Source organism: Anolis carolinensis, unplaced genomic scaffold, assembly GCF_035594765.1.
Source record: "Anolis carolinensis isolate JA03-04 unplaced genomic scaffold, rAnoCar3.1.pri scaffold_14, whole genome shotgun sequence".
NCBI lineage: Eukaryota > Metazoa > Chordata > Lepidosauria > Squamata > Dactyloidae > Anolis > Anolis carolinensis.
Genome location: NW_026943825.1, coordinates 16,203,515 through 16,275,603, shown reverse-complemented (window position 1 = coordinate 16,275,603; position 72,089 = coordinate 16,203,515). Strand labels below are relative to the sequence as shown.

At 40.6% G+C, this 72,089-nt stretch overlaps 6 protein-coding genes across 8 annotated transcripts in view; 1 reads left to right on the top strand and 5 right to left on the bottom strand.

Annotated features, from left to right (window-relative positions):
• crtc2 (CREB regulated transcription coactivator 2) overlaps positions 1 to 4,859 on the top strand; it is a 31,727-nt gene extending 26,868 nt beyond the window's left edge. The window contains exon 14 of the mRNA XM_062964972.1: positions 2,680 to 4,859. Coding sequence (XP_062821042.1) covers positions 2,680 to 2,921 — 242 coding nt within the window. The 3' untranslated portion in view covers positions 2,922 to 4,859. The remainder of the gene's footprint in view (positions 1 to 2,679) is intronic.
• An 870-nt stretch (positions 4,860 to 5,729) lies between these two features.
• s100a6 (S100 calcium binding protein A6) lies at positions 5,730 to 12,335 on the bottom strand. Its single transcript, XM_062965024.1, has 3 exons — positions 12,192 to 12,335; positions 6,365 to 6,546; positions 5,730 to 5,932 (listed from the first exon to the last, which is right to left on the bottom strand). The coding sequence occupies exons 2-3, from the start codon at positions 6,506 to 6,508 to the stop codon at positions 5,798 to 5,800; spliced, it is 279 nt and encodes a 92-aa protein (XP_062821094.1). The 5' UTR covers positions 6,509 to 6,546; positions 12,192 to 12,335; the 3' UTR covers positions 5,730 to 5,797.
• Positions 12,336 to 12,958: 623 nt separating this feature from the next.
• s100a5 (S100 calcium binding protein A5) lies at positions 12,959 to 15,547 on the bottom strand. The gene is made up of 2 exons (XM_062965023.1): positions 14,579 to 15,547; positions 12,959 to 13,280 (listed from the first exon to the last, which is right to left on the bottom strand). The coding sequence occupies exons 1-2, from the start codon at positions 14,714 to 14,716 to the stop codon at positions 13,137 to 13,139; spliced, it is 282 nt and encodes a 93-aa protein (XP_062821093.1). The 5' UTR covers positions 14,717 to 15,547; the 3' UTR covers positions 12,959 to 13,136.
• Positions 15,548 to 33,569: 18,022 nt separating this feature from the next.
• On the bottom strand, positions 33,570 to 39,410 carry LOC134294308 (protein S100-A2-like). The gene is made up of 3 exons (XM_062965015.1): positions 39,304 to 39,410; positions 36,698 to 36,841; positions 33,570 to 33,738 (listed from the first exon to the last, which is right to left on the bottom strand). Exons 2-3 carry the CDS (start codon positions 36,836 to 36,838, stop codon positions 33,574 to 33,576), a joined length of 306 nt encoding a protein of 101 aa, XP_062821085.1. The 5' UTR covers positions 36,839 to 36,841; positions 39,304 to 39,410; the 3' UTR covers positions 33,570 to 33,573.
• Positions 39,411 to 43,523: 4,113 nt separating this feature from the next.
• LOC134294307 (protein S100-A4-like) lies at positions 43,524 to 46,170 on the bottom strand. Its single transcript, XM_062965014.1, has 3 exons — positions 46,063 to 46,170; positions 43,978 to 44,122; positions 43,524 to 43,743 (listed from the first exon to the last, which is right to left on the bottom strand). Exons 2-3 carry the CDS (start codon positions 44,116 to 44,118, stop codon positions 43,579 to 43,581), a joined length of 306 nt encoding a protein of 101 aa, XP_062821084.1. The 5' UTR covers positions 44,119 to 44,122; positions 46,063 to 46,170; the 3' UTR covers positions 43,524 to 43,578.
• Positions 46,171 to 53,113: 6,943 nt separating this feature from the next.
• On the bottom strand, positions 53,114 to 68,481 carry s100a16 (S100 calcium binding protein A16). 3 transcript variants are annotated; one of them, XM_062965008.1, is made up of 3 exons: positions 68,397 to 68,481; positions 56,636 to 56,874; positions 53,114 to 53,427 (listed from the first exon to the last, which is right to left on the bottom strand). In XM_062965008.1, the coding sequence occupies exons 1-3, from the start codon at positions 68,401 to 68,403 to the stop codon at positions 53,263 to 53,265; spliced, it is 411 nt and encodes a 136-aa protein (XP_062821078.1). In that variant the 5' UTR covers positions 68,404 to 68,481; the 3' UTR covers positions 53,114 to 53,262. The 3 variants fall into 3 exon arrangements, with proteins under 3 accessions (XP_062821078.1, XP_062821079.1, XP_062821080.1); XM_062965009.1 differs by lacking the exon at positions 68,397 to 68,481 and adding an exon at positions 64,375 to 64,662; XM_062965010.1 differs by lacking the exon at positions 68,397 to 68,481 and adding an exon at positions 64,203 to 64,367.
• Between the last annotated feature and the right edge of the window lie 3,608 nt (positions 68,482 to 72,089).

Genomic DNA, 72,089 nt, shown 5'->3' with positions numbered 1-72,089 from the left:
GTATTATTTATGTATTTTATTATTGTATTGATTATTATTGGTAATGTATTATTATTATTATTATTGTATTTATTGTTGTTATTAAGAGGCATGGAAAGAGATTGGGATGGCATTGGCCTTTTTTGCTGCAGCATTTCCCCGTTGTTTCCTTGCAAGGGACTCTCGTTTAGGACTGTATGGTGTATTCATTATTATTATTATTAAGAATAATAATAATATTTTATCATTATTTATGTTATTATTACTGTTACTGTATTATTATTAATATATTTTATTATTAATGTATTTATTATTATTACTACAGTAGAGTCTCACTTATCCAACATAAACGGGCCGGCAGAATGTTGGATAAGCGAATATGTTGGATAATAAGGAGGGATTAAGGAAAAGCCTATTAAACATCAAATTAGGTTATGATTTTACAAATGAAGCACCAAAACATCATGTTAGACAACAAATTTGGCAGAAAAAGTAGTTCAATACACAGTAATGCTATGTAGTAATCACTGTATTTATGAATTTAGCACCAAAATATCACGATATATTGAAAACATTGGCTACAAAAATTCATTGGATAATCCAGAACGTTGGATAAGTGAGACTCTACTGTATTTATGTATTATTATTTATGTATTATTATTACTAAGGAGCCCCGGTGGTGAAGTGCATTAAAGCGCTGAGCTGCTGAACTTGCAGACCGAAAGGTCCCAGGTTCAAATCCCGGGAGGAGAGTGAGCGCCCGCTGTTAGCCCCAGCTTCTGCCAACCTAGCAGTTCAAAAGCATGCCAATGTGAGTAGATCAATAGGTACCGCTCCGGCGGGAAGGTAACATTGGCGCTCCATGCAGTCATGCCAGTGGCCACATGACCTTGGAGGTGTCTATGGACAACGCCGGCTCTTCGGCTTAGCAATGGAGATGAGCACCAACCCGCAGAGTCAGATACGACTGGACTTAACGTCAGGGGAAAACCTTTACCTTTTTATTATTATTACTATTATATTTTATTTATTTATTTATTATTCAAACTTCTATGCCGCCACTCCTCTAGGGCTCGGGGCAGCTTACAAGAACAGGCTAAAATCTAACAATTTAAAAACATCTTTTAAAAGTCTTAAAAACACTCCCCTAGGGATGTATTAATGTATTTTATTATTATTATTGTATTGATTATTTTTGTTAATGTATTATTATTACTATTGTATTGATTATTGTTATTGTTGTTATTAAGGCATGGAAAGAGATTGGGATGGCATTGGCCTTTTTTGCTGCAGCTTCTCACCTTTGGCTCAGTATTATTATTTATGTATTTTATTATTATTGTATTGATTATTATTGTTAATGTATTATTATTATTGTATTTATTATTGTTGTTATTAAGAGGCATGGAAAGAGATTGGGATGGCATTGGCCTTTTCAGCTGCAGCTTCTCACCTTTGACTAGATATTATTATTTATGTATTTTATTATTATTATTATTGTATTTATTATTGTTGTTGTTATTAAGAGGCATGGAAAGAGATTGGGATGGCGTTGGCCTTTTTTGCTGCAGCTTCTCACCTTTGACTCGGTATTATTATTTATGTATTTTATTATTATTATTGTATTTATTATTGTTGTTGTTATTAAGAGGCATGGAAAGAGATTGGGATGGCATTGGCCTTTTCAGCTGCAGCTTCTCACCTTTGGCTAGATATTATTATTTATGTATTTTATTATTATTATTATTATTATTATTGTATTTATTATTGTTGTTGTTATTAAGAGGCATGGAAAGAGATTGGGATGGCGTTGGCCTTTTTTGCTGCAGCTTCTCACCTTTGACTCGGTATTATTATTTATGTATTTTATTATTATTATTATTGTATTTATTATTGTTGTTGTTATTAAGAGGCATGGAACGAGATTGGGATGGCATTGGCCTTTTCAGCTGCAGCTTCTCACCTTTGGCTCGATATTATTATTTATGTATTTTATTATTATTATTATTATTATTATTGTATTTATTATTATTGTTGTTGTTATTAAGAGGCATGGAAAGAGATTGGGATGGCATTGGCCTTTTCAGCTGCAGCTTCTCACCTTTGGCTTGATATTATTATTTATGTACTAGCTGTGCCCGGCCACACGTTGCTGTGGCAAAGTGGTGGTGGTAATGGTTAAAAATTGTTGTGTAATTTTTATTTGACGTTATTTGCCATTTTTTATTAATTTTATTGTAAGTTATATTTTTATTTATTATATTTTATTATTTTCTTGTATTATTTTTAGTTATTTTCTGTTATTATTGTATTTTATTGTATTAATTTTTAGTGTTTTTTGTTATTTTTTATTGGGTTGCTAGGAGACCAAGTTGGAGGAGCTTAGCCTTCTAACTGGCAGCAATGGGATAAAAGCAATTATTCCTCTCTCTCTAATTAGGACTTGATTTTTCTTTTCTTTTTGTTGTATCAACCTAGAGGCGTGGATGATGGGTTGTGTTGTCAAATTTCGAGGTTGGGGGGCTTGTAGTTGTGTTGTTTTGTGGGTCGCCGTGATGCCATCACTCTTTTATATATATAGATTTCATTATTATTATTATTATTGTATTGATTATTGTTGTTGTTATTAAGAGGCATGGAAAGAGATTGGGATGACCTTGGCCTTTTTTGCTGCAGCGTCTCCCTGTTGTTTCCTTGCAGGGGACTCTCCGCCGGGGATCTCCAAGGAGATTGCCTCGGTCCTGGCCGGGATGCCGGGCTTCGAGATGACGGCAGCGGCCGGGGCGTCTTCGTCGTCGTCGTCGTGCTCCCCGCTGGCGCTGGAGGAAGACCTGCGCATCGAGCCCCTGACGCTGGACGCCTTCAACATGCTCAGCGACCCCTTTGCCCCGCTGACCGACACGGCCGTGGAGGACTCCTTCCGCACTGACCGCCTCCAGTGAGACCCCCCATAGGACCCCTCCCCCACCCCACCCCGCACGCGAGCCGAGGAAGTCAACAAAGAGGCATCATCAGCATCGTCATGGCCAGAATGCTTCTGGCCATGTTCCAGAAGCATTCTCTCCTGACGTTTCGCCCACATCTATGGCAGGCACTCTCAGACTCGGGGATTATATATATATATATATATGTATGTATGTATGTATGTATAAATTATATATCCCCGTGGAACTCTTTGTCTGTTGGAGGCAAGTGGGAATGTCTAGCCTTCGAATGGCTTTGCAGCTTCAAAGCCTGGCTGCCTCCTCCTGCCTGGCGGAATCGATCCATGGCCAGGAGGTGTTATCTCACCCCAATGGCAGAATGAACAAACTCTCTCTTGTCCCCGTCGGAGGCAAGTCTGGATGTTGCCGTTGCGTTGCATTGAATGGCCTTGCAGTCTCAAGGACTGGCCGCTTCCTGCCCTGGGGGGGGGGGGGATCTTTTGTTGGATGGGGTGTGTATGTATGTATGTGTGTGTGTGTATATATATATACACACACACACACATACAGTAGAGTCTCACTTATCCAACATAAACGGGCCGGCAGAAGCTTGGATAAGCGAATATCTTGGATAATAAGGATTAAGGAAAGGCCTATTAAACATCAAATTAGGTTATGATTTTACAAATTAAGCACCAAAACATACAACAAATTTGACAGAAAAAGTAGTTCAATACGCAGTAATGTTATGTTATAATTACTATATTTACAAATTTAGCACCAAAATATCACGATGTATTGAAAACATTGACTACAAAAATGCGTTGGACAATCCAGAAGCTTGGATAAGTGAGTGTTGGATAAGTGAGACCCTACTGTATGTATGTATATATATACATATATATCCCTGTGGAATGGTGTCTGTTGGAGGCCAGTGTGAATGTTGCCATTGGCCAGCTTGATTAGTGTTGAATGGCACTGTAGCTGCAAAGTCAATCAGTGAAGGTATCTGCATAGATGTGGCCTGGCTGTTGCTGTCTGGAGACACCCTCTGTGGAGTGATGCCCAGGCTGGAAGAGCCCTTTTCTGTTTGAAGCAAGTGTGAATGTTGCAGTGAGCAAGCTTGAATAACAACGAAGCTGCAAAGTCAAATCAGTGAGGGTCTCTGCATAGAGGTGGCCTGGCTGTTGCTGTCTGGAGACACCCTCTGTGGAGTGATGCCCAGGCTGGAAGCGCCCTTTTCTGTTTGAAGCAAGTGTGAACGTTGCAGTGAGCAAGCTTGAATAACAAGTGAAGCTGCAAAGTCAAATCAGTGAGGGTCTCTGCATAGAGGTGGCCTGGCTGTTGTTGCCTAGAGGCGCCCTCTGCGGAATGATGTCCAGGGTGGGAGGAAGAAAGGACTCTTGGTCTGTTGGGGGCGAGTGTGGACGTTGCCATTGGTCACCTCGATGAGCATCGAGTAGCCTCGCAGCTTCGAAGCCTGGCTGCTTCCTGCCTGTGGGTGTGGAATCCAAAACCTGCCATTTTGGCCCCTCGTTGTTTGTATCTTGTAATAATTTTCCTTTTTGAAAGAACCTCTTCTTCCGACAGCCAAGGACCTTTTGTAGCATTTCGGGGAGGGGGGGGTCGGAGGGTCTTCCATCGTCACTCATATATATATAAATATAAATATAAATGTATAAATACATATTTTTCAAAGCCCCGTTGTGTACATATGTAATAGTCCCAGTCTCCCCCCCCCTTTCTCTCCTCTTGTAAAGCACTTGTAACTTTTGCCTCATCGTCCAGAGGTCAGTCCGGTGGGAGGGGTCAGGGGTCAAGGGCCGTGGGGGAGGGGTCAGCCAGGGTCCCCCTCTCCCTCCCCCCTTCCCCTCCCCGACAGAGATTTTGTTTTTGTTTTTTTTAAAAAAAGAGTGATTTTATTATTATTTTTTAAATATATGTTAATTATAACAAGGTCTCGTCCCTTTCTTCTTTCGATTGTTTTGTTCCCGGTCTGCAGAAATACGGCCTCTCTAGGCCTTTCCAGGGTCCTCCGACAGAACTCTATGGTATCTTTAGGCCTATTTATTGAGTTATGGGGAAACATGACCTCTCTAGGCCTTTTCCAGGTCCTCCGACAGAACTCTATGGTCTCTTTGGGCTATTTATTGACTTCTGGGGAAACACAGCTTCTCCAGGCCTTTCCAGGGTCCTCCGACAGAACTCTATGGTCTCTTTGGGCTGTTTATATACTTGGGGAAACACAGCCTCTCTAGGCCTTTTCCAGGACCTCCCAACAGAACTCTATGTTCTCTTTGAGCTATTTATATACTTCTTGGGGAAATATGGCCTCTCTAGGCCTTTTTGCGCTGGCCAACATTCAATGCCATTAGGCAATTGAACATTTTCCAGCTTCTGGCTTCCTGAGGCTATGCTCAGGAATGGCCACAAGGGGGAGCTGCTGCTTCACCGTCCATTTACGACACCAAGCCCCTGATGGAGGACTTCCTCATTCCTTTCCGCACGCTGCTGGCAGTTCTATGGTGTCGTAAATTAGTGAAATTAGCCTCCCTGCACAAAGTGGTACCTACATTCCCTACTTGACAGATGCAACTGTCTTTCGGGATGCTTAGGTTGACAACGAGCTAGGCTATTAATGGTCGGGAGCTCAATCCGACCTGCCACAGCCCGGCCCTAATAATAATAATAATAAATAAGTGTCTGGGATGGTGTGGTCAATTAGTGAAATTAGCCTCCCCACATAAAGCGGTACCTAGAATTTTCTACTCGACAGATGCAATTCCCTCCCCGCCCCCCTGACAAAAGAAGACGTCAAGCCGCAAATCTTGGCAAGGCTTTTATTGACAGCTCACACCTAGGGGGCGAGGCCTCTCCCCTCTGGCTCCGCCCCTTCAACGTGTCAGCGCCTCGTCGTAGATCATGGCCAGCGCCCCCAGGAAGGTCATGTACTCCTTGAAGGAGACCACGCCGTCCTTGTTCTGGTCCAAGTCGGTTATCAGGCCCTGGATCTCGGCATCCTGTAGCTTCTGCACACAAACAACAACAACACTTTTGAGAGCCGAGAAGCAATGCGGGAGGAAGAGAGAAACCGGGACGTTTCAAAAAGCTATAGTTCCCACTAGTGAGTGTATATATTATATTATACTAAATAATCTGTGGAAGAGGCCTAAGTGAGGCCAAGTCTGCCTGTCCCCTGGGCTGAGTTGGTTGCTAGGAGACCAAGTGGGCAGAGATTAGCCCTCTAACTGGCAGCAATTGGATGAAAACAATTATTCCTTTCCCTCTAATTAGGACTTTATTTTTCTTTTCTTTTTGTTGTATCAACCTAGAGGCGTGGATGATGGGTTGTGTTGTCAAATTTCGAGGTTGGGGGGCCTGTAGTTTTGTTCACTGCCCTGATGCCATTACTCTTTTATATATATAGATTTTATGCAATCTCTGGTGCTGGCGGGACCCACCGCTCCGATGGAGAGCTCCTTGAGGATGAGCTCCTTCAGCTCCTTCTTGCTGAGCGTTTTCTTGTCCCCGTCTTTGTCAGCATAGTCGTGGAAGATGGTCACCAAGTGGCAAAGGGCGATGTCCAGGGGCTTGGGATGGGCCATGGCCGGAGGGAGAGGACGGAGACGAGGTGCAGTCCGATCTGCGCCAGGAAGACAATAATAGTAATAATTTAATATGTAAAGCAAAGTGAAAGACCTGCTTTGATTGAAGTCAAAAATCAGAAACCCCTCAAAGCACAGCAGACAAAAAACCAGTACAAGAAAACCGCACTACAAACTAGAGCTGACAGCTGGCACAACAAAACACTGCATGGAAAGTTCCTTGACAAAATTGAAGGAAAAGCTGATAAGGAGAAGACCTGGCTCTGGCTCACGAATGGGACCCTGAAGAAGGAGACAGAAGGCCTGATCCTTGCAGCCCAGGAGCAAGACATCAGAACAAAGGCAATTAATAATAATAATAATAATAATAGAAGACCTGGCTCTGGCTCACGAATGGGACCCTGAAGAAGGAGACAGAAGGCCTGATCCTTGCAGACCAGGAGCAAGACATCAGGACAAAGGCAATTCAGGCCAAGATTGAAAAATCAGCCGATGACCCAAAATGCAGACTGTGCAAGGAAACCGACAAAACTATGGATCATATCCTCAGCTGCTGTAAGAAAATCGCACAGACAGACTACAAACAGAGGCACAACTACGTGGCCCAAATGATTCATTGGAACTTATGCCTCAAGGACCACCTCCCAGCAGCAAAGAACTGGTGGAATCGCAAACCTGCAAAAGTATTGGAGAATGAGCAGGCAAAGATACTGTGGGACTTCCGAATCCAGACTGACAAAGTTCTGGAACACAACACACCAGACATCACAGTTGTGGAAAAGAAAAAGGTTTGGATCATTGATGTCGCCATCCCAGGTGACAGTCGTATTGACAAAAAACAAGAGGAAAAACTCAGGATTGAACTTCAAAGACTGGAAGAAACCAGTGCAGGTGGTCCCGGTGGTGATGGGCACATTGGGTGCCGTGCCAAAAGATCTCAGCCGGCATTTGGAAACAATAGACATTGAGAAAATTACGATCTGCCAACTGCAAAAGGCCACCCGACTGGGATCTGTGCGCATCATCCGAAAATACATCACACAGTCCTAGACACTTGGGAAGTGTTCGACTTGTGGTTTTGTGATATGAAATCCAGCATATCTATCTTGTTTGCTGTGTCATAATAATAATAATAATAATAATAATAATAACAACAATAATAATAATAAATCACACAGTCCTAGACACTTGGGAAGTGTTTGACTTGTGATTCTGTGATACGAAATCCAGCAAAGCTATCTTGTTTGCTGTGTCATAATAAAATTATAATAATAATAATAATAATAGTGAAAGGTGGCCAGATGCATACCAGAAAAGGCTCCTGTGCCTAATAGTAGTAGGAGTAATAATAATAATAATAATAATAATAATAATAATAATAATAATAATAAATCACACAGTCCTAGACACTTGGGAAGTGTCGAATTGTGATTTTGTGATACGAGATCCAGCATGTCTATTTTGTTTGCTGTGTCATAATAAAATAATAATAATAATAATAATAATAATAATAATAATAATAATAATAATAATAATGAAGGGTGGCCAGATGCATACCAGAAAAGGCTCCTGTGCCTAATAGTAGTAGTAGTAGTAGTAATAATAATAATAATAATAATAATAATAATAATACTACATCACACAGTCCTAGACACTTGGGAAGTGTCGACTTGTGATTCTGTGATACGAAATCCAGCAAAGCTATCTTGTTTGCTGTGTCATAATAAAATAATAATAATAATAATAATAATAATAATAATAATAATAATGAAGGGTGGCCAGATGCATACCAGAAAAGGCTCCTGTGCCTAATAGTAGTAGTAGTAATAATAATAATAATAATAATAATAATAATACATCACACAGTCCTAGACACTTGGGAAGTGTCGACTTGTGATTTTGTGATACGAGATCCAGCATGTCTATCTTGTTTGCTGTATCATAATAAAATAATAATAATAATAATAATAATAATAATAATAATAATGAAGGGTGGCCAGATGCATACCAGAAAAGGCTCCTGTGCCTAATAGTAGTAGTAGTAGTAGTAATAATAATAATAATAATAATAATAATAAATCACACAGTCCTAGACACTTGGGAAGTGTCGACTTGTGATTTTGTGATACGAGATCCAGCATGTCTATCTTGTTTGCTGTGTCATAATAATAATAATAATAATAATAATAATAATTTTATTCTTGTACCCCGCCTCTATCTCCCCGCAGGGAGGGGGTCCTGGGAGTTGCAGTTTCCCTAAGGTCTCTGCGAATTCATTGCGAGGGGCTCCTGGGAGCTGTAGTTTCTCTAAGGTCAGTGAAGCCTGCTTTGCTTGTGGGAGTGCATGCCCCCCGGGCCCTTCTTCCCCTGCTCGTGCCTGTCCTCGGGAGCTGTCACTCAACCTCGGGAGGAGGACGAAGGCTGCTCATCCTTTTCCTCCTGGGAAGGATGTTCCAGAAAAACATCTACTTCTGTTTTATTGACTACTAGCTGTGCCCGGCCACACGTTGCTGTGGCGAAGTGGTGGTGGTGGTAGTGGTTAAAAATTGTTGTGTAATTTTTATTTGACCTTATTTGTATTTTTTAATTAATTTTATTGTAAGTTGTCTTTTTATTTATTATATTTTATTATTTTCTTGTATTATTTTTAGTTATTTTCTGTTATTATGGTATTTTATTGTATTAATCTTTCAGTGTTTTATTTTTTTAGTATTTTTTATAATTTTTTGATTGGGTTGCTAGGAGACCAAGTTGGAGGAGCTTAGCCTTCTAACTGGCAGCAACTGGATAAAAGCAATTATTCCTCTCTCTCCAATTAGGACTTCATTTTTCTTTTCTTTTTGTTGTATCAACCTAGAGGCGTGGATGATGGGTTGTGTTGTCAAATTTCGAGGTTGGGGGGCCTGTAGTTTTGTTGTTTTGTCGGTCGCCGTGATGCCATCACTCTTTTATATATATAGATGTATATAATATACAATATAATGTACGATATATATTGTATATATCATATATCATACTAATAGTAATGCAATATAATAGTATTAATTATATATTACATGTAATATTACTAATAACATTACAGGTAATAATATACACTATTATAATTTATATATTAGTTATTAGCTGTACCCGGACACGCATTGCTGTGGCGAATTGTGGTGGTCTGGGAAATAAAGTATTGAGGAATTGGTGGGAGTTAAGGTAAAGGGTAAAGGCTTTTTCCTGACATTAAGTCCATTATAATCCAGTTAAAATCTAATAATCTGTATTTTATAGGCAGTGTGGAAGAGGCCTAAGTGAGGCCTAACTCTGCCTGTCCCCTGGGCTGAGTGGGTTGCTAGGAGACCAAGTGGGTGGAGCTTAGCCTTCTAACTGGCAGCAACTGGATAAAAGCAATTATTCCTCTCTCTCCAATTAGGACTTCATTTTTCTTTTCTTTTTGTTGTATCAACCTAGAGGCGTGGATGATGGGTTGTGTTGTCAAATTTCGAGGTTGGGGGGCCTGTAGTTTTGTTGTTTTGTCGGTCGCCGTGATGCCATCACTCTTTTATATATATAGATGTATATAATATACAATATAATGTACGATATATATTGTATATATCATATATCATACTAATAGTAATGCAATATAATAGTATTAATTATATATTACATGTAATATTACTAATAACATTACAGGTAATAATATACACTATTATAATTATATATTAGTTATTAGCTGTACCCGGACACGCATTGCTGTGGCGAATTCTGGTGGTCTGGGAAATAAAGTATTGAGGAATTGGTGGGAGTTAAGGTAAAGGGTAAAGGCTTTTTCCTGACATTAAGTCCATTATAATCCAGTTAAAATCTAATAATCTGTATTTTATAGGCAGTGTGGAAGAGGCCTAAGTGAGGCCTAACTCTGCCTGTCCCCTGGGCTGAGTGGGTTGCTAGGAGACCAAGTGGGTGGAGCTTAGCCTTCTAAATGGCAGCAATTGGATAAAAGCAATTCTTCCTCTCCCTCTAATTAGGACTTTATTTTTTCTTTTCTTTTTGTTGTGTCAACCTAGAGGCATGGATGAGGAGTTGTGCTGCCAGGTTTAGTGTTTCTGGGATGTGTAGTTTTGTCGTTTTGTCCTAGGCCGAATTTTTTTTTATCCTTTTATATATATAGATTCTAAAGCCTTCGACTGTGTGGATCATAATAAACTGTGGCATGTTCTTGGCGGTCTGGGGAGATCAAGTCCCCTTGTCTGTCTCCTGAGAAATTTGTATAAAGACCAAGTAGCCACAGTCAGAACAGACCGGTTCAAATTGGGAAAGGAGTGCGGACATCAGGGCTGCATCCTCTCACCCTCCCTATTCAACTTGTACACAGAACACATCATGCGACGTGCAGGGCTAGACGATTCCAAAGCCGGAGTTAAAATTTCTGGAAGAAACATTAACAAATTTGTATGCAGATGATACCACTCTGATGGCCGAAAGCGAGGAGGAGCCGAGGAGCCTTCTCGCCAAGGGGAAAGGAAGAAGAAAGTGCAAAAGCCGGGCTGCAGTTAAACATCAAGAAAACTAAGATCATGGCAGGCCTGTAGCGAGGGGGTGCTTTTAGGGGTTCAACCCCCCCCCCGCCCCCGCCCCCGAATTTTTTCAGGTTATAAAAAAAATCTGGTTTACTCATGAATTTTAACTGGTTAACCAAATCCCCGTGCTAAGTCTATGAGACGCAAAACATTAAGAGTCCCTCCAGGCACTACTATCTCAAGCAGATATTGACAAGTTTGAAGCGGGGAGAGGTGTGTGCTAGGGGTTCAACCCCCCCCCCCCTGAAATTTTCAAAACCCCTCCCGAAATTTTTTTTCTGGCTACGGCCCTGGATCATGGCAACTACACTTATTGATAACTGGCAAATAGAGGGAGAAAACGTGGAGGCAGTGATCTAGGCTTAACTACTGAGCAGCAACAGCTGCAGAAATCGAGGCCGGGGCGCCATTCCCCGTGTGGCCGCCAGGGGTCAGGAGAGGACTTACGAAAAGGCAGCTGCTGCGAGTGACGCTGCTCGGGGAAGCCACGCCCACGCCTGGCCCCGCCTCCTCCTCCTCCTCCCCCCTCCCTCTCAGGGCTTTGGACTCCAACTCCCATCATCCCTCACAAACAAGCTACGAGGCCATATCTCTGTGGAATACCCCTGTGGAACGGTGGGAGGTGGTGGGAGGCAAGTCTGGGTGTGGCACCGAATAGCCTTGCAGCTCCAAAGCCTGGCTGCTTCCGGCCCGGGGGAATCTATCCCCATGGAATGGTGCCCAGGGTGGGAGGAAGAAAGAGAGAGAGAGAGAGAGAGAGAGAGAACTCTTGGTCTGCTGGAGGCAAGTGGGAAGGTTGCCATGGGTTGGCACTGAATGGCCTTGCAGCTCCAAAGCCTGGCTGCTTCCTGCTCCGGGGGACTAGATCCCAGGGTGGGAGGAAGGAAGTGTGAGTTGTAGTGAGCGAGCATAGTGGGAATTATAGTTCACCCTACAGCCACACCCTGTGGCTCAGGATGATGGGAATTTCACTTGGGGCGATGGGAGTTGTAGTTCACCCTACAGCCACGCCCTGTGGCTCAGGATGATGGGAATTCCACTTGGGGCGATGGGAGTTATAGTGGGAGTTGTAGTTCACCCTACAGCCCACCCAAAAAAAGTGAACGGGAACTTACCAGAAGAAGGAGAGAAGTTTTCAGGAAGGGCGAGGCGAGTGAGCCCAGCGCTGAAGTCCCCCTGTCTTTATCTCCAGGGGAGGGGCCAAGCCCAGGCCACGCCCCCAGCCGGGCCCTGATTGGGCGCCACGCCCTGCTCATTTGCATATCCCAAAGCCACGCCTTCCTGGGCTGCCTTTAGTCCAGATTGCAAAACTTTTCCCCCCCCAGGAAAGGAAAAAACCGGAAGGGCTTCTTCCCACTCTTGGGCGCAGTTTAGTAAACGGTGTCGACGAGAGAAGAACCCGTTTGCAAAGAAGGTGTTGCACACAGTCATGTATAATGTGTGTGTGTGTAGATATCCTTATATAATAATAATATAACAATATAGCATGAGCAGAGTTTGAAAAGAAACTCAGTCTGTGATCAGAGGAATCACAGAGAGGTTGAAATCTGAGTCTGTGATCTGAGAGTCACAGGGAAGAGCCTGGTTTCAGGTTAGGGAAACCAGGGTAGCTCAGATTTCTAGTTGTATCATATTAAGCAAATAGTGACTTACTTGGGTTTATTCGTAGAGTCTGAGTGGTAAGGGGAAGCAATTGTAATATATGGTATGAAAAAATAATATAGTAATAAATCATCCTAATATAACAATGGAATATATTTAATATATGAAATGATAATAAATCATAATAATATAACAATATAATATAATAATAAATCACATAATATACGATATGAAAAAATAATATAATAATAAATCATTATACATGCATCCCTTCCCACTCTCCTTTCCCCCTGAAAGCGTCCCGGCTCCCCTCCCTCCTTCGTGCTCAGCGCTCTCCGCTCTCCCTTTGCTGCAAATTTAACAAACGGCAGTCTTTTGCAAGAGGCAGGTCTTTTATTCAAGGCTAATGGGGGTTGGGAAGGAATATATACATATCTCCCCATGGATCCCCACCCTCTCTATTTGCCGTCCTGCTTGAAGAAGTCGTTGTAAGCCATGCAAAGGGCTGAGAGGAAGGCCGTGAACTCCTTGAAGTCGATTTCCCGGTCCTGGTTCTGGTCCAGGCTCTGCATCAGGGCGTCGATGCCGCGCTCCTTCAGACGCTGCGGAAAATCATCATCGTCAACATCATCATTATATTATAATCTATATATATAAAAGAGTGATGGCATCACGGCAACCCACAAAACAACAAAACTACAGGCCCCCCAACCTCGAAATTTGACAACACAACCCATCATCCACGCCTCTAGGTTGATACAACAAAAAGAAAAGAAAAATAAAGTCCTAACTAACTAACTAACTGTGCCCGGCCACGCGTTGCTGTGGCAAAGTGGTGGTGGTATTGGTTAAAAATTGTTGTGTAATTTTTATTTGACGTTATTTGTATTTTTTTTAATTAATTTTATTGTAGGTTATCTTTTAATTTATTATATTTTATTATTTTCTTGTATAATTTTTAGTTATTTTTGTTATTATGGTATTGTATTAATTTTTTATTTTTTAGTGTTTTTTATTATTTTTTTATTGGGTTGCTAGGAGACCAAGTTGGAGGAGCTTAGCCTTCTAACTGGCAGCAACTGGATAAAAGCAATTATTCCTCTCTCTCCAATTAGGACTTCATTTTTCTTTTCTTTTTGTTGTATCAACCTAGAGGCGTGGATGATGGGTTGTGTTGTCAAATTTCGAGGTTGGGGGGCCTGTAGTTTTGTTGTTTTGTCGGTCGCTGTGATGCCATCACTCTTTTATATATATATAGATATTATAGTATATATTATTGTATTATATTGTTTTATTGTTATATTATTACATAATAAATATTATTATTATATTATTGTAGATTATATTATTGTATTATACAACTAGGCTTATACTCGAGTATATACAGTATATTGCGATGATTTATTGTTATATTATAAGTATATTATATTGTTATATTATGATGATTTTATATAATACATATATTCCATTGTTATATTATTATGATCCATATAAATTATGTTATATTGCTATATTATTATTACTTTTTATTATTACTATATTATATAATATATTATATTGTTATATTATGATTTTTGTTGTACAGTGAAGTCTCACTTATCCAACATAAACGGGCCGGCAGAACCTTGGATAAGCGAATATCTTGGATAATATAATCTACAATAATATAATGTAATAATATAACAATATAAACAATATAATAAAACAAATAAAAATATAGTGTTATATTATTATTTATATTATATTATTATAATATAAATATATATTATAATATATTATTGTATTATATTGTTTTATTATGATATTATTATACAATATTATTATTATATGATATATTATTATATTATTATTATGTTATATATAATGCTATGTTATTATTATGATGATTATTATTGATGACCTCTCCCAGTTGCAGCTCCTTCTGCACCAGTTCCTTCAGCTCCTTCCTGCTCAGGGTCAGTGGGTTGCCTTCCTGCCCCGAATACCTATGGAAAGTGAGGACCAAGGTGGCCAAGGCCTTCTCCAAGGGGCTCTCCATGGTCACGTCTGCAAAAGAGAGAAGGAGACTTCGAGAAAACTGCAAATCCCACTGCACCTCATGCTGGGCTCAAACGGCATCCATTTCCCCTTTGCAAACTCTTCCTTTTCCATCCTTGCAAAGGAAAGCGGCCGCACCGAGACCCACCCAGAGCCAATATTTGCACAAATCACAATAATTATAATAACGATTTAAGGATGACGGGTGGGTTGTTTGCCCAAGGCAGAGGCCGCGTAGAACTGGACCTTTCTCTCTCCCTTTGCATGTCCTCCACATGCAAATATTTGTATTATTTTGTCCTGGGTTTGGCATGCAAAAGTTCCAATGGTTTTTGCAACCATTTTTTAAAATAATAATAATAATAATAATAACTCAGCCGCTCTCAGGACCTCAAGATTGAACTTCAAAGACTCTGGCAGAAACCAGTGCAGGTGGTCCCGGTGGTGATGGGCACACTGGGTGCTGTGCCAAAAGATCTCAGCCGGCATTTGGAAACAATAGGCATTGACAAAATCACGATCTAGCAACTGCAAAAGGCCACCCGACTGGGATCTGCAGCATCATCCGAAAATACATCACACAGTCCTAGACACTTGGGAAGTGTTCGACTTGTGATTTTGTGATATGAAATCCAGCATATCTATCTTGTTTGCTGTGTCATAATAAAATAATAATAATAATAAAAATTACGATCTGCCAACTGCAAAAGGCCACCCTACTGGGATCTGCACGCATCATATGAAAATACATCACACAGTCCTAAATGCTTGGGAAGTGTTCAACTTGTGATTTTGTGATACGAAACCCACCATATCTATCTTGTTTGCTGTGTCATAATAATAATAATAATAATAATAATAATAATAATAATAATAATAATTTTTAAAATATTATAATAAATATTTTAATATTTATTTTGAAATATTATAATATAAAATATAATATTTAATATAATATATCACTGCAAGGCTAATCCTAGAATAATAATAATAATAATAATAATAATAATAATAATATGATAATAATAATATAGTATTTTATGTTATTATAAAATATTATAATATATTATATATTATATATGAATATATTTTAAAATAAATTATATATATTATAAAATATTATAATATAAAATATATTATTTAATGTATATAATGATATATAATATTATTATATTAATATATAATATTAATATCTATATCTATATTATATTATATTATAATGATATAATAATGATAAGATAATGAGAATAATAATAATGAGAATAATAATATAATATTTTATATTATAAAATATAATATTTAATATATCATATATTAATATATTTTAAAATATAATAACATTATATATACAATAGAGTCTAACTTATCCAACACTCACTTATCCAACATTCTGGATTATCCAACGCATTTTTGTAGTCAATGTTTTCAATATATCGTGATATTTTGGTCCTAAATTCGTAAATACAGTAATTACTACATAGCATTACCATGTATTGAACTACTTTTTCTGCCAAATTTGTTGTATAACATGATGTTTTGGTGCTTCATTTGTAAAATCATAACCTAATTTGATGTTTAATAGGCTTTTCCTTAATCCCTCCTTATTATCCAACATATTCGTTTATCCAACATTCTGCCGGCCTGTTTATGTTGGATAAGTGAGACTCTACTGTATTATAAAATATTATAATATAAAATGTAATATTTAATATAGTATATAATGATATATAATATTATTATATTAATATATAATAATAATATCTATATTATATTATATTATAATAATGATAAGATAATGAGAATAATAATAATTATAATAATAATGAAGCTAATAATAATAATAATAATAATATCAATTGATAATAATGATAGATAGTGATAACATTATTATTTTTGCACAGGTCTCTGCCTGCCTCTTTGCTTTTCCTTTTGGTGGGAACCGGGCATGAAAAGGGCTCGGCGTTTGCAAACATTGGCAAAGAAGAACTGCAAACGTTGCAAAGGATAATTGTTCTTAGTGTCTGCAATTATTTGCAATTAAGGGCCGGAGCCGGGAAAGGTGCGATGAGGATGAGGATGTGGATGAGGATGATGGGAAACGCCCTGTGGAAACACACCCTGCCAGGCCTTATATCTCATATCTCATACATAGCACAGATCAGTGATGGCCAACCTATGACACGCGTGTCAGCACTGACACGCCTAGCCATTTTTGCTGACATGCTGCCGCATGCAGATTGATTGGATGACTATGTCTTTTGTGGCCAAATTTGTTGTATGAACGTAGAGGCGTGGATGAGAGGTTCTGCTGTCAATGTTCGAGGTTGTGGGGCGTTTAGTTTAGTTGTTTTGTCCGGTGCCGTGATTCCATTACCCTTTTATATATATAGATTAATTAATTTTATTTGTACCCCGCCTTTCTCTCCATGGGACTCGAGGCAGCTAACAATCCCATACTTAGTCAAGTTTAAAAAGTGCAATACAAAAGTTAAAATATTTAAATAGTAACCGCGTGGTAAAAACAGATTAAAATAAAATAACTACACTTAAAATAGCCTTTGAAACTCACAGCCCCTGAACGACTGAGCAACAGTTCATTACAATTCCTGGTCTTTATTTCCTTTACTCAAATCTGTTTATCAATACATTATTGCTGCTTGACACAAAGGAAAAATAGTGGGAACAAAACAATTTTCTTAGTCACGTTCCAGTGCTTTGCTGTTAATACTCTATGTTCATTTGTTTATACAATATATGCCTGTTCTCAAACTGGCTTAGCCTTCTAACTGGCAGCAATTGGATAAAAACAATTATTCCTCTCCCTCTAATTAGGACTTTATTTTTCTTTTCTTTTTGTTGTATCAACCTAGAGGCGTGGATGATGTGTTGTGTTGTCAATTTTCGAGGTTGTGGGGTGTTTAGTTTTGTTGTTTTGGCGGTCGCCAGGATTCCATCACTCTTATATATATACAGTAGAGTCTCACTTATCCAACATAAACGGGCCGGCAGAGCGTTGGATAAGTGAATATGTTGGATAATAAGGAGAGATTAAGGAGAAGCCTATTAAACATCAAATTAAGTTATGATTTTACAAATTAAGCACCAAAACATCATGTTATACAACAAATCTGGCAGAAAAAGTAGTTCAATACTCAGTAATGCTACATAGTAATTACTGTATTTACAAATTTCGCAGCAAAATATCATGATATATTGAAAACGTTGACTACAAAAATGCGTTGGATAATCCAGAATGTTGGATAAGCGAGTGTTGGATAAGTGAGATTCTACTGTGTGTGTATATATATATATTATATATATATATATTATTCTATTATTATTCTATTATTATTGTAGTATATTATCATATTATTACTATTATATTATTATCATATTATTTATTATTCATGACAAACGCATTCGTTCAAGGGGAGAAACCCTTGTAAAAACTACAACTCCCATCGCAGTGTTTTTTAAACACAAAAAAACCCCCCAAAAGGAATGCAATTTGCAGGGTGTGAACCCAATGTTTGTTTGTTTTGAAAACAAATAAACAAATAGGATAAATATGAGAGGAAAACTACTTACCGGATCCGAATGCAAATGCTGTGACAGACAGGACCCTAGAAAGAAGCCTGGGTTGTTTGGCATGATGTTTGGCACGAGTGTCTCCAAAAGAAAGACCCAAAGGGACGGATGGGCAAGAGCGTCACCAAGGCCAAAGGGAATAAACAGATTATTATATGCACCCCAGTGGTTCATCTATCTCATTAATCTCTAATTGGATCCATCATTAAAAAAAAAAGTTTATCAAACTGCTAAAACTTTTGTCTTTGCAGGAGGGACATCGTCTTGCTATAGCACATAATTATGTTATATCTGTGTCTATATATATATATATAATATTACAATATCTATATATATATAATATTACAATATATTATATATATTATATATAATATTACAATATCTATATATATATAATATTACAATATCTTTGTGTTTGTGTGTGTATATATATATGTATATATATATATGAAATAGGTGTGTATAATGTAATGTATGTTATATCTGTGTCTATATATATATATATATATATATATAATATTGTAATCTTTGTGTGTGTGTATGTGTATATAGTGTGTATAATGTAATGTATGTTATATCTGTGTCTATATATATATATATATATATAATATTGTAATTATCTTTGTGTGTGTGTATGTGTATATAGTGTGTATAATGTAATGTATGTTATATCTGTGTCTATATATATATATATATATATATATATATATATATATAATATTGTAATTATCTTTGTGTGTGTGTATGTGTATATAGTGTGTATAATGTAATGTATGTTATATCTGTGTCTATATATATATATATATATATATATATAATATTGTAATTATCTTTGTGTGTGTGTATATGTATATAGTGTGTATAATGTAATGTATGTTATATCTGTGTCTATATATATATATATATATATATTTAATATTGTAATTATCTTTGTGTGTGTGTACGTATATATATATATATATATATATATATATGAAATAGGTGTGTATAATGTAATGTATATTATATCTGTGTATTATATATATATATATATATATATATATATATTGTAATATATCTTTGTGTATATATATGTGTGTGTAATGTAATGTATGTTATATTTGTGTCTATATATATATATATATATAGTAATATAACTTTGTGTGTGTGTCTATATATATATATATATATATATATATATAATATTGTAATTATCTTTGTATGGAGGCCATGGGTGTGGATGCATCCAGACTGTTATCAGAGAGGCATCTAAACCGGTTTGGGAGCGAATTCCGGCTCAACCTGTTCGGCTGTGCAGACGCGCCGATGCCCTTCTGTCCGGGGGGAATATTCTGGAATCCCGGCTCAGCAGAATATTTCTCTCTCTCGGCTGGAAAGAAAATGCTGCTCCGACGGTTTCATTCAAGGCTTTGGAAACATATATAGCTCTGGGAGTTGTAGTTCTCCAAACCTATGTGCATGGTGGGCACTATCATGCCCATGTCATCAATAGAACTATAAAGCCCATGTGTCGGGTGGGACTATAAAGCCTATGTGTCTTATGGGACTATAAAGCCCATGTGTCAGATGTGACTGTAAAGCCCATGTGTCACGTAGAACTATAAAGCCCATACTATAAAGCCCATGTGTTGGGTGAGACTATAAAACCCATGTGTCAGATGTGACTGTAAAGCCCATGTGTCAAGTAGAACTATAAAGCCCATACTATAAAGCCCATGTGTTGGGTGGGACTATAAAGCCCATGTGTCAGATGTGACTGTAAAGCCCATGTGTCAAGTAGAACTATAAAGCCCATACTATAAAGCCCATGTGTCGGGTGGGACTATAAAGCCCATGTGTCAGATGGGACTATAAAGCCCATGTGTCAGATGGGACTATAAAGCCCATGTGTCGAGTAGAACTATAAAGCCCATACTATAAAGCCCATGTGTCAGATGGGACTATAAAGCCAAAGTGTTTGGTGGGACTATAAAGCCCATGTGTCGAGTAGAACTATAAAGACCATACTATAAAGCCCATGTGTCAGATGAGACTATAGAGCCCATGTGTCGGGTGGGACTATAAAGCCCATGTGTCAGATGGGACTATAAAACCCATGTATCAGGTGGGACTATAAAACCCATGTGTCAGATGGGACTATAAAGCCCATGTGTCAGATGGGACTATAGAGCCCATGTGTCAGATGGGACTATAAAGCCCATGTGTCAGGTGGGACTATAAAGCCCATGTGTCAGATGGGACTATAAAGCCCATGTGTCAGGTGGGACTATAAAACCGATGTGTCAGATGGGACTATAAAGCCCATGTGTCAGATGGGACTATAAAGCCCATGTGTCGAGTAGAACTATAAAGCCCATACTATAAAGCCCATGTGTCAGATGGGACTATAAAGCCAATGTGTTTGGTGGGACTATAAAGCCCATGTGTCGAGTAGAACTATAAAGACCATACTATAAAGCCCATGTGTCAGATGAGACTATAGAGCCCATGTGTCGGGTGGGACTATAAAGCCCATGTGTCAGATGGGACTATAAAACCCATGTATCAGGTGGGACTATAAAACCCATGTGTCAGATGGGACTATAAAGCCCATGTGTCAGATGGGACTATAGAGCCCATGTGTCAGATGGGACTATAAAGCCCATGTGTCAGGTGGGACTATAAGCCCATGTGTCGGGTGGGACTATAAAGCCCATGTGTCTTATGGGACTATAAAGCCCATGTGTCAGATGGGACTATAAAGCCCATGTGTCAGATGGGACAATAACATCCATGTGTCAGATCGGACTATAAAGCCCATGTGTTGGATGGGACAATAACACCAATGTGTCAGATGAGACTATAAAGCCCATGTGTCAGATGGGACTATAAAGTTCATGTACCTGGTGGGACTATCAAACCCATGTATGTGACTATAAATCCCAGGTGTCTGTTGGGACTATTGTGCCCATATGCCATCAACAGAACTACAAAGCCCATGTGTCTGATGAGACTAGAACGCCCACGTATGTGGCAGGACTACAAAGCCTATGTGTCTGATGGGACTATCGTGCTCATATGTCACCAACAGAACTACAGTGCCCATGCACCCGATGCGGCTATAAAATCCATATGTGATCAACAGAACTATAATTCCCATGTGTCTGGTGGGACTATAAAGCCCACGTGTCATTGGCAGCCCTATAATGCCCCTTTGCCAGCAGTGGGACCATCATGCCCATAATGCTGAGGGACTATAATGCCCATCTCCCTGAAGAAACAATAATGCCTCTATGTCACCAGCAGGACTGCAGTGCCCATGTGCCTGATGCCGAAGGGCAGCCAAAGAGCTCCCCCTGCTGGCCAGAGAGTGGAATCCGCACTGCAGAGTTAACTCACTTTGCTCCCACGTGTTTGGTGGACTATCACGCCCATGTGCCTGAGGGGATATTGGCAACAGAACTATACTTCCCAAGTGCCTGGTAGACTACGATGCCCATGTTTCTGATGGGACTCTCATTCCCATGGGCTTGATTATAATGTCCCTGTGCCTGATTAATTACCAGTGATGGGACTCTAATGCCCATGTGTCCAATGGGCTTATAATGCCAAGAGGCTGGTTTTGGGACTCTAATGCCCATGCGCCTGGGGAAACCATAATGCCGAGGTCTCAATAATGCCCATGTCCCTGATGGGACTATAAAGCCCATTTGTCAGTAGCGGGACCATCATGCCCATGAGCTTGATTGTAATAATGCCCCTGTGTCGGATGGAACTGGAATGCCCATGTGTCTGGAAGGACTACAATACCCATTCATCAGCAACGGGACTCTTGAGCCCATGTGTCCGATGGGCTTATAATGCCATGTGGCTGGTTTGGGGACTCTAATGCCCATGCGCCCGGGGAAACCATAATGCCGAGGTGTCAATAATGCCCATGTCCCTGATGTCCCCAAAAGCAGCATCTTTGTAACTCCAAACGTAGCCCAAAAGTCGCACAATTGTATCCCCAAAATCAGCATTTTTGTAATTCCAAAAGTAGCCCAAAAGTCGCACAATTCCATCCCCAAAAGCAGCACCTTTGTAACTGCAAAAGTAGCACAAAAGTCGCACAATTGTACCCGCAAAAGCAGCATTTTTGTAACTCCAAAAGTAGCCCAAAAGTTGCACAATTGTATCCCTAAAATCAGCATTTTTGTAATTCCAAAAGTAGCACAAAAGTCACACAATTGTATCCCCAAAAGCAGCATCTTTGTAGCACCAAAAGTAGCACAAAAGTCACACAATTGTATCCCCAAAAGCAGCATCTTTGTAGCACCAAAAGTAGCACAAAAGTCACACAATTGTATCCCCAAAAGCAGCATCTTTGTAGCACCAAAAGTAGCACAAAAGTCACACAATTGTATCCCCAAAAGCAGCATCTTTGTAACTCCAAAAGTAGCCCAAAAGTCGCACAATTGTACCCGCAAAAGCAGCATCTTTGTAACTCCAAAAGTAGCACAAAAGTCGCACAATTGTATCCCCAAAAGCAGCATCTTTGTAACTCCAAAAGTAGCACAAAAGTCGCACAATTGTACCCGCAAAAGCAGCATCTTTGTAACTCCAAAAGTAGCACAAAAGTCACACAATTGTACCCGCAAAAGCGGCATCTTTGTAACTCCAAAAGTAGCCCAAAAGTCTCACAATTGTATCCCTAAAAGCAGCATCTTTGTAACTCCAAAAGTAGCACAAAAGTCGCACAATTGTACCCGCAAAAGCGGCATCTTTGTAACTCCAAAAGTAGCACAAAAGTCGCACAATTGTACCCACAAAAGCGGCATCTTTGTAACTCCAAAAGTAGCATAATTGTACCCGCAAAAGTGTCACCTTTGTAGGCATAACATTGGCACGGTTGCAGACCCAAGAGTGGCACCTGCAAGGCCCCCAAAATGGCAGCATTGTAACCCCAAAAAGGGTACCTTTGTAGCCCTGATATCGTCAGAGTTGCAGCCAGAAAGGTGGCATTGTATCCCCAAAAGTGGCTCCAAAATTAGCACAAAAATAGTACGATTGTATCCCCAAAAGTGGCACCTTTGTAACCCTAATATTGGCACATTTGTAGCCCCAAAGCAGCACCTGATGAAAATATAATACTTGTATTGGAAACTATATATTGAATGTAATCATATTAAGAAATAGGAATAGGAAAATATGTAATCACCAGCAGATTGTGTGTATATAGCCCCAAAATACACTCTGCCTGGCAAATAACCGTCTCCCCATCAGCAGAGACCAAAGGTTCACCCTAAGTGCCAGAGACATATGTCAAGTGTCAACAAGAATAGATAAGCTAATGGACAAAAGACAAATTAAGGCTTTTTGGGATGTCAAGATAAGACCTGGTGCCATGTAGGAGTGCTAATGACTCTCTGACAAGCTAAGATAGGGGGGAATTCCTTAATTAATGGATTCCTGAGAGCCTAGATAGGAATTCCTTAGATAAGGCCTAATGGAGGGTCAGAGGTCTTGAAAGTAGCCTATATTTTAGGAAAATGCAAAAGTAGCTTTTAATAAAGTGCAAAGTAAGACTTTTTTTTGACACTAATTGGTGATGGATAATGCCTATGTGACATAGATAGAGGAAGGCAAAAATAGTATATAAGGACCTATGTTTCTTTGTTCTGGACCTTCGCTTTCCTGATTACAGGGGAAGGTCCTTTTCTTATTGCTTATTCTTTCTGGCCACTGAGAATAAACGTCTTTTTTCTACAGCCACCGGAACTCTCTTTGTCTCATTATCTAAAACATTTGTCTGCCATTTCACACCTTTATAGCTCTAAAAGTAGAACAGTTGTATCCCCAAAAAGGGTACCTTGGAAGCACCAAGACTGGCACTTTTTGAGGCAAAAAGTGGTACACCTTTGTAGCCTTTGTACACCTTTGTAGCCAAAACACTGGCACTGTTGCACCCCCAAAAGTGGCACCTTCATAGCCCCAAAAGTGGGACAATTGTATCCCCAAAAGTGGCACTTCATGGCCCCCCAAATGGCACCTTTGTAGCTCTAAAAGTAGTATGATTGTATCCCCAAAAAGGGTAGCGTTGTTAGCCCCAAGACTGGCACTTTTGGGGCCAAAAGTGGCACAACTGTGTCCCCAAAAGTGGCACCTTTGTCGCTCCAAAAGTAGCACAATTGCAGCCCCAAAGCGGCACAGTCATCGCCCCCAAGCGCACCAGCTGTGGCCCCAAAGTGGCACCTTCACGGTCCCCAAATGACACTGTCTTTGCCCCAAAAGTGGCACCTTGGAAGCCTCAATATTAGCACAGTTGCAGCCCTGAAAGTGCCAGTTGTTGTAACCCCAAAAGTAGCTCCAAAAGTAGTGCAAAATAGTGCAACGGGAGCCCCCAAAGTGGTGAGTTTTAACCCCAAAAGTAGCTCCAAAAGTAGTGCAAAAGTAGTGCAACGGGAGCCCCCAAAGTGGTGAATAATATAACAATATATCATATATTATATATATATCACAATAATAATAAATATATGGCACCTTCAAAACCTTCCTGACAGATGGCCATCCAGCTTCGGAGACCTTAGCAGGTTTGTGGAATCCTAGAATCCTAGAGTCGGAGGGGCACCCAAAGGGCACCCAGTCCAACCCCCTTTCTGCCTCCAGGTAGGAAAAGCACACTCAAAACCCTCCCGACAGATAGCCACCCATCCTTAGAGAGAGAGAAATAGTGCTATGGAATCCTAGAGTTGGGCGGGGCACCCAAAGGCCATAAAGTCCAACCTGCAGGAAGACACAATCCGAGCCTTCCTGACAGATGGCCATCCAGCATCTGCTTAAAAATAAGAATAATAAATTGCGGCCAAAAAAAAGAAAGTAGATAAGAAAGTAGGAAGGAAGAGGATCTATCAAGATTTTGCATCAATTGCATCAGTTTCCTGTTCCTGGTTTGAAAAGTGTGATTTCCTGTTTCATTGTGTGGTCCTTTATATTATTATTATTATTATGATACAGCAAACAAGATAGACATGCTGGATTTCGTTTCACAAAATCACAAGTCGAACACGACCCAAGTGTCTAGGACTGTGTGATGTATTATTATTATTATTATTATTATTATTATTATTATTATTATTATTATTATGACACAGCAAACAAGATAGATATGCTGGATTTCGTATCATAAAATCACAAGTCAAACACTTCCAAAGTGTCTAGGACTGTGTGATGTATTGTTATTATTATTATTATTATTATTATTATTATTATTATTATTATTATGACACAGCAAACAAGATAGATATGCTGGATTTCATATCACAAAATCACAAGTCGAACACTTCCCAAGTGTCTAGGACTGTGTGATATTATTATTATTATTATTATTATTATTATTATTATTATTATTGTATGACACAACAAACAAGATAGATATGCTGGATTTCGTATCACAAAATCACAAGTCGAACACTTCCCAAGTGTCTAGGACTGTGTGATGTATTTTCGGATGATGTGAGCAGATCCCAGTAGGGTGGCCTTTTGCAGTTGGCAGATTATTATTATTATTATTTTGCAATTTAATCAACTTCCCCCATGTTTGGGTGATAGAATCAGTTAGGAAATGACATTGAGAACCCGGGAACAAAAACGGTGTTACATAACGTTGGGACACCTGACATGGTGCGATCACAAGGCTGTAATGAAGACGGTCATGATGATGCTGGAACATATTGGCCATGCAGCCCCAAAAACTCACAGCAAGCCTTCGACAAGACAAAGATCGTAGTGTTACGTATTGTTACATATTGTTGGGACACAGTGCGATCACAGAGCCTGGTATAGTAATAATAATGATGATGAGGATGGTGGTGATGATGGTGTTGTCTACTCATAAAGGCCTCTCTTCCAGGACATGTCCCCAGAGCCGGCCCTAGGTAATTTTCAAGTGTAGGCGAACAGAATTTTGGCACCCCCCCCAAACCAATCACTGAAAAATAAAAGCGTTGGATAAGTGAATATGTTGGATAATAAGGAGGGATTAAGGAAAAGCCTATTAAACATCAAATTACATTAAGATTTTACAAACTAAGCACCAAAACATCATGTTTTACAAGAAATCAACAGAAAAAGCAGTCTCGACTGCGCCCCCGTATGTTTTGCGCCCCAAGCGACCGCTTAATTCGCCTCATTGTTGGACCGGCTCTGAATAATGGTGTTGATGTATGTATTTTTATCCTTTACAATTTTATCTTGTAAATCGCCTAGAGCATCTTGGATGGAGGGCGATTAATAAGTAATTAAATGATGATGATGATGATGATGATGATGATGATGATGACGGTGGTGATGACGGTGTCGTCTACTTATAAAGACCTCTCTTCCAGGACATGTCCCGCTCCTTCCTGGGGTTCTTCCTTCTCTTCCTTTTCCTTTTCCTCTTCCACTTCCCCTTCCCCTTCCACTTCCTCTTCCTCTTCCCCTTCCACTTCCTTTTCCACTTCCCCTTCCACTTCCTCTTCCCCTTCCCCTTCCTTTTCCACTTCCTCTTCCACTTCCCCTTCCACTTCCTCTTCCTCTTTCACTTCCTTTTCCACTTCCTCTTCCTCTTCCTCCGCCTCGGGGGCCCGTGCGCCGTCCTGGATGGAGACCTTGGGGGGCAAGGCGGTGCTCCGGTCGCGGAAGAAGTCGTGGAAGAAGGTGCACGTGGCGGCCACGAAGCGCACAAACTCGGGGAAGCTGACCTGTCCGTCACGGTCCTTGTCCAAAGTGGACATCAGCTCCTCAAAGGTCTCGTCCCGGAGGCGAAGCTGCCAGGAAAGAAAGAAAGAAAGAAAGAAAGAAAGAGAAAGGATGACCCAATCGATAAACACACAAACAAATAAACAAACAAGGAGGCCTTAACAAACAAATAAACAAGCCGGCCCAAACAAAAAAACAAACAAACAAACAAATAAATGAGGCTGCTTAAATCAATGAACAAACAAACAAAGGTAGCTCAAAAAACAAAACAAAAACAAAACAAAACAAAACAAGAGGGTCTAGATAAATAAACAAGCAGGGCTGTCTAGACAAACAAACAACAAAAAAGGGGGCTGACTAGATAAATAAATAAATAAACAAATAAAATAACAAGGCCGCCTAAACAAACAAGCAAGCAAACAAACAAACAAGGTGGTCTAAAATAAAATAATAAACAAGCAGACCTAAACGAAGGAACGAATGAACCAACAAACAAGCAAGCCGGACTAAGCATATGAATAAGCAACACAATGCGGCACAAACAAACAAACAAACAAACACACAAGGCGGCCTAAATAAATAAATAAATTAACAAGCAAGGCGGCCTAAACAAGCAAATAAACAAACAAGCTGGCCCACAGAAATAAATAAATAAATAAAATGTCCAGAATTAATCTATGAATAAAGAAAAGAAATATGATGCTCGGCCCCACCCTTTTATTTTATTTTATTTCGTTGGATTTTGTCCCGCTCTTCTCCCAGTCCTCCCAATACAACCAGCACGACCCATGTTGTCCTTGCCAGTCTGGGTCACTTAAGGGCACTCGAGGTCGTCGCTGACTTCAATAAATAATAATCAATAGGCAATTTTAATTGATTTCCTGCCTCCGGCTTCCAAGGGAATGGCTCTGCAACCATCAATTTGGCAGAAGGAGGACGAGGAGGAGGAATTCCCATCATTCCCATCTGACTGGCGGCTGCTAAAAGGCCCCGGTTTCCTCCATCCATCCCGCTTTGGTCCTCAGCTTGCTTCCATGGCTGCAAATGGATCTCATGGTCATTTCTATTGGAAATGCTTCGGGAAATCGGGAGTTATAGTTCATTCAACAAGGGCAGAAGAGTCCCAAGACCTATGCGGAACTACAACTCCCAGCATCCCATTGCAGGGAGACAGGGGAATTCAAGTGGTGTTAAAGGCCATGAATTGAAATGGTAATTCCACAGTGTGTAGATTCATTCAAAAAAGTCTATGGGCCTTGGGAAACTATAACTCCCAGTATCCGATTGCAAGGGAGCCAGGGGAATTCAAGTGGGGTTAAACTGAATGGCAATTCCGCAGTGTAGAATGAGACACCCAGAGAAGGCTATGGACCTTGGGAAACTACATCTCCCAGCATTCCCGTTGCACGAAGCCAGGGCAAGCAAGGTGGCGGGAAACTACATCTCCCAGCATTCCCGTTGCATGGAGCCAGGGCAAGCAAGGTGTCATGAATTGAATGGTAATTGTCAGGGCCGGCCCAAGGTAATTTTCAAGTGTAGGCGAACAGAATTTTGGCACCCCCCCCCCCCCAACCAATCACTGAGAAATAAAAGCGTTGGATAAGAGAAAATGTTGGATAATAAGGAGGGATTAAGGAAAAGCCTAAATAAAGAACAACACTCTGAAAATAGGGGAAATCCAGACAGGGCCAGCTAACACCTCCCAACCAAGGATGCCCCCAGGGAGGAAGCAACCAGACTTTGAATCTGCAAGGCCATTCAATGCTAATCAAGCTGGCCGATTGCAACATTCACACTAGCCTCAAACAGACAAGAGCTCTTTCTCTCACCCTGGACTTTCCACAGATATATAAACCCCACTTGCCTAGTTTCCAACAGACCTCAGAACCTGCCATAGATGTGGGTGAAACGTCAGGAGAGAATGCTTCTGGAACATGGAGGCAGGAGTTGCCTCAACGGCGCCCCCTACAGGATTGTGCCACAGGCAACTGCCTAGTTTGCCTCACGGTTGAACCGCCCCTGGTAATTGTGCAGTGTGGGTGCACCCAGCGGAAGCTATGGGACTTGGGGAACTACAACTCCCAGCATCCCTGTGGCACGGAGCCAGGGCAATTCATGTATTTAATTGCATTGATCCTCCAGTAGGGGCACACCCAAGAGGCCATGGCCCTTGGGGAACTACATCTCCCAGCATCTCTATGGTACGGAGCCAGGGCAATTCATGCATTTAATTGCATTGATCCTCCAGTAGGGGCGCACCCAACGAAGAGGCCATGGCCCTTGGGGAACTACAACTCCCAGCATCCCTGTGGCACGGAGCCAGGGCAATTCATGCATTTAATTGCATTCATCCTCCAGTAGGGGCGCACCCAACGAAGAGTCCACGGGTCTTGGGGAACTACATCTCCCAGCATCCCTATGGCACGGAGCCAGGGCAATTCATGTGGCATTTAATTGCATTGATCCTCCAGTAGGGGCGCACCCAACGAAGAGGCCCTGGGCCTTGGGGAACTACAACTCCCAGTACTCACGCATCTCAGGCTGGGCAGTTCTTCCTCCAGGAGGGCCTTGAGCTGCTTGCGGCTGAGAGAGTGCCGCTCGCCGTCCTTGCGGCAATAGCGTTGGAAGGTGCAGACCAGCACCCCCAGGGCCCGCTCCAGGCTCTGCGGCACCACCGACGCCGCCATCGGACGCCCTGCAAGAGAAGGCCTTGGTGAACTACAACTCCCAGGTCCACACTGGGGCAACCGGGAGAGTCCGGTGTCATCCGCGCAGATGCACGGCACAGCTATTCTCTTATTCAAGGAGATTACGTAATGCAAATAGTTATCCTGACTACAAGGCCCATCATCCACAATGGGGCAACAGGGTCCGGTGTTATGCATGCAGAGTCCAGGGATGCACGGCGCAGCTATTCTCTTATTCAAGGAGATTATATAATGGAAGTTACTATCCCGACTACAAGGCCCATCATCCACAATGGGGCAATAGAGTCTTGTGTTATCCACACAAAGTCCAGGAAGGCATGGCACAGCTATTCTCTTATTCAAGGAGATTATATAATGGAAGTTACTATCCTGACTACAAGGCCCATCATCCACAATGGGGCAATAGAGTCTTGTGTTATCCACACAAAGTCCAGGAAGGCATGGCACAGCTATTCTCTTATTCAAGGAGATTATATAATGAAAATAATTATCCCGACTACAAGGCCCATCATAAGGTGATTATATAATGAAAATAGCTATCCTGACTACAAGGCCCATCATCCACAATGGGGCAATAGAGTCTTGTGTTATCCACACAAAGTCCAGGGATGCATGGCACAGCTATTCTCTTATTCAAGGAGATTGTATAATGGAAGTTACTATCCTGACTACAAGGCCCATCATCCACAATGGGGCAATAGAGTCTTGTGTTATCCACACAAAATCCAGGGATGCATGGCACAGCTATTCTCTTATTCAAGGAGATTATATAATGAAAATAATTATCCCGACTACAAGGCCCATCATAAGGTGATTATATAATGAAAATAGCTATCCTGACTACAAGGCTCATCATCCACAATGGGGCAACAGGGTCCGGTGTTATGCATGCAGAGTCCAGGAATGCATGGTACGGCTATTCTCTTATTCAAGGAGATTATATAATGAAAATAGTTATCCTGACTACAAGGCCCATCATCCACAATGGGACAACAGGGTCCGGTGTTATGCATGCAGAGTCCAGGGATGCACGGCGCAGCTATTCTCTTATTCAAGGAGATTATATAATGGAAGTTACTATCCTGACTACAAGGCCCATCATCCACAATGGGGCAACAGTCTTATTCTCTTATTCAAGGAGAGCAGAGTGGAGGGTGAGCCCTGGCGCCAAGGGGCGGACCCATAGGAACCCCATGCTGCAAGAAATGCAGCCTACAAAGGACAGCAAGGTGCTTTGTGATCCGCCGCTTTGGGGGTTTGCGGATTTGGAGGGTTTGCACCCGTGGCCCTTGAAAACTAGGAATCCCGGGCACCCCAAAAAGCAACCCGCCGTAAAACTTCCCCCCGAAAACGTACCGAAGGAAGGAGACTGCCGGCTTCCAGGGACCGTCCTGCGAGCGAAATATCCGGAAAAGCAGGAGCCTCCAAACCCGTCCTGTCATTTGCATTATTTGACAGGCTGCCCCGCCCCCCGTTACCTGGCAATGCTTTCGAACTCACACCCACTTGTTGTCGAAACCCCGAAAATGGGACACTCAACCCTCCTTCGGGGCTTATGTCGCGCGCCAAATGGGAAAAGAAAGCCCCAATTGTAACGATGGATGAGGCCGGACTGCAACTCCCATCCTCCTTTGCCATCGGGGGTGATGGGCTTTGGAGTTGAGCTGCGTTCCCACTATTTGCAGTGCAGAGCCAATGGATGGGTCAGGGGCCCTAAAGTGTCACAAATATAGCCCCCAAATTGGTATGAATGTCACCCCAAAGGTTGACCCAGCTGTGCCACCACTTCGCAGCCTGTCTTCACCCCAAAAATTGCAAAGAAACTTAAGTATACATATGCATCAGTATACTTAAAAGAAAATTATTTGAAAATGTCGCACCGCTGGTATATGACTCCAGCAAAACTTGGAAGAATGTACCAAAACATGGACAATAAATGTTGGAAATGTAAGGCAAATGAAGGTACATTCTTCCATTTATGGTGGACATGTAAAAAAAAAAAACCCATCGGATTTTTGGAAAAATATCCATGCCGAATGTCAAAAAAAATCTTTAAAAATCTTTCCCAATGAAACCGGAATACTATCTTTTGGGTATGTTTGATTTAGGACTATTCGCGAGAATAGTTTTTGCCAGAAGTTGGAAGCTGGATACTACTCCTGAAATGAACGATTGGATTTATCAGAATAATGGATATAAAAGACATGGATAAGTTAACATTTTTACTAAAAGAAAACAACGGTAGTGGTTTGAAAAAGACAGACTGGTCATTTTTAGAAAATTATCTTAAGAAATATTAAAGATACAAGTGGGAAAGAATTTATATTAAGCCTTTATATTGACAGTGTTAAGTGTTTATTTCACAGGAGGAGTAAGAGCGGAAGTCACCGAATACCACTTGGGGTACCCTATATATTTTTTTCCCTACTTTCCTATATCTTATATTGTTCCCCCACTTTTTATGTATTCCAAAATCTTTTTTTTTCTTTTAATAAAAATTATTCATAAAAAATGACCCAGTTGCAGCCCCCAAAAATGGCATAAAATAGCACGATTGAAGCCCCAATAGTGGTACCCATCATCTCTCCAAAAGTGGCACCGTCATGGCCTCAAAGTGGTACGAATACAGCCATAAAAGAGGCACCTTTGCACCCCCAAAGTGGCAAGCTTATAGCCCCAAAAATGTCACCTACGTAGCCTGAAAAAGGCACTTTGTTGAAGAAGTGCAGAGTTTAAAAAAAGAGGGTCAGTCTGTGCTCTGATGAGGCACAGGGAAGATTGATCCTAGGTTGAGGGGATCAGGGAGACTCAATTGTTCATTTTTGAGTCGGTTTAAAATAAGTTTGGTGACTTATTTAATGTAGTCTGTGTCCTGTGATCGTATATCACAGGGGTGACTGCGGTTTAAAAGTAGCAGAGAAAGAAGTTCTAACTACTTTAAGTAAAAGAAGTGACACTTTAGGGAGTTTGATTCATCTCATTCTAGTATTGTAACTGTTAATAAAAGTGCCTCTAAGTGAGAAACAACCACTAAGCTCTGTGCCTGAATAAACTTGTTATTGTGTTGTCGAAGGCTTTCATGGCCGGGATCACAGGGTTGTTGTATGTCTTTCGGGCTGTGTGGCCATGTTCCAGAAGCATTCTCTCCTGACGTTTCGCCCACATCTATGGCAGGCATCCTCAGAGGTTGTGAGGTATGGAGAAAACTAAGCAAAGAGGTTAATATATATCTGTGGAAAGTCTAGGGTGAGAGAGGTCAGTGTGAATGTGTAGTTAATCACTTAAATTAGCATTGAAAAGCTTATCTGCTGTCTTCTTCCTGCCTCTGGGGCATCCTTTGTTTAGAGTCGTTAACTGCCCTTGGTTGATTCATGTCTGGAAACCCTCTGTTTTCAGAGTATTGCTTTTTATTTACTGTTCTGATTTTTGAGTTTTGTAATACTGGTAGCCAGATTTTGTTCATTTTCATGGTTTCTTCCTTTCTGTTGAAGTTGTCCACAGGTTGTTGTTATTGTTATTGTTATTGTTATTGTTATTGTTCTTCCAACATCTAAGCCTCTGTCGCATGTATTATAAACCAAGTTACGCTACCATCTAAAGTAAATAAGAAGAAGAAAGAAAAGTCTTTGGTGGTTTCGTGTCTGAATCATTTTTTATTTCCATTTTGCAAAGGCAGGATGAAGCCGAGAGGCCCGGCCTGGGCCAACTTCGGCCCTCCCTCCCTCCGGGTGTTTTGGACTCCAACTCCCACCATTCCTAACAGCCGGTAGGCTGTTAGGAATGGTGGGAGTTGGAGTCCAAAACACCCGGAGGGAGGGAGGGCCGAAGTTGGCCCAGGCCGGGACCATGGCGCTCGGGTTGCTCATCTCTTGCGGTTCTTCTCGTCGGCGCACTCGGCAAAGAACTCGTGGCACAGGTTGGCCACCAAGGCCAGGAAGACGGCGTATTCTGGGAAGTCCAGTTCGCCGTCCTTGTTGCCGTCCAGCTTTTGCATCACCGACTCCAGACCCACCTCGTTGATCTTCCCCTGCGAGAATAATAATAATAATAATAATAATAATAATAATAATAATAATAATAATAGAAGGAAGGGAGTTGTAGTTTCTCAAGGGCCTTAGCCTTCAATGGGCGCCTTCCTACCATACAATGCATGCATTTTGGGCTCCGCTTTCACTGCCATGGCATACTGGGAGTTGTAGTTTCCCAAGGTCCTCAGCCTTTTATAGTATACAATGCATGCATTTTGGACCGGCATATGGGCACATTTATAGTATACAAGGCATGCATTTTGGACCGGCATATGGGCACATTTATAGTATACAAGGCATGCATTTTGGACCGGCATATGGGCACATTTATAGTATACAAGGCATGCATTTTGGACCGGCATATGGGCACATTTATAGTATACAAGGCATGCATTTTGGACCGGCATATGGGCACATTTATAGTATACAAGGCATGCATTTTGGACCGGCATATGGGCACATTTATAGTATACAAGGCATGCATTTTGGACCGGCATATGGGCACATTTATAGTATACAATGCATGCATTTTGGACCGGCATATGGGCACATTTATAGTATACAAGGCATGCATTTTGGACCGGCATATGGGCACATTTATAGTATACAAGGCATGCATTTTGGACCGGCATATGGGCACATTTATAGTATACAAGGCATGCATTTTGGACCGGCATATGGGCACATTTATAGTATACAAGGCATGCATTTTGGACCGGCATATGGGCACATTTATAGTATACAAGGCATGCATTTTGGACCGGCATATGGGCACATTTATAGTATACAAGGCATGCATTTTGGACCGGCATATGGGCACATTTATAGTATACAAGGCATGCATTTTGGACCGGCATATGGGCACATTTATAGTATACAAGGCATGCATTTTGGACTGGCATATGGGCACATTTATAGTATACAAGGCATGCATTTTGGACCGGCATATGGGCACATACAAGGCATGCATTTTGGACTGGCATATGGGCACATTTATAGTATACAAGGCATGCATTTTGGACCGGCATATGGGCACATTTATAGTATACAAGGCATGCATTTTGGACTGGCATATGGGCACATTTATAGTATACAAGGCATGCATTTTGGACCGGCATATGGGCACATTTATAGTATACAAGGCATGCATTTTGGACCGGCATATGGGCACATTTATAGTATACAAGGCATGCATTTTGGACCGGCATATGGGCACATTTATAGTATACAAGGCATGCATTTTGGACCAGCATATGGGCACATTTATAGTATACAAGGCATGCATTTTGGACCGGCATATGGGCACATTTATAGTATACAAGGCATGCATTTTGGACCGGCATATGGGCACATTTATAGTATACAAGGCATGCATTTTGGACCGGCATATGGGCACATTTATAGTATACAAGGCATGCATTTTGGACCGGCATATGGGCACATTTATAGTATACAAGGCATGCATTTTGGACCGGCATATGGGCACATTTGTAGTATACAAGGCATGCATTTTGGACCGGCATTGTGGGAGTTATAGTTTCCCCAAGGTCCTCGATGTTCTATGGGCACCTCTCCATATCATAGCAAAAAATGCATGTATTTTGACCCCTGGCTCCATGCAATGGCATTGTGAGAGTTATAGTTTCCCAAGGTCCTTGGCTTTCTACAGGCACATCCATACCATTCTATTATTATTATTATTATTATTATTATTATTATTATTATTATTATTATTATTACTATTCCTGGGAGTTGTAGCTTCCTACGTCCTTTTGCCTTCTCAGCCGGAGACTCTCCATACTACAGCTCCCAGCATCCCTTAGCACCCCTTAATTCTTTTTTTTTTTAGCAATGCACCCATAGACATTTAAGAACCTTGGGAAACTATGCATTTTTTTTGGCCCTGATTCCACTGTCCTGGCTCCATGCAACGGCATGCTGGGAGTTGTAGTTTCCTAAGGGCCTTCTATGGGCGCATGTATAATACACAATGCATGCATTTTTGACCCTGATTCCACAGCCATGCAATGGGATTATGGGAGATATAGTTTCCCAAGGCCTTTAGCCTTCAATGGGCACCTTCCTACCATAGAACGCATGCATTTTGGCCTTGCTTGGACTGCATGCAATGGGATCGTGGGAGTTATAGTTTCCCAAGGTCCTTGGCTTTCTATGGCATAGAAATGCATGCATTTTTTTTTGGCCCCAATTTCACTTTTCTGGCTCCATGCAACAGCATGCTGGGAGTTGTAGTTTCCCAAGGTTCTTAAATGTCTATGGGTGCATTGCAAATAATAATAATAATAATAATAATAATAATAATAATAATAATAATAATAATACAGTAGAGTCTCACTTATCCAACACTCGCTTATCCAACATTCTGGATTATCCAACGTATTTTTGTAGTCAATGTTTTCAATATAACGTGATATTTTGGTGCTAATTTTGTAAATACAGTAATTACAACATAACATTACTGCATATTGAACTACTTTTTCTGCCAAATTTGTTGTATAACATGATGCTTTGGTGCTTAATTTGTAAAATCATAACCTATTTTGATATTTAATAGGCTTTTTATTATTCTCTCCTTATTATCCAACATATTCGCTTATCCAACGTTCTGCCGGCCCGTTTATGTTGGATAAGTGAGACTCTACTGTAATAATAATGGGATGCTGGGAGCTGTAGTATGGAGAGTCTCCGGCTGAGAAGGCAAAAAGACATAGGAAACTACAACTCCCAGGAATAGTAATAATAATAATAATAATAATGATAATAATAATAGACATAGGAGCACCATTGATGCTAACAAACACTCTGGGAGTTGTAGTTTCCCTGGCAAAGAGAGGCGAACTACAACTCCCAGGGACTTGTGGCATGGAACCGAGGTGGTTCAAAGTGGTGTGAAACCGCATTAAATCCCTGCCAATGTGGACGCCTGGCCTCTCTTACCCGGACGAAGGTGGGCAGTTCGTGGGTGAGCAGCTCCTTCATCTCGGCCGTGCTGAGCTTGAGGGGGTCTCCCTCCCGGGAGGAGTATTTGTGGAAGGTGTTCACCATCACGGCCAGCGCCTCTTCCAGCGGGGGCTGCATGGCCTGCAATGGGAGGGAGAGGAGACCCAGGCCCATGGGTCAGGCTAGGTGGCCCTTAGGGGTCCCTGGTGGAGTGTCCGCCCTTCTCGGGAGGTCTTTAAGCAGAGGGTGGGTGGCCATCTGTCAGGGGAGTTTTGATCGTGCTTTTCCTGCCTGGCAGAAGGGGGCTGGACTGGGTGGCTATCTATATCCATCCATCCATCCATCCATCCATCCATCCATCCATCCATCCATCCATCCATCCATCCATATCTCTCTCTGTCTCTGCATCTATCCACCCACCCACCCATCCATCCATCCATCCATCCTTCTCTATCTATCTATCTATCTATCTATCTATCTATCTATCTATCTATCTATCTATCTATCCATCCATCCATCCATCCATCCATATCTTATGCATCCATCCATCTATCCTTATCTATCTATCTATCTATCTATCTATCTATCTATCTATCTATCTATCCATCACTATATCTATTTATCCATCCATCCATCCATCCATCCTTATCCTTATCCATCTATCTATCTATCCGTCCGTCCGTCCTACTCTATCCATCCATCCTTATCTATCTATCTATCTATCTATCTATCTATCTATCTATCTATCTATCTATCTATCTATCTATCTATCTATCTATCTATCTATCTATCTATCCATCCGTCCGTCCTACTCTATCCATCCATCCTTATCTATCTATCTATCTATCTATCTATCTATCTATCTATCTATCTATCTATCTATCTATCTATCTATCATGTATCTATCTATCTATCCATCCATCCATCCATCCATCCATCCATCCTTCTCTATCCACCCATCCATCCATCCATCCATCCATCCATCCTTCTCGATCTATCTATCTCTATCTATCCATCCATCTATCTCTATCTCTCTATCTCTATCTCTATTTATGCATCCATCCATCCATCTGTCTACTCTCTCATTTATCTCTATCTATCTATCTATCTATCTATCTATCTATCTATCTATCTATCTATCTATCATGTATCTATCTATCTATCCATCCATCCATCCATCCATCCATCCATTCTTCTCTATCCACCCATCCATCCATCCATCCATCCATCCATCCATCCATCCATCCATCCATCCATCCATCCATCCTTCTCTATCTATCTATCTCTATCTATCCATCCATCTATCTCTATATCTCTATCTCTATCTCTCTATCTCTATCTCTATTTATGCATCCATCCATCTGTCTACTCTCTCATTTATCTCTATCTATCTATCTATCTATCTATCTATCTATCTATCTATCTATCTATCTATCTATCTATCTATCTATCTATCTATCTATCTATCTATCTATAATATAACAACAATAACACTAAAATTGAACAATATAATATATTAATAGTATAATATAATATAATTTAATAATATAATAACAATAATATATGATATGATAATACAGTAGAGTCTCACTTATCCAACACTCGCTTATCCAACGTTCTGGATTATCCAATGCATTTTTGTAGTCAATGTTTTCAATATATCGTGATATTTTGGTGCTAAATTTGTAAATACAGTAATTACTACATAGCATTACTGCGTATTGAACTACTTTTTCTGTCAAATTTGTTGTCTAACATGATGTTTTGGTGCTTAATTTGTAAAATCATAACCTAATTGGATGTTTAATAGGCTTTTCCTTAATCCCTCCTTATTATCCAACATATTCGCTTATCCAACGTTCTGTCGGCCCGTTTATGTTGGATAAGTGAGACTCTACTGTAATTGCATAATATCATTGAATAAAATAATAATATAATAACAGCACCAATGAAATCATAATAAACCACTTTGAATAAACTATTACTAATATATAACAATACAGTCTAATAAAATAATAATAATAATAATAATAATAATAATAATAATAATAATAATCTGAAAGGTTTTACTGAGGAATTAGCACCCATCTCTCCCTAAAAATGGGAAGGAGAACATTGTGATGCAGGTATATATTTGTCGCTGGGCAAAACCCAATTCCGGATCTGGACGGAAATAATAATAATAATAACAACAACAACAACAACAACAACAACAACAACAATACAAGAGCCAGCAGAGTGTCTGCTGTGGACTCATCTTGTCATGTTTCTAATAGTAATAATAATAATACAGCCCGGAAAACATACAACAACCCCAATAATAATAATAATAATTCCACCAATATTATTATACTTATGGGTGGGATTCAAAGCGGTGTGCAATGGTTAAAAACAGAAATGACATGGCACATAATTTCAACCAAAAGCATCCTAAACCAGACGCCCAGATTGCACGGTATGTAAACCGCGCATAACAAGTTCATACATGACGACATATGTTTTTAAATAATTTCCCCGAACCTCCGTGGAGTTGCAAGGCCATAGGATCCCGAACCTTTGGGTTTTGCGTCCCTTTGGCCCATAAGAAATAGACCAAATCTCACCTGAGAGCAGCAATGGCAGCCGGGCAATGCAGGATGCTGGGAATTGTAGTTCCCAAAAGAGGAGTGACTTGCAAAACCAGATTTGCCAATTGCACTCTTCCAACAACTAATCATTATCCTGTCTAACCCCCCTGCACATTTGCATGCGTGTATGCGTGCATGCGCCAACATGCGCGGCCTATTTGCACCATTGCAAAGGAAGGCACTGGGTGTTATAGTTTCCCAAGGACTTTAATGCACCACTGGACGTTATGGTTTCCCAAGGACTTTAATGCAAGACTGGGTGTTATAGTTTCCCAAGGACTTTAATGCAAGACTGGGTGTTATAGTTTCCCAAGGACTTTAATGCAAGACTGGGTGTTATAGTTTCCCAAGGACTTTAATGCAAGACTGGGTGTTATAGTTTCCCAAGGACTTTAATGCACCACTGGACGTTATGGTTTCCCAAGGACTTTAATACACCATTGGGTGTTATAGTTTCCCAAGGACTTTAATGCAAGACTGGGTGTTATAGTTTCCCAAGGACTTTAATGCAAGACTGGGTGTTATAGTTTCCCAAGGACTTTAATGCAAGACTGGGTGTTATAGTTTCCCAAGGACTTTAATGCACCACTTGGACGTTATGGTTTCCCAAGGACTTTAATACACCATTGGGTGTTATAGTTTCCCAAGGACTTTAATGCAAGACTGGGTGTTATAGTTTCCCAAGGAAAATATACCAATGCAAAGGAAGAAACTGGGTGCTATAGTTTCCCAAGGACTTTAATGCAAGACTGGGTGTTATAGTTTCCCAAGGACTTTAATGCAAGACTGGGTGTTATAGTTTCCCAAGGACTTTAATGCAAGACTGGGTGTTATAGTTTCCCAAGGAAAGTATCCCAATGCAAAGGAATGCACTGGGTGTTACAGTTTCCCAAGGATCTTAATACACCATTGGGTGTTATAGTTTCCCAAGGACTTTAATGCAAGACTGGGTGTTATAGTTTCCCAAGGAAAATATACCAATGCAAAGGAAGAAACTGGGTGCTATAGTTTCCCAAGGACTTTAATGCAAGACTGGGTGTTATAGTTTCCCAAGGACTTTAATGCGCCCCTGGGTATTACAGTTTCCCAAGAACTTTAATGCACCACTGGGTGTTATAGTTTCCCAAGGAAAGTATCCCAATGCAAAGGAATGCACTGGGTGTTACAGTTTCCCAAGGATCTTAATGCACCACTGGGTGTTATAGTTTCCCAAGGACTTTAATGCAAGACTGGGTGTTATAGTTTCCCAAGGAAAATATACCAATGCAAAGGAAGGCACTGGGTGTTACAGTTTCCCAAGGACTTTAATGCAAGACTGGGTGTTATAGTTTCCCAAGGAAAATATACCAATGCAAAGGAAGGCACTGGGTGTTATAGTTTCCCAAGGACTTTAATGCAAGACTGGGTGTTATAGTTTCCCAAGGAAAATATACCAATGCAAAGGAAGGCACTGGGTGTTACAGTTTCCCAAGGACTTTAATGCAAGACTGGGTGTTATAGTTTCCCAAGGAAAATATACCAATGCAAAGGAAGGCACTGGGTGTTATAGTTTCCCAAGGACTTTAATGCAAGACTGGGTGTTATAGTTTCCCAAGGAAAATATACCAATGCAAAGGAAGGCACTGGGTGTTACAGTTTCCCAAGGACTTTAATGCACAGTGTTATAGTTTCCCAAGGATCTTAATGCACCACTGGGTGTTATAGTTTCCTAAGGAAAGTATCCCGGTACAAAAGAATGCACTGGACATTATAGTTTCCCAAGGACTTTAGTGCACCACTGGGTGTTATAGTTTCCCAAGGAAAGTATCCCGGTGCAAAAGAATGCACTGGACGTTATAGTTTCCCAAGGATTTTAATGCACCCCTGGGTGTTATAGTTTCCCAAGGACTTTAATGCACCCCTGGGTGTTATAGTTTCCCAAGGATTTTAATGCACCCCTGGGTGTTATAGTTTCCCAAGGATTTCTACGACACCACTCTTGTTGCCCTGGACCAATGCTACCAATGAGTGCTGGGAGTTGTAGTTCTCATAATACTGTATTTCCAACTTGCCTATCCTCAGTCTGTGGACCTTGGGGAACTACAACTCCCACCGCACCGAGCCACGGCAGTTTCATCAGTCTTGATTTGCATCCATGCTACAGTATAGGGATGCACTCAGAGAAGGCTTTGGGCCTTGGGGAACTACAACTCCCAGGGATTCGAAATATTCCAACACCTTGATGTGCGGGTTGGCGCAACTCGCAGTCGGCGCCAGGCTGCCAACCGAGGCCTTTGCAAGAGCTCATTACCGTCTCCGTCCGAAAAGGCTAAATGTGGGTTGCGTCCTTCCAAACACGTATGTTTATTGCGTGCCGCCGTCATTGGAAGGAAGGCCGAAGAAGTCATTCATTATGACGGGGCAAAAGATGCAAAACAAGGCCTTTGGCTCTTGCCCAGACCTCCAGGGAAAAGATCTGGTCACATTTACTCTACTGTATTATTGCATTTATTTTTTTACTCTATTTATTATTACTTGTATTATTTTCCTGTATTTATTATTATTATTATTACATGTATTATTTTACTCTATAATTATTAAAAGGATACATAAGCACATTGACATTGCAGAAGATGAGAATCATGATTGGATCAGAGTTGGACAGTCTTATCTTAAACTACAGCTTTATGTAAATATTCAAAAACATTTAACCTACCGATGCCTCAATTAATGTAATTTTATTGTATCGATTTTTATTTCTGAAATTTCCCACCCTCGGCTTATACTGGAGTCAATGTTTTCCCAGTTTTTTTGTGGTAAAATTAGGTGCCTCGGCTTATATTCGGGTCGGCTTATACTCCAGTATATACGGTATTATTATTTTACCTTCATATTTTCTTGCATGTTAATATCTGTAGCATGGCATTCTATATTGGCGTCTTGCAATATTTAATTCTAATTTGACATTTATTTTAATGCTAGTTTGGGTTATTTTTGTAATTGTACCAAATGCATCAGGTTGTGGGTGAACTACAACTCCCATCATGCCGGGTTAAACCCCTGAAAACGCCAACATATTCGCTTATCCGACGTTCTGCTGGCCCGTTTATGTTGGATAAGTGAGTTTGGGAATAAATAAATTTGGGAACCACTGGAAAAGAGCTTGGTGGCAAAGCAATGGATTAAGCGTCTAAGGCCGATACTAGATAAGGACAATAACACAGTGTCGTCTGCGTATAAGAGCTAAAGCCTATAGTTAATAACTAGCTGTGCCCGGCCACGCGTTGCTGTGGCAAAGTGGTGGTGGTATTGGTTAAAAATTGTTGTGTAATTTATATTTGACGTTATTTGTATTTGTTTTAATTAATTTTATTGTAAGTTATCTTTTTATTTATTATATTTTATTATTTTCTTGTATTGTTTTTAGTTATTTTCTGTTATTATAGTATTTTATTGTATTAATCTTTTAGTGTTTTTAATTATTTTTTTAGTGTTTTTTATTATTTTTATTGGGTTGCTAGGAGACTAAGTTGGCGGAGCTTAGACTTCTAACTGGCAGCAATTGGATAAAAGCCATTATTCCTCTCTCTCTAATTAGGACTTTATTTTTCTTTTCTTTTTGTTGTATCAACCTAGAGGCGTGGAGGATGGGTTGTGTTGTCAAATTTTGAGGTTGGGGGGCATGTCGTTTTGTTGTTTTGTCGGTCGCCGTGATGCCATTACTCTTTTATATATATAGACTAGCTGTGCCTGGCCACGCGTTGCTGTGGCAAAGTGGTGGTGGTATTGGTTAAAAATTGTTGTGTAATTTTTATTTAACTTTATTTGCATTTTTTATTAATTTTATTGTAAGTTATATTTTTATTTATTATATTTTATTATTTTCTTGTATTATTTTTAGTTATTTTCTGTTATTATAGTATTTTATTGTATCAATTTTTTAGTTTTTTATTATTTTTTATTGGGTTGCTAGGAGACCAAGTTGGAGGAGCTTAGCCTTCTAACTGGCAGCAATTGGATAAAAGCAATTATTCCTCTCCCTCTAATTAGGACTTTACTTTACTTTTCTTTTTGTTGTATCAACCTAGAGGCGTGGATGATGGGTTGTGTTGCCAAATTTCGAGGTTGGGGGGCCTGTAGTTTTGTTGTTTTGTGGGTCGCCGTGATACCATCACTCTTTTATAGATATAGATGTTGACAAAGTAGGAGCCAGTGAATGGATGTCAATCAAAGGAGGCTTTTAATGCGTTGGATTGATCAAGGGGTCCAGGCTCACTTCTGGGGCAGCGGGGGCTTGGGGCACCCCCGGAAGAACTCCTCGAAGCCCATCGAGACGCAGGAGAGGAAGCAGCAGAACTCCTGGAAGTCCACCTCGTGGTCCTGGTTGTGGTCCAGGTTGGTCATGATCTTCTGGAACTCGGCCGCGTCCATCCGTTTCTGGGAAAAATAGTCATAATAATAATAATAATAATAATAATAATATAATCTATTTCTGTAAACCGCTCCGAGCCAAACTGGGAGTAGCGGTATACAAGTTTAATAAAATAAATAAATAAATAAATAAATAAATAAAATAATAATTGCGACAAAAAATAAAAATACAATAAAAAAAAACAAATTATAATGAAAAATAAATTAAGAATAAAAATGATAAGTAAATGAAGGACTCACGCTGTTGAAGACGGGCAGCTCCTTGGTGAGCAGCTCCTTGAGCTCGGCTTTGTTGAGCTTGAACTTGTCGCCTTCCTTCCCGGAGTATTTGTGGAACGTGAGCACGATGGTGGCCAAGGCCTTCTCCAGGGGGGTCGACATGGCACTGCAAGGCAGAGAGCGTCAGAAGAGACACGGCCCAACGAGAGCCAAGACTGTGATGCTGCAGCGGAAAAGCCCAATGCGATTGCAAGCTGCATCTATAGGAGTCTAGTGTCTGGATGGAGGGAAATATTATAACCATGGTTTGACAATAGTGATATATATATGGCTGGACATGAGCCATGACTGTGATGCTGCAGCGGAAAAGCCCAATGCGATTGCAAGCTGCATCTATAGGAGTCAAGCGTCTGGACGGAGCGAAGTACTATAGCCATGGCTTGACAATAGTGATATATATATGACTGGACATGAGCCAAGAGGGTGGCGCAGCAGCGGAAAAGCCCAATGCGATTGCAAGCTGCATCTATAGGAGTCCAGTGTCTGGATGGAGGGAAGTATTATAGCCATGGCTTGACAATAGTAAGATATACGGCTGGACATGAGCCAAGAGGGTGACGCAGCAGCGGAAAAGGCCAATGCGATCCTGGGCTGTGTCAATAGAAGTCCAGAGTGAGCCCAGAGTGTGATGCAGCGGCAGAAAAGGCCAATACAATTCTAATTTGCATCTATAGTAGTCCAGATGGAGGAAAGTAATCCAGCCGTGGTTTGAGGATAGTAATGTGCATGGCTAGACATGAGCCAAGAGGGTGATGCAGCAGCGGAAAAGGCCAATGCGATCCTAGGCTGCGTCAATAGAAGTCTAGTATCTGAATGAAGGGAAATAATACAGCCATGGCTTGAGAAAAGTGATATATATGGCTGGACATGAGCCAAGAGGGTGACGCAGCAGCGGAAAAGGCCAATGCGATCCTGGGCTGCGTCAATAGAAGTCCAGTATTGGAATGAAGGGAAATAATACAGCCATGGCTTGACAATATATATGGCTGGACATGAGCCAAGAGGGTGACGCAGCAGCGGAAAAGGCCAATGCGATCCTGGGCTGCGTCAATAGAAGTCCAGTATTGGAATGAAGGGAAATAATACAGCCATGGCTTGACCATAGTGATATCTATGACATCAGCCAAGAGTGTGACGCAGCAGCGGATAAGGCCAATGCGATCCTAGGCTGCACCCAAAGGTATTAGTTTCCTCCATGTTGACTCCAATGGATGCAGCCTAGGATCACACTGGCCTTTTCCGCTGCTGCGTCACACCCTTGGCTCATGTTCAGACATACACATTACTATCCTCAAGCCACGGCTGCATTACTTTCCTCCATCTGGACTACTATAGATGCAACTTAGAATCGTATTGTCCTTTTCTGCAGCTGCATCACATTCTGGGCTCACATTTAGCCCTATATATCACTATCGTCAAGCCACGGCTTCATTACTTTCTTCCATCTGGACTACTATAGATGCAACTTAGAATCGTATTGGCCTTTTCTGCAGCTGCATCACATTCTGGGCTCACATTTAGCCCTATATATCACTATCGTCAAGCCACGGCTTCATTACTTTCTTCCATCTGGACTACTATAGATGCACTTAGAATCGTATTGGCCTTTTCTGCCGCTGCATCACACTCTTGGCTCACGTTTAGCCATATATATCACTATCATCAAGCCATGGCTTCATTACTTTCCTCCATCTGGACTACTATAGATGCAACTTAGAATCGCATTGGCCTTTTCCGCCGCTGCGTCACACCCTTGGCTCATGTTCAGCTATATATATTACTATCATCAAGCCATGGCTGCATTACTTCCCTCCATCTGGACTACTACAGATGCTACTTAGAATCGCATTGGCCTTTTCCGCTGCTGCGTCACACCCTTGGCTCATCTCCAGTCCTATCTATTACTATCGTCAAGCCATGGCCGCATTACTTCCCTCCATCTAGACTCCTATAGATGCAACTTAGGATCACATTAGCCTTTTCTGCAGCTGCATCACGCTCCTGACTCACATTGGATCCTATATATACATATTAGTGTCCACTTACCTGCAAGAGACGGTCACAACGTCCTAGAGAAGGTGAGGAAGAAGACCCAGGGTGGAGGTTTTTATACCTTAAGGGAACTACAAGTCCCGGCCAATCAGGAATCTCCGTTCCCGGAGGGTCTCTCGCCCGATTAGCAGTGACTCAACTTCCTTTCCGTGGACGCCCCATTTTTGCCCACCGGAGCGTGCAGATGGCCAGCCACACCTGGCCCCTCTCACGGCCCATTGGGTTCCGCAGGTGCGTCCACACTGCGGAATTAATGCAGTTTGACACCACTTTTAACCCCTTCAAGGAGACTTTTTTGCAAGGCCGTTCGCACCGAAAGGAAGGGGCACTTTGACGGACACAGCCCCGGGAGATGTAGTTCCGTAGTTCAGAGAAGGCTGAAGTCCTTGGGAAACTATAATTCCCCAAGGTAGACTAAAGTCTTTGGGAAACTTTAACTCCCAGAAACTATAACTCCCCAGGATCCCATAGTATGGACCCATGGCTGTTCTGCATGTCACTCAACAGTATACAGATGCGCTCAGAAAAGGCTAAAGCCCTTGGGAAACTATAACTCCCGGAAACTATAACTCCCCAGGATCCTATAGTATAGTATAGTATGTTCTGCATGTCACTCAACAGTATACAGATGCGCTCAGAAAAGGCTAAAGCCCTTGGGAAACTATAACTCCCGGAAACTATAACTCCCCAGGATCCTATAGTATAGTATAGTATGTTCTGCATGTCACTCAACAGTATACAGATGTGCTCAGAAAAGGCTAAAGCCCTTGGGAAACTATAACTCCCGGAAACTATAACTCCCCAGGATCCTATAGTATAGTATAGTATGTTCTGCATGTCACTCAACAGTATACAGATGCGCTCAGAAAAGGCTAAAGCCCTTGGGAAACTATAACTTTTGGAAACTATAATTTCCAAGGTAGACTAAAGTCTTTGGGAAACTATAACTCCCGGAAACTATAACTCCCCAGGATCCTATAGTATAGTATAGTATGTTCTGCATGTCATTCAACAGTATACAGATGTGCTCAGAAAAGGCTAAAGCCCTTGGGAAACTATAACTTTTAGAAACTATAATTTCCAAGGTAGACTAAAGTCTTTGGGAAACTATAACTCCCGGAAACTATAACTCCCCAGGATCCCATAGTATGGATCCATGGCTGTTCTGCATGTCACTCAACAGTATACAGATGCGCTCAGAAAAGGCTAAAGCCCTTGGGAAACTATAACTCCCGGAAACTATAATTTCCAAGGTAGACTAAAGTCTTTGGGAAACTATAACTCCCGGAAACTATAACTCCCCAGGATCCCATAGTATGGATCCATGGCTGTTCTGCATGTCACTCAACAGTATACAGATGCACTCAGAAAAGGCTAAAGCCCTTGGGAAACTATAACTCCCGGAAACTAAATCTCTCGGGATCTCATATCAAGGGGCTGTGGCAGTTCAAGCAGTGTCGGCCTGCATTCGTGTTACAGTGTAGACACACTCAAAGTAGGCTAAAGTCCTTGGGAAACTATAACTCCCGGGAACTAAAACTCCCCAGGATCCCATTGCGTGGATCCGTGGCTGCTCTGCATGTCGCTCTGTAGTATACATACACATCTATATCTATAAAAGAGTGATGGCATCACGGCGACCCACAAAACAACAAAACTACAGGCCCCCCAACCTCGAAATTTGACAACACAACCCATCATCCACGCCTCTAGGTTGATACAACAAAAAGAAAAGAAAAACAAAGTCCTAATTAGAGAGAGAGGAATAATTGCTTTTATCCAATTGCAGCCAGTTAGAAGGCTAAGCTCCTCCAACTTGGTCTCCTAGCAACCCAATAAAAAATAATAAAAAACACTAAAAAAATTAATACAATAAAATACTATAATAACAGAAAATAACTAAAAATAATACAAGAAAATAATAACATATAATAAATAAAAAGATAACTTACAATAAAATAATTTTAAAATAATTAAATTAATAATTAAAATAATTTAAAAATACAAATACCGTCAAATAAAAATTACACAACAATTTTTAACCAATGCCACCACCACTTTGCCACAGCAACGCATGGCCGGGCACAGCTAGTCTATATATAATAACTAGCTGTGCCCGGCCACGCGTTGCTATGGCAAAGTCTGGTGGTCTGGGAAATAAAGTATTGAGGAATTGGTGGCAGTTAAGGTCAAGGGTAAAGGTTTTCTCCCGACATTAAGTCCAGTTGTGTCCGACTGCACACTGAAGTGGATTATATGGCAGTGTGGAGTCAAGATAATCCAGTTCAAAGCAGATAATATAAGATTATAAATGGGTTATATAGCTGTGTGGAAGGGCTATGAGTCTACACTGCCATATAATCCAGTTAAAATAAAATAATCTGTATTTTATAGGCAGTGTGGAAGAGGCCTAAGTGAGGCCTAACTCTGCCTGTCCCCTGGGCTGAGTGGGTTGCTAGGAGACCAAGTGGGCGGGACTTAGCCTTCTAACTGGCAGCAATTGGATAAAAACAATTTTTCCTCTCCCTCTAATTAAGACTTTATTTTTCTTTTCCTTTTGTTGTATGAACGTAGAGGCATGGATGAGGGGTTGTGCTGCCAAGTTTAGTGTTTCTGGGATGTGTCGTTTTGTTGTTATGTCCTAGGCCGAAATTTCATTACCCTTTTATATATATAGATATAGATATATATATAATGATGCAGTCTATATAGGGAAGGCTCAAGACCGTGGGAAACTACAACTCCCGAGGATCCCACCGCTGGAATCCAGCCACACCTTCCTTTCCTGGGTCTCTTTCGGGTGTTTGCAAACCGGTTAGTCTGCCTTTGCGCAATGAGCCCCTTGGCCTGGCTTTCGTGAGATCCTTGAATGGGGGGTTTTGGGCTCTGTAGTCCCAAGATTTTCCCCCTGGACGACAATACGGGCCTTTGAGCCACACAGTGGATACTGGTTTTTGTGTTAGTATCCAAAGACCTTGGGGGAAACTACACATCCCAGGCTCTGAACACACCCGGGGGAAACGGGGGTGGGCTTTGGAATGATGATGGGATGATGGGAGTTGTAGTCACCCTGAGACCTTGGGAAACTACAACTCCCAGGGTCCTCCCTGGGCAGACTCAAAAGCCACTGGGATGGGAGGAAGGAAAAAGAGAGAGAAAGAAAGGGAAGGAGGAAGGAAACAAAGTGGGAAGGAAGGAAAGAAGGGAGGAAGGGAGGGAGGAAAAAGAAAGGGAAGGAGGAAGGAAACAGAGTGGGAAGGAAGGAAAGAAGGGAGGAAGGAAAACGAGAGAAAAAGAAAGGAAAGGAGGAAGGAAACAAAGTGGGAAGGAAGGAAAGAAGGGAGGAAGGGAGGGAGGAAAAAGAGAAAAAGAAAGGAAAGAAGGAAGAAAACAGAGTGGGAAGGAGGAAGGAAGGAAGGAAGGAAAGAAGAAGAAAGAAAGGAAAGAAGGAAGGAAAGAGAAAGAAGGAGGGAAAGAAGAAAGGAAAGAGAGAGAGAGGAGAAAGGAAAGGAGTAAGGAAACAGAGGGGGAAGGAGAGAAAGAAGGGAGGAAGGAAGGAAGGAAGGAAGGAAGGGAGGAAGGGAGGAAGGAAGGGAGGGAGGGAGGGAGGGAGGGAGGAAGGGAGGGAGGGAGGGAGGGAGGGAGGAAGGGAGAGAAAGAGTTGGGAAACAGGAAAGGAGAGAAGGAAGGAAGGAAGGGAGGAAGGGAGGAAGGAAAAAGAGAGAAAGAAAGAAAAGAAGGAAGGAAACAAAGTGGGAAGGAAGGAAAGAAGGGAGGAAGGGAGGAAGGAAAAAGAGAAAAAGAAAGGAAAGAAGGAAGAAAACAGAGTGGGAAGGAGGAAGAGAAGGAAGGAAGGAAGGAAGGAAGGAAGGAAGGAAGGAAAGAAAGAAGGAAGGAAAGAGAAAGAAGGAGGGAAAGAAGAAAGGAAAGAGAGAGAGAGGAGAAAGGAAAGGAGTAAGGAAACAGAGGGGGAAGGAGAGAAAGAAGGGAGGAAGGAAGGAAGGAAGGAAGGAAGGGAGGGAGGGAGGGAGGGAGGGAGGAAGGGAGAGAAAGAAAGAGAGAGAGAGAGTTGGGAAACAGGAAATGAGAGAAGGAAGGAAGGAAGGGAGGAAGGAAAAAGAGAGAGAAAGAAAGGAAAAGAGGAAGGAAACAAAGTGGGAAGGAAGGAAAGAAGGGAGGAAGGGAGGAAAGAAAAAGAGAAAGAAAGGAAAGGAGGAAGGAAACAGAGGGAAGGAGAGAAAGAAGAGTGGAAGGAAGGAAGGAAGGAAGGAAGGAAGGAAGGAAGGAAGGAAGGAAGGAAGGAAGGAAGGAAGGAAGGAAAGAAAGAAAGAAAGAAAGAAAGAAAGAAAGAAAGAAAGAAAGAAAGAAAGAAAGAAAGAAAGAAAGAAAGAAAGAAAGAAAGAAAGAAAGAAAGTTGGGAAACTGAAGGAAAGAAGGAAGGAAGGAAGGAAGGGAGGAAGGTAGGAAACAGAATGAAGGAAGACAGTAGCAACAACAACAACAACAACAACAACAACAAATTATAGTTCAGCCCAGAGGTTTAGGAACCCTCTCCCACCCTCCAACTCCATTGGAAAAGGCTGTGGACATCTGGAACCCATTCCAGAGCAAAAGTTGCTTCGGATGAGACGGATTTTCCTATCTCTGGAGCTGCCTTGTGCTGCCACCTGGTGGTCGCTATGCGTCATTGCAGGGCGTGGCTCCTTCCCTAATGGACAAAGAAGCATTGAGTCTGCTGCCCTCAGGTGGTCAGGCCAGGAATTGCAAAAACACTGCAATTAAAATCTTATTTTATCTGCTTTGAACTGGATTATCTTGACTATTTCCCATACCACCAGACTTCGCCACAGCAACGCGTGGCCGGGCACAACTGTGCCCGGCCACGCGTTGCTGTGGCGAAGTCTGGTGGTCTGGGAAATAAAGTATTGAGGAATTGGTGGTAGTTAAGGTAAAGGGTAAACATTTTCCCCTGACGTTAAGTCCAGTTGTGTCCGACTGCACACTGAAGTGGATTATATGGCAGTGTGGAGTCAAGATAATCCAGTTCAAAGCAGGTTGTAGAAAAGTCAAAAATAATCTTTATGGGTTGGGAGGTGTAATGAAGTATGAATTTTTGGTTTACAGATGTTATGTTTAATTGTGTGTTTGTGTTTTAAAAGGGTAAGTATTACAGTTATTGCATCTCAGCACTCAGAGGCTGGTTGCCATGGAGAAGTAGGCGGAGCCAACTGCCGGTTTGTTGAAGAAGTGCAGAGTTTAAAAAAGGGATTCAGTCTGTGCTCTGAAGAGGCACAGGGAAGATTGATCCTAGGTTGCGGGGATCAAGGAGACTCAATTGTTCCTTTTTGAGTCAGTTTAAAATACGTTTGGTGACTTATTTAATGTAGTCTGTGTCCTGGTAAGGAACAGAGAATCTGTGATCGTAGCAGAGAAAGAAGTTCTAATTACTTTAAGTAAAAGAAGTGACACTTTAGGGAGTTTGACTCACCTCATTCTAGTATTGTAACTGTTAATAAAAGTGCCTCTAAGTGAGAAACATCTTTTGTAACCACTAAGCTCTGTGCCTGAACTTGTTATTGTTCCTCCAACATCGAAGCCTCTGTCGCATATATTATAAACCAAGTTAGCTACCATCTAAAGTGAATAAGAAGAAAGAAAGGGAATTTTTTTAAAAAAAGGTCTCCTCTCTGAGTCTTTTGGTGGTTGCATCCACAAATTGGTGGCAGTGGTGGGATTTGTGTAACATCCCTAATTTAGTGCCTAAGATCGCTCACAGAGAAAATCGTGAGGTAAAGTTAGTGGAAAACAGATAGATAAATGATAGACCTAAGAGAGGCCTACCTCCAGGTCACAATAGATAGATAGATGGATAGATACAGATTTTCACTTTTATTATGTGTTTGTATATGTATATGTATATATGTGTATATATATAGTATAGTGAAGGTTTAATATCCCTGCACTGCTTCCTTTGCTATCTTTGTCCCTGTTCAGAAAAACAAACACTGGGAGCGATCATCCATAAGCATGGGAGATGGCTTTGTGGGTATGCTGATGACCCTTCCCCGCACTTTCCGTCTCTGTGAGAATTGGATTTTGGAAAATACCTCTTGTTGTGGAAATAAGGATCGCAGACCAAGCTTCATTGGAGACCCATTTTAATGGGGTGGATTCCTCATTCCCCTTCCTGTTGTCTCAGCCCTGTTCTTAACTGCGAGTCGGATGTTTGTAACTCGGGGATTTGTGAACACACGGGTGCCTTTGGGCAACGATGCAAACGAATCAGATGTGGATTGTCGTACGCGGATGCCTACGACGTCCCCTGAAAATAAGCGTTATACTTTCGGTTGGGAATACGGGAAGCTCAAAATGAGACGGAAGCCATTGTTGGGAATCACCCTGGACTACTCAAGTCTAGATGTAGTCAGATAGATGATAGTGTTAGATTGAGGGAATCCTTTCTCTGTTTCCAAAGCATGCCTAGATAGGCTTTACTGTGTTTCATTCTATCCTGTTTACGTCACATCCTTTACTTTGAAGTTAGTAGAAATGTGAATATCTTTTAATGCTAACTTCTCATTGGTCAGAATGTCTTTTATGGACCATGAGGTTGGAACCATTTTGGTTCTCTCTTCTCCCTTTGTTCTTCTAGCTAACAACATGTCTCGCCATCCCTCCTGGCAAGATGTGACTATTTAGATGTTTGTTATTTTTCCTTAGAAACCAGTCTAGAGTAGACTAGACTGCTCCCAAGCCTTTCTATCTACAATGGAGTGACTTTTACCTGAATAAATACTTTTTTGAACTTTTATTGAGACACTGAAGTCCATTGCCATCCTAAATGGTCAAAGGCTTCTCTTGCTCACCCTGTGTAAGTAACTGCTGCATTTGAAAGCTTTTGCTTTTGCTACTCAGCTGATTTTTGGTGGAATCTCCCCCAGAAAGGGTTAAATTGAGTCTAACCGCTCAGAGATGACCACATCAGCCATAAGAGCCAAGGGGGAAAAGATGGAAAGAAATTACGGACACTCCCAGGACCGCCGGCTTTGCCATCAGATTCCAAACTTTATTACAATATTTGCAAAGTGGCAACAGCTGGAGCAAGGCGAAATCAGATGCAAATCGTTGGTGACGGTGGACGGTTAGCCGTGAAAGACACAGAAACGGCCCGAGGAACTGCGGCCGGACCTCTTCCTACTTGGTGAACTTGATGCTCTCCTCTTGCTGGCGGATCAGGCAGGCGATGGGGCTGGCGATCCCGCCAATCAGGTTCCAGTATTCGTGGAAGCTGATCCGCCCGTCCTGGTTCTCGTCCAGGTCGCAGATCAGCTTGTCCGCCGCCTGCTTGTTCTTGGTGTCCTGCAGGGAAGAAGAAGAAGAAGAAGAAGAAGAAGAAGAAGAAGAAGAAGAAGAAGAAGAAGAAGAAGGAGATATCAACAATAATGACAACAATAATAATAATAATAAGGGAAAGGCATTACGGTTGACCCTCCGAGTTCATTGGTTTCACTATTATGGGTTCGGTCAACTCCATGGTTGACGTCTGGCCATAGAGCGGGCATGGGCCAACTTCGTTCCCCCAAAGTTTACCCATAGCTGGTTATGAAGGCATATCTATCTACCAGTTGGGACCTGGCGATAGGCCTCTCTTAAACCCATCACTCTATTATCTATCTATCTATCTATCTATCTATCTATCTATCTATCTATCTATCTATCTATTGTGACTTGGAGGTAGGCCACTCTTAGATCCATCACTCTATTATCCATCTATCTATCTATCTATCTATCTATCTATCTATCTATCTATCTATCTATTGTGACCTGGCGATAGGTCTCTCTTAGATCCATCACTCTATTAGCCATCCATCCATCTATCTACGTATTGTGACTTGGAGGTAGGCCTCTCTTAGGTACAACATTCATCTATCTATCTATCTATCTATCTATCTATCTATCTATCTATCTATCTATCTATCTATCTATCTATCTATTGTGACTTGGAGGTAGGCCACTCTTAGATCCATCACTCTATTATCCATCTATCTATCATCTATCTATCTATCTATCTATCTATCTATCTATCTATCTATCTATCTATTGTGACCTGGCGATAGGTCTCTCTTAGATCCATCACTCTATTAGCCATCCATCCATCTATCTACGTATTGTGACTTGGAGGTAGGCCTCTCTTAGGTACAACATTCATCTATCTATCTATCTATCTATCTATCTATCTATCTATCTATTGTGACTTGGAGGTAGGCCACTCTTAGATCCATCACTCTATTATCCATCTATCTATCATCTATCTATCTATCTATCTATCTATCTATCTATCTATCTATCTATTGTGAGCTCCAGTTAGGTCGCTCTTAGGTCCATCTATTATCCATCTATCTATCTATCTATCTATCTATCTATCTATCTATCTATCTGTCTATAATAATACTTTATTCTTAGGCCTCTCTTAATTCTATCATTCTACTATCTATCTGTCTGTCTGTCTGTCTATTGGGACCTGAAAATACGCCTCTTAGGTCTATCATTCTATTATCTATCTCTATCTATCTATCTATCTATCTATCTATCTATCTATCTATCTATATGTCTATCTATTGGGACCTGAAAATAAACCTCTCTTAGGTCTATCATTCTTCTATCTATCTATCTATCTATCTATCTATCTATTGGGACCTGGAGGTAGGTTTCTCTTAGGTCCATCACTCTATTATCTATCTATCTATCTATCTATCTATCTATCTATCTATCTATTGGGACTTGGCGATAGGTCTCCCTCCATCCATCTATCTATTGTGACCTGAAGGTAGGCCTCTCTTAGGTCCATCACTCTATCATCTATCTATCTATCTATCTATCTATCTATCTATCTATCTATGATGCTAATAAAGACCAGGGAGATTGGTCTAGATGACCTTTGGGGACCTATTGGGACCTGGAGGTAGACCTATAGGTCTATCACTCTGTTATCTATCTATCTATCTATCTATCTATCTATCTATCTATATCTATCTATCTATCTGTCTATCTATTGGGACCTGAAAATAAACCTCTCTTAGGTCTATCATTCTTCTATCTATCTATCTATCTATCTATCTATCTATCTATTGGGACCTGGAGGTAGGCTTCTCTTAGGTCCATCACTCTATTATCTATCTATCTATCTATCTATCTATCTATTGGGACTTGGCGATAGGTCTCCCTCCATCCATCTATCTATTGTGACCTGAAGGTAGGCCTCTCTTAGGTCCATCACTCTATCATCTATCTATCTATCTATCTATCTATCTATCTATCTATCTATCTATGATGCTAATAAAGACCAGGGAGATTGGTCTAGATGACCTTTGGGGACCTATTGGGACCTGGAGGTAGACCTATAGGTCTATCACTCTATGATCTATCTATCTATATCTATCTATCTGTCTATCTATTGGGACCTGAAAATAGGCCTCTCTTAGGTCTATCATTCCTCTATCTATCTATCTATCTATCTATCTATCTATCTATCTATCTATTGGGACCTGGAGGTAGGCCTCTCTTAGGTTCATCACTCTATTCTCTATCTATCTATCTATCTATCTATCTATCTATCTATCTATCTATCTATTGTGACCTGAAGGTAGGCCTCTCTTAGGTCCATCACTCTATCATCTATCTATCAATCTATCTATATATGATGCTAATAAAGACCAGGGAGATTGGTCTAGATTACCTTTGGGGACCTATTGGGACCTGGAGGTAGACCTATAGGTCTATCACTCTGTTATCTATCTATCTATCTATCTATCTATCTATCTATCTATCTATTGGGACCTGGCAATAGGCCTCTCTTAGATCCATCACTATTATCCATCCATCCATCCATCCATCCATCTATCTATTGTGACCTGAAGGTAGGCCTCTCTTACGTCCATCACCCTACTATCTATCTATCTATCTATCTATCTATCTATCTATCTATCTATCTATCTATCTATCTATCTATTGGGACCTGGAGGTAGGCTTCTCTTAGGTCCATCACTCTGTTATCTATTTATCTATCTATCTATCTGTTGGGACCTGTTGATAGGCTTCTCTTAGGTCCATCACTCTAGAATCTATCTATCTATCATCATCTATCTATCTATTGTGACCTGGCGATAGGCCTCTCTTAGATCCATCACTCTATTAGCCATCCATCCATCTATCTATATATTGTGACTTGGAGGTAGGCCTCTCTTAGGTCCAATATCTATCTATCTATCTATCTATCTATCTATCTATCTATCTATCTATCTATCTATTGGGACCTGATGATAGGCTTCCCTTAGGTCGATCACTCTATTACCTCGCTATCTATCTATTGCCCTTGGAAATCATGGGAGAGGCAGTAATTGGAAAGAAGGAAGTCAGAATGGTGTCCTGAAGACATGGGTTCAGAGTCCGGACTATAACCCGGAACGGACCCCTTGCCCCGATTGGTGGGGCTAGGGGTGGGCTTGCCTTCATTCTATTTGAAGGTCACCCTGAGCGCCCCACAGGCCTTCCCCTCCCCGGGGCTTACGGTGAGCATGTGGTTGAGCTCGTGGTTGAGCATCTTGCGGAAGCTCTTCTTGGTGATGCCCTGCCTCCTCTTGCAGCAGCAGCAGCAGCCCCGGCTGGCGTAGCGCTCGTAGTTCTTGACCAGGGTCTGGATGGCCCACTCCAGCTCCGAGGGGTCGCAGGCCATGCCGCCCGGGCCCCCCTTGACCCCACCTTTGGCCCCGCCCTTCAGACTGCCTTTGGTCTCTCCTTTGGCTTCTCCTGTGGGAACAACACACGAGAAGGCGGGGTCACCCAAGGATAAGGTTGCAAACTTGGCAATCAATCAATCAATCAATCAATCAACTAATCAATCCAAATGTGATTACAATTGGTAAAAGGTGCACAAAGTGTGGACAGATTCTGACACGAGAGATTCCACTATGGCAATGCAGGATATTCATGTTTTTAATATCAGTCTTGTTTAATACGGTTGTAATGTTTGCATATTTGTAACCTGGTGGTGCAGTGTGTTAACCTGCTGAGCTGCGCCCCACAGGTTCTCTTGTAAAAGCCAGTACAAGAAAACCGCACTACAAACTAGTGCTGACAGCTGGCATAACAAAACATTGCATGGAAAGTTCCTTGACAAAATTGAAGGAAAAGCTGACAAGGAGAAGACCTGGCTCTGGCTCACGAATGGGACCCTGAAGAAAGAGACAGAAGGCCTGATCCTTGCAGCCCAGGAGCAAGACATCAGGACAAAGGCAATTAATAATAATAATAATAACAATAATAATAATAATAGAAGACCTGGCTCTGGCTCACGAATGGGACCCTGAAGAAAGAGACAGAAGGCCTGATCCTTGCAGCCCAGGAGCAAGACATCAGGACAAAGGCAATTAATAATAATAATAATAACAATAATAATAATAATAGAAGACCTGGCTCTGGCTCACGAATGGGACCCTGAAGAAAGAGACAGAAGGCCTGATCCTTGCAGCCCAGGAGCAAGACATCAGGACAAAGGCAATTAATAATAATAATAATAACAATAATAATAATAATAGAAGACCTGGCTCTGGCTCACGAATGGGACCCTGAAGAAAGAGACAGAAGGCCTGATCCTTGCAGCCCAGGAGCAAGACATCAGGACAAAGGCAATTAAGGCCAAGATTGAAAAATCAGCTGATGACCCAAAATGCAGACTGTGCAAGGAAACCGACGAAACCATGGATCATACCCTCAGCTGCTGTAAGAAAATCGTGCAGACAGACTGCAAACAGAGGCACAACTACGTGGCCCAAAGGATCCATTGGAACTTATGCCTCAAGGACCACCTCCCAGCAGCAAAGAACTGGTGGGATCACAAACCTGCAAAAGTCTTGGAAAATGAGCACGCAAAGATACTGTGGGACTTCCGAATCCAGACTGACAAAGTTCTGGAACACAACACACCAGACATCACAGTTGTGGAAAAGAACAAGGTTTGGATCATTGATGTCTCCATCCCAGGTGACAGTCGCATTGACGAAAAACAACAGGAAAAACTCAGCCGCTATCAGGACCTCAAGACTGAACTGCAAAGACTCTGGCAGAAACCAGTGCAGGTGGTCCCGGTGGTGATGGGCACACTGGGTGCCGTGCCAAAAGATCTCAGCCGGCATTTGGAAACAATAGACATTGACAAACTCACGATCTGCCAACTGCAAAAGGCCACCCGACTGGGATCTGCGCACATCATCCGGAAATACATCACACAGTCCTAGACACTTGGGAAGAGTTTGACTTGTGATTTTGTGATATGAAATCCAGCATATCTATCTTGTTTGCTGTGTCATAATAATAATAATAATAATAATAATAATAATAATAATAATAATAATACATCACACAGTCCTAGACACTTGGGAAGTGTTCGACTTGTGATTTTGTGATACGAAATCCAGCATGTCTATCTTGTTTGCTGTGTCATAATAATAATAATAATAATAATAATAATAATAATAATAATAATAATAATAATGACACTTGGCAAGTGTTCGACTTGTGATTTTGTGATACGAAATCCAGCATATCTATCTTGTTTGATGTGTCATAATAAAATAATAAATAATAATAATAAATATCTTATTGTTATGTTCATCATTCTTGAATTCCATCCTGCTTGACTGCTCTTAAAAGAGACCCAACACACTCGACACTACAAACAACACAACAGACAACCCAAAACCTACAAATCCAGTAGGAATATGATAATAATAATAATAATAATAAATTTATTCTTATATCCCGCCCCATCTCCCTGAGGGGACTCGGTGATGTTTCTTGTTTTGACAATTGATCTTTGTCTGGGTTGCAATTCTCATTCATTCCCATTATATTTTTTACAAAGGACTTTTCCCCTTTTGCTGCAAAGGGAAATTCCACCTTCTCGGCCTTTTGGTTTTCTTAAGAAATGTTGCGGCCGAAGGAAAGTTCTGGAAGGGGGAAAAGGTGGGTGGAATTTGGCCCGGATCCCGGGATTTGGGGCTCGGCTCCTGGGTTGCTCTTGCCAACCGGGAACACGGAGGAACAAATAAACAGAGAGACGGAAAAATGTTAATGCAATGGGCGCAGGCTGCGAAATGCAAAAATTACGGACCTTTCTGCTTCTGAAAGCAGGAAAATGCACCTATTATCTATATATATAAAAGAGTGATGGCATCACGGCGACCCACAAAACAACAAAACTACAGGCCCCCCAACCTCGAAATTTGACAACACAACCCATCATCCACGGCTCTAGGTTGATACAACAAAAAGAAAAGAAAAATAAAGTCCTAATTAGACAGAGAAGGAATAATGGTTTTTATCCAATTGCTGCCAGTTAGAAGGCTAAGCTCTTCCAACTTGGTCTCCTAGCAACCCAATAAAAAATAATAAAAAACACTAAAAATAATTAAAAACACTAAAAAATTAATACAATAAAATACTATAATAACAGAAAATAACTAAAAATAATACAAGAAAATAATAAAATATAATAAATAAAAAGATAACTTACAATAAAATTAATTAAAAATACAAATAACATCAAATAAAAATTACACAACAATTTTTAACCAATACCACCACCACTTTGCCACAGCAACGCGTGGCCGGGCACAGCTTATATATATAATATAATATTGTGTAATAATTATTACATAATAATGATAATATTTTCTCTTCCTATATATATATATATATACTAGCTTTGCCCGGCCACACGTTGCTGCGGCTTATGGGAATCCTTTGTTGGCCAGGTGGAATAGCAGTGAATAGCCTTGCAGTCTCAAAGCCTGGAGTAGCTGGAGCTTTTTGTTGTATGAACGTAGAGGCATGGATGAGGGGTTGTGCTGCCAAGTTTAGTGTTTCTGGGATGTGTAGTTTTGTTGTTTTGTCCCAGGCCGAAACTCCATTACCCTTTTATATATATAGATATAATAGGTGCATTTTCCTGCTTTCAGAAGCAGGATATAATATAATATAATATAATATAATATAATATAATATAATATAATACATATATTAAATATTATATATATATATATATATTAAAAATATTGTGTAATAATTATTACATAATAATGATAATATTTTCTATTCCTATATAGGTGCATTTTCCTGCTTTCAGAAGCAGAACGGCCCCTCATTTTTGCATTGCGCATAATAATATATAAAATATAATATTATATAATATACTACATATATTAAATATAATATTATAATATATATATATATATCATATTGTGTAATAATTATTACATAATAATGATAATATTTTCTATTCCCATATATATATAAATAATATTATATTTAATATTTGTACTATATTATATTATAATTCTATAATAAATATAATATTTACTATTCCCATTTATATATCATATAATATTATATAATCATATATTTATAATTATATAATTATATAATATTATATTTGCTATTCCCATTTATATATATTATACAATAATAATAATAATAATAATTGCTATTCCCATTTATATATTATATGTAATAATAATAATAATAATAATTGCTATTCCCATTTATATATTATATTATATGTAATAATAATAATAATAATAATAATTGCTATTTCCATTTATATATTATATTATATGTAATAATAATAATAATAATTGCTATTGATGAGCTTTTGATGATTAAATGACAAAGTTGACATGGCCTGATTTAAGGATGAAGCATGAGGATCTCGGACGAATGGAATTAATTATATATACGTTTTTAAGGTTTTTTATAATGTGTTTTAGCAATGTTATTAATGGATTTGTTTATATTGTTTTGTTTTTATGATTGCATTTTGGGCATTACATTTTGCCAATTTTTGTAAGTCCCCTCGGGTGAGAAGGGCGGGGTATAAATGTTGCAAATAAACATACAAATAAATAAATAAATATTCCAATTTTTAGCCTGTCTTTTGCACACGCCGTTTCAGACGTGGAGAAGCGTGACATCCATCCAGCCCTTCCCTTTTTTCCGGATGCCTCAATTGCAATTGCAAATTTGCAAAGCACATCTTCCTGAATTAAATCCTGATTCAGACTGGGTTCCTTCCTGCCCTTGTTTTTAACCTCCTGAAATTTGCAAATGGTTTGGACTGCTTATATATAATCTATAATCTATAGTAATATAATATATAATCTTAGATATAATATATAATATATAATAATCTATATATATAAAAGAGTGATGGCATCACGGCGACTCACAAAACATCAAAACTACAGGCCCCCCAACCTCGAAATTTGACGACACAACCCATCATCCACGCCTCTAGGTTGATACAACAAAAAGAAAACAAAAATAAAGTCCTAATTAGAGAGAGAGAGAGAGGAATAATTGCTTTTATCCAGTTGCTGCCAGTTAGAAGGCTAAGCTCCTCCAACTTGGTCTCCTAGCAACCCAATAAAAAATAATAAAAAACACTAAAAAATTAATACAATAAAATACTATAATAACAGAAAATAACTAAAAATAATACAAGAAAATAATAAAATATAATAAATAAAAAGATAACTTACAATAAAACTAATTTAAAAAAATACAAATGTCAAATAAAAATTACACAACAATTTTTAACCAATACCACCACCACTTTGCCACAGCAATGCGTGGCCAGGCACAGCTAGTATAACATATAATGATACAATTTGTCTATAATCTGTAATCTATTCTATTGCAACATTTTATTGCAATATTTCAAAAAAGGAATATAAAAATCCCTGAGATTACTTTTTTTGCAACCGGGACTTGCTTTCCTGTCTATGTTTTGCCCCGATGATGAACTTGGCCTCGCTTGTCAATGCCCCATTGTTTCCCCATTTCCTCTGGCCTGTTATTTGGGACTTTTCCAGCCCTATTTGGAGGGAAATCCAGCAGAGAGAACAATGAGAAAAACAACATGCAAAGCAAACGAGGAAATAAGACGATCCAGGCAACATCGGTGGTTTGTATAGAAGGTTGCTATGTAGACGACGAAGTCATCCATGCTGGTATATATTGATCATATATTGATTTAATACAGGCTCAGAATGGTATGATTATCATTAATGCAGAGTCATAACCTTTGTCTGGGTGCCGTCATGATTCATATAGGATCGTAATAATAATAATAATAATAATAATAATAATAATAATAATAATAATAATAATAATATGCCCTGGAAGAATATGTAAAGCAAAGTGAAGAACCTGCTTTGATTGAAGTCAAAAATCAGAAACTCCTCAAAGCACCGCAGACAAAAAACCAGTACAAGAAAACCGCACTACAAACTAGAGCTGACAGCTGGCACAACAAAACATTGCATGGAAGGTTCCTTGACAAAATTGAAGGAAAAGCTGATAAGGAGGAGCCATCTTGTTGGATGTGTCATAATAAAATAATAATAATAATAATAATAATAATAATAATAATAATAATAATAATAATGGATTATTATCCTTTTCTAGATGATATACTTGATAATACAGGACCATAATGCTATCTAGACGATAGAATTAATACAGGATCGCAATCCTAGCTATACGATATGAATATAGGATCGTAGTCCAATGTAGACGATATACTCATTGAAACAGGATCATAATCCTATTTAGACAATATTAATATATAGATGATATTAATATAGGATCATAATGCATAATGCTATTGATGATATTAATAAGCGATTATAATCCTATCTAGATGTTATACTCATTAATATAGGATCATAATCCTATAGATGACATACTCATCAATAAAGGATTGTAATCCTATCTATAGGATATTAATATAGGATCATAATCCCATCTAGACGATATTAATATAGGATCGTAATCCTATCTAAGATCATAATCCTATTTAGACGATATACTCATGAATACACAAATATAATGCTATCTAGACAATATTTTCATCCTATAGATGATTGTATTAATAAAGGATTGTAACTCTTTCTAGACGATAATAATAATAATAATAATAATAATAATAATAATAATATAGGATCGTAATCCTATTGTTGATATAGTCATTAAAAAGGATTGTAATTCTATCGAGCCGATATTAATACAGAATAATAATCCTATCTAGACGATATATTTATTAATACAGGGTTATAGTCCTATCTAGACAATACATTCATTAATATAGGATCGTAATGCTATCTAGACGATATTAATATAGGATCGTATTCCTATAGACAAAATACTCATTATTAAAGGATTGTAATCCTATGTAGATGTTATTAATATAGGATCGTAATCCTATAGACGATATTAATACAGAATCATAATCCTATAGACGATATACTCATTAATACAGGATCATAAACCTATCTAGACGTTAATATAGGATCGTAATCGTATAGATGATTTTAAAAGGATTGTAATCCTATGTAGACGTTATTAATATAGGATCGTACTCTTATCTAGACGATATACTCATTATTGGGGGATCGTAATCCTATCTAGATGATATTAATATACGATTGTAATCCTATAGACAAAATACTCATGATTAAAGGATCGTAATAATATCTAGACGATATTAATATACGATTGTAATCCTATAGACAAAATACTCATGATTAAAGGATCGTAATAATATCTAGACGATATTAATATAGGATCATACTCCTATAGACAAAATACTCATTATTATAGGATCGTAATGCTATCTAGACAATATTAATATACGATTGTAATCCTATAGACAAAATACTCGTTAATACAGGATCGTAATTCTATCTAGATGATATTAATATAGGATCGTAATCCTATAGACGATGCACTCATTAATAAGGGATCGTAATCCTAACTAGATGATATTAATATACGATTGTAATCCTATAGATATACTCATTAATACAGGATTGTAATCTTATCTAGATGACGTTAATATAGGATCACAATTTTATGCAGATGTTATTAATATAGGATCGTACTCCTATCTAGACGATATACTCATTATTGGGGGATCGTAATCCTATCTAGATGATATTAATATAGGCTTGTACTCCTATAGACGATATGCTCACTAACAAAGGGTCGTAATTCCAATCCAGATTCGTGCAAGATCTCACCCTTTTCCGGCCGACAGACAAATCCCCAACTTTCCGAAACTTGTGGGAACGATTCCTCTTTTTCCTTCCCCGAAACACTGAGGACTAGCGGATTCGGCGAACCCTAAATCGACGGCAAACGAACTAGAAAGCCTTCCCGGAAAATGGAGATTTTTTTCCCAGCGATGTTTACCTGATCCTTGGAAAGAAATTCTCCCAAAGGTTGCAAATACGGCTGGCTGGTTCCTTCCGGGGCGGACTGTAAATCCCAGGGAAAACAAGACAAAACAAGGCGCGACAACAACAAGGACGGAGCCGGGAGGTGGTCGGACTTTTCGCCTGGCTGTTTATTCCGATCCTGGTTCTTGCACAAGAAGGCAGATCCCACTGGCTGTTTCCCGGTCCCGCCCTGGATCCTTCTGGCTTCTCTCCGCCGGACGGACCTGTCATTACGGACAATGAGGCCCCAGTGCCCACAATTGGCCACGGCGCAGGAAAAGTGGCCCTCTGCCCAGACATGACACGGCCCTTTGTTGCGCCCTTGATCCGCATTGATTGACAGGATGCAGCTGGGCATGCGAAAGGGTCGGGAGTGTGTTGTGCAACGCAAGGCCCCACAATGGATATGGGATCGGATCCTCAGTTTTTCTTTTCCCCAGTTCTTTACATCCGACTGGGTCTGTTTCTTGGCTTCCATGAGTTTGAGCCCGTTACGGACTCTAGTCCGAACGGTAAAGTTTCCCAGTGGATTGCACCTGTAAAGTTTCCCAGTTGATCGCAACTATGGATACAAAGTCGGAGTGGATTTACTGATTTGGAAGCCACAAAACTGCCTTCCGTTTATATGAGTCTGTTACGGACTCTACTCCAAACTTCCCAATGGATCGTTCCTATTAAGTGCGGATACAAAGCTGGAGCGGATTTATTAATTTGGAAGCCTCAAAACTGCCTTCCGTTTATATGAGTCTGTTACGGACTCTACTCCAAACTTCCCAATGGATCGTTCCTATTAAGTGCGGATACAAAGATGGAGCGGATTTATTAATTTGGAAGCCTCAAAACTGCCTTCCGTTTATATGAGTCTGTTACGGACTCTACTCCAAACTTCCCAATGGATCGTTCCTATTAAGTGCGGATACAAAGCTGGAGCGGATTTATTAATTTGGAAAACTCAAAACTGCCTTCCGTTTATATGAGTCCGTTACGGACTCTACTCCAAACTTCCCAATGGATCGTTCCTATTAAGTGCAGATACAAAGCTGGAGCGGATTTACCGATTTGGAAGCCACAAAACTGCCTTCCGTTTATATGAGTCCGTTACGGACTCTACTCCGAACTTTAAAGGTTCCCAATGGATAGCTCCTATTAAGTGCGGATACAAAGTTGGAGTGGATTTTCTGATTTGGAAGCCATAATGTCCTGATTGGGCTTAGTAGCTAAGGTTATGAGTCCGTTACGGGCTCTACTCCGAACTTTAAAGCATGTTTGATTCAGTGAGGCATCCTGGGAGTTCTAGTTTCCTAAAGTCTTGAGACTCCTCTAGGCACCATTGAATGGATGCAGTTTGACACTATTTTAACCACCGTGGAATCCCGAGAGTTGTAGTTGGGATCCTGGGAGTTGTAGTTTCCCAAGGTTTTGAGTCTCCTCTGGACGCGTCTCTATACCATTGGATGAATGCAATTTGGCACCATTGTAACCACCATGGTTCAATGCTATAGATGTCCCGGGAGTTGCAGTTCTCCAAGGCCTTGAGCCTATGAATAAATACACTTTGACAGTATTTTAACCACCGTGGAATCCTGAGAGTTGTAGTTCCCCAAGGCTTTTAACTGAGTGCTTTGGGATCCTGGGAGTTGTAGTTTCCCAAGGTCTTGAGTCTTCTCTGGGTGTGTCTATATACCATTGGATGAATGCGATTCAGGAGCTGCAGTTCCCCAAGGCTTTTAACTAAGTGCTTTGGGATCCTGGTAGTTGCAGTTTTCCAAGGTCTTGAGACTTCTCTGGGTACGTCTCTATACGATTGGATGAATGTGATTTGGGAGTTGTAGTTCCCCACGGCCTTTAACTGAGTGCCTTGGGATCCTGGGAGTTGTAGTTTCCCAAGGTCTTGAGACTTCTCTGGGTACATCTCTATACGATTGGATGAATGCGATTCGGGAGTTGTCGTTCCCCAAGGCCTTTAACCAAGTGCCTTGGGATCCTGGGAGTTGTAGTTTCCCAAGGTCTTGAGCTTCCTCTGGTTGCATCTCTATACCTTTGGATGAATGCGATTCAGGAGTTGTAGTTCCCCAAGGACAGCAGGACCTCCAGAAGGGAGGATGCTGGGACGTGTAGTCCTTGAACTACCCAGCCCTGGGCAGGAATGCCTCCTTCCTTGTGCCCTGAGATGCTCCTTGTTGCAAAGCGGGCGGAGCGGAGGCGGTTCCGATGCCGCCGTCCCGATAGGGATCCGGATCCCGTGCCCAGAGCCGGACGATCCGGTCGCGCCAGGAAATCCCATCGTCCCCGGGACTCGGAACCTTTTCAGCTCATTTTCAGTTATTATTATTTTTTGCATCAAACACACAGGCAAACATGAATGTTTTGCATCAAAAATTTGAGCCAAAAAAATAGAGGTGAAGCGAAATTTTGCAAATGTAGGGACAAATTATTCTTTTGCACCTATATATACCGTATATACTCGGATATAAGCTGACCCGAATATAAGCCGAGGCATCTAATTTTACTGCAAAAAAAAAATTGGGAAATCATTGACTCCAGTATAAGCCGAGGGTGGGAAATTTCAGAAATAAAAATAGGTTCCAATAAAATTACATTAATTGAGGCATCAGTAGGTTAAAAGTTTTTGAATTTACATAAAGCTCTAATTTAAGATAAGACTGTCCAACTCTGATCAAATTATTATTCTCATCTTCTTCAATCTAAATGTGCTTATGTATCCTTTTAATAGTAATAGAGTAAAATAATACATGCAATAATAATAATAATAATAATAAATACAGGAAAATAATACATGTAGTAATAAACAGAGTAAAATAATAAATGCAATAATAATAATAATAATAATAATAATACTAAGATCAGAGTGAAATAATAAATGTATTATTAATAATAATAAAAACAGAGTAAAATAAATGTAATAGTAGCAACAATAATAGAGAAAAATAATAAATGTAATAATACCAATAATAATAGAGAAAAATAATAAATGTAATAATACCAATAATAATAGAGAAAAATAATAAATGTAATAATGCCAATAATAATAGAGAAAAATAATAAATGTAATAATACCAATAATAATAGAGAAAAATAATAAATGTAATAATACCAATAATAATAGAGAAAAATAATAAATGTACCATATATTCTCGAGTATAAGCTGACCCAAATATAAGCCAACCAGAATCCTCACCCGAGTATAATATATAATCCAAATATATACTAGGATCCTCACCTGTGTATAAGTCAAGAGGGGCTTTTTCAGTCTTAAAAAAAGGGCTGAAAAACTAGGCTTATACTTGAGTATATACAGTATATATATAATAAGAGATCTAATATAATGAAAAATAAAATAGATATATTATTATTATATTATATTATATTTTAATTTATATTATATTATATTATAATATTACCTGGAAAATCACAGCAACCTGTTATTTTAAAATATTCTGCAGTTACAAACCATTTAAAACATACTCAAAGATTTACCTAACATGTGCCCTTGTTTGGCCTTTTCCTGGTCCTTTGGAACAACTACTCTATTCTTCGTCAAATAGATATAATATTATTATAATATTATATTATTATTATTATTATTATTATTATTATTATTATTATTATTATTATTATTATATTATTATTATAACATTACCTGGAAAATTCACAGCAACCTGTAATTTTAAAATATTCCGCAGTTACGAACCATTTAAAACATACTCAAAGATTTTGGAACAACTACTCTACTCTTTGTCTCAATATCTGAAGTTTTTGGGACCCGACATTCATTATTACGGAATCCTTTCGTGCGTTTGCTTCCACCTCCGTCCCGGATTTCTCCCCAAACCTGTCGGCTTCATGGAAAACGCCTTTTGCCCAAAACCTGCTGCAACATGCCTCGCGACGCCCTGCCCGAATTCCGTCTCGAAACAACGTCCCGTTCCCGGTTTATTTGCCCACCGAAACCCCTTGCTTTGCTCCGACCCTTACCGTGCATGGTTGCGATAATGCTCTCGCTCTCGTCTCCTTTTGACAATCTTCCGCTCTTGACCGGAACGGGGCTAATATGCGCCGAGACGCCTCCTTCCGCTTGCATGTACCTGAGTCACGACGCCAGGTGTATTTTTTTTGGGACTTCCTTTATAATGCTGGGGCGTTGCGTTGGGTAGGGCTTTACAATTAAAAAAAAGGGAGCGCAACGGCGCAATTGTGACATCGCAAGATTCCCGACGGGCCTCTTTGGGCATGCCTCCTGGTCGGCCATACGGAGCGTCATTGCCCGATATATGGCCCGTGGGCGCATTACACTCCGTCGTCGTTCAAGCTCTAAAAACAGATCGCAATACGCAATAATGAGGAGGAATCACGCAACAGCGCAAAGCCGAAGTGGCTGACGTCAAAGGCGGTGCAGAGGAATGGATTGTAGGGATATCACACTCTGTCCAATCTCAGCTTTAACCCAGTGGTCTACGTATATGAATTACGCGAAGGAAATACACAATAATGTAGAGGAATCACGCAATGGCGCAAAGGCAAAGTGGCTGACGTCAAAGGCGGTGCAGAGGAATGGATTGTAGGGATATCACACTCTGTCCAATCTCAGCTTTAACCCAGTGGTCTACGTATATGAATTACGCGAAGGAAATACGCAATAATGTAGAGGAATCACGCAATGGCGCAAAGGCAAAGTGGCTATTGCCAATGATAGTGTAAAGGCATGGACTGTAGCAATTTCAGTCTGAACCGAACGGTCTGCCTCTACGAATGGACCGTGGCGCATAATTACGCGAAGGAAATATGCGATAATGTAGAGGAATCACGCAATGGCACAACGACGAAGTGGCTGATGTCAAAGATGGTGCAGAAGAATGGATTGTAGGGAGAACATGCTCTATCCAATCTCAGCCTTAACCCAATGGTTTATGTATATAAGTGGACCGTGGTGCATAATTACACGAAGGAAATACGCGATAATGTAGAGGAATCACGCAATGGCGCAAAGCCGAAGTGGCTGACGTCAAAGATGTTGCAGAGGAATGGATTGTAGGGATATCACACTCTGTCCAATCTCAGCTTTAACCCAATGATTTATGTATATAAATGGACCGTGGTGCATAATTACGTGAAGGAAATAATTACACAAAGGTAATGTAGAGGAATCACGCAATGGCGCTAAAGCCGAAGTGGCTGACGTCAAAGATGGTGCAGAGGAATGGATTGTAGGGAGAACATGCTCTATCCAATCTCAGCCTTAACCCAATGGTTTATGTATATAAATGGACCGTGGCGCATAAATACGCGAAGGAAATACGTGATAATGTAGAGGAATCACGCAATGGCGCAAAGACAAAGTTGCTACTGTCAAAGATGGTGCAGTGACCTACCTCTACGAATTGACCACTGCGCGCAATAACGCAATGGCGCAAGAGTGAAATTGCAAAGATTGTAGGTAGGGTAAGAATGTGTGTATTGCTCACATGACATACCAGTGTGAAAGACATAAGGATAATAGACATTTGGGACCTAACCCAAGCTCAGCCTTAATACAACAGACTGCAGTACGCAATGACCACTGCGTGCAATAATGCAATGGCGCAAGAGTAAAATTGCAAAGATGGTAGGTAAAGGGTAAGAATGTGTGTATTGCTCACATGACATACCAGTGTGAAAGACACAAGGATAATAGACATGTGGGACCTAACCCAAGCTTAGCCTTAACACAACAGACCACAGTACACAATGACCTACCTCTACGAATTGACCACTGTGCGCAACTACGCAATGGCTCAAGAGTGAAATTGCATAGATGGCAGTGCTTTGAATGCGATTTCTTTCTTCTTAGCGGGGGGTTGGACTAGATGGCCCATGAGGTCTCTTCCAACTCTACTATTCTATGATTCTACAAATTGACCACTTCAGCGCAATAACGCAATGGCGCAAGAGTGAAGTTGCTAACGTCAAAGATGGTGGGTAAATGGTAAGAATGTGTGTATCGCTCACATGCGGCACGAGTGTGAAAGACGCAAGGATAGTAGACAGGTGGGACCTAACCGAAGCTCAGCCTTAACACAACAAACCTCTACGAATTGACCACTGCATCGCAATAACGCAATGGCGTAAGAGTGAAATTGCAAAGATTATAGGTAAAGGGTAAGAATGTGTGTATTGTTCACATGACGTACCAGTGTGAAAGACACAAGGATAATAGACATGTGGGACCTAACCCAAGCTCAGCCTTAACACAACAGACTGCAGTACGCAATGACCACTGTGCGCAATAACGCAATGGTGAAAGAGTGAAGTTGCTAACGTCAAAGATGGTGGGTAAATGGTAAGAATGTATTTATCACTCACATGCGACACCAGTGTGAAAGACGCAAGGATAGTAGACAGGTGGGACCTAATCCAAGCTCAGACTTAATGCAACGGACCGTGGTGCGCAATAATGCTCAGGAAGTACACAATGGTACGAGAGCGAAGTGACGGGCAAACAGTTCGGTGTTATTGTGTGGCAGAACAATAACACCCAACCCGTCTTCGTATTGATCCTTCCAGGATGTTTTGGGCCACACCGCCCTTGACTAACATCCTGCCTGGGGATGATGGGAGTTGCAAAGCAAAGCATCGGGATCTGCAAGTCAGATGGAGATGGAAATCCGTCCGGGGGAGTGGAAACAGGTTCAGGATGGAGCATAACATTCTTCTTCTGTGTGTTAATGCCGAGGCGTTCCTTCTCTGGGCAGGGCCGAGCAACACTCTGGCATCACCCAGGAGAGCGAGGGAGCGCATGAGCGGGATTGCCACATCGCACAATCCCGCCCGGTGTCTCATTGAATCCTCTTGTTGGTGATACGGTGCGCCGCGCCGGTGCGTAAGGCTTGAAGTATGAATGACAGGCAGAGCAGAGAGATATGCACTCAGCCCCGCCTCTGAGCACGGGCAACAACATGGGCGAAGTGCGCAACAGCGCAAGACCAAAGTGACCAGGAGGGCTTCAGCTCATGTTCAACCTTAACCCAACGGTCCACCTCTGGCAATGGACAATAACGTGGAGGAAGGACACAACAATGCAAGGCCGAAGATGGTGGGCGACAGGTTGCTCCAACCCATGTTCAGCCTGCCTCCAACATTGCGCAATAACACAATGGTGCAAGATCGTAGTGGCTGGAATCAACAATGGTGGACAAGGAGTTGTCTCAGTCCATGCTCAGCTTTTGCTTAATGGCCCACCTCTGACAGTTCACTCTTAACCCAAGGATCTACCAATGGCCATAGGCAATAATGCGGAACACACAATGGCGCAATTACGCAATGGCGCACGACTGAAATGGCCAGAATCATCAATGGTGGGCAAAGGGTTGCCTCAATCCATGCTCAACCTTTACTTAATGACCAACCTCTGACAGTTCAGCTTCGACCCAAGGAACTATCAATAGGCAATAATGTGGAGTACGCAACGGTGTTAGTGCGCAATGGCGCAATACCGAAATGGCCAGAATCAACCATGGTGGGCAAAGGGTTGCTTCAATCCATGCTCAGCCTTTACTTAATGACCCACCTCTGACGATTCAGCTTCGACCCAAGGACCTATCAATGGCCATAATGTAGAGTACGCAATGGTGTTAGTGCGCAATTGCGCAATACCAAAACGGCTGGAATCAACCATGGTGGGCAAAGCGTTGC

Coding starts and splice junctions, on each gene's coding strand:
- s100a6 (XM_062965024.1), bottom strand. CDS start 6,508: ATGGCCCATCCCAAGCCCCTGGACATCGCCCTTTGCCACTTGGTGACC. Junction 5,933..6,364: donor AGGAGCTCTCCATCGGAGCG/GTGGGTCCCGCC, acceptor GTTTGTGTGCAG/AAGCTACAGGATGCCGAGAT.
- s100a5 (XM_062965023.1), bottom strand. CDS start 14,716: ATGGAGAGCCCCTTGGAGAAGGCCTTGGCCACCTTGGTCCTCACTTTC. Junction 13,281..14,578: donor AGGAGCTGCAACTGGGAGAG/GTCATCAATAAT, acceptor GATTTTCCGCAG/CGTCTGAAGGAGCGCGGCAT.
- LOC134294308 (XM_062965015.1), bottom strand. CDS start 36,838: ATGCAGCCCCCGCTGGAAGAGGCGCTGGCCGTGATGGTGAACACCTTC. Junction 33,739..36,697: donor AACTGCCCACCTTCGTCCGG/GTAAGAGAGGCC, acceptor TTATTCTCGCAG/GGGAAGATCAACGAGGTGGG.
- LOC134294307 (XM_062965014.1), bottom strand. CDS start 44,118: ATGTCGACCCCCCTGGAGAAGGCCTTGGCCACCATCGTGCTCACGTTC. Junction 43,744..43,977: donor AGCTGCCCGTCTTCAACAGC/GTGAGTCCTTCA, acceptor TATTTTTCCCAG/AAACGGATGGACGCGGCCGA.
- s100a16 (XM_062965008.1), bottom strand. Junction 53,428..56,635: donor AGCTCAACCACATGCTCACC/GTAAGCCCCGGG, acceptor TCTTCCCTGCAG/GACACCAAGAACAAGCAGGC.